The 66,052-nt window shown below is 43.0% G+C and overlaps 1 protein-coding gene across 1 annotated transcript; it reads right to left on the bottom strand.

Moving 5' to 3' along the window:
* Positions 1-21,444: 21,444 nt before the first annotated feature.
* On the bottom strand, positions 21,445-41,743 carry tsr (Cofilin/actin-depolymerizing factor homolog tsr). Its single transcript, XM_053778864.2, has 5 exons — positions 41,603-41,743; positions 30,785-30,904; positions 30,449-30,571; positions 25,504-25,632; positions 21,445-22,314 (listed from the first exon to the last, which is right to left on the bottom strand). The coding sequence occupies exons 1-5, from the start codon at positions 41,603-41,605 to the stop codon at positions 22,246-22,248; spliced, it is 444 nt and encodes a 147-aa protein (XP_053634839.1). The 5' UTR covers positions 41,606-41,743; the 3' UTR covers positions 21,445-22,245.
* Positions 41,744-66,052: the final 24,309 nt, after the last annotated feature.

The raw sequence follows: 66,052 nt of genomic DNA, 5'->3' as shown, positions 1-66,052 counted from the left end.
CTTGGTCTATATTCATACTATGTCATCATTATCATGTGGTATGTTTTAACTAAGGTAAAGAATTCTACCTATAACTTCGGGTTCAACCTGTTTCATGTGCAAGTTACTAATGACTAGGAAAATGGGATTTCTACTTGCCATACCGAACATGTTGCTATTGACTGCATCATTGAAAAAAAAGCTATCAGGTATACAGAATTTAATGAGCTCATTGTAGAATAAACTGCAGATTATTATTATAAAAAGAAGCACTAGCACCACTAGGGTCATACGGTAATGCAGGGCATGGATTATTGCTGGAGCAAAAAATAGCCAGGGGCGGAGAGGATAACAGAGTGAAGAGTTAGAAAGAGTTGTGAAGAGTGTTAAAAGAAGTACAGGCCCGGTGGCCTGGTGGCTAAAGCTCCCGCTTCACACACGGAGGGCCCGGGTTCGATTCCCGGCGGGTGGAAACATTCGGCACGTTTCCTTACACCTGTTGTCCTGTTCACCTAGCAGCAAATAGGTACCTGGGTGTTAGTCGACTGGTGTGGGTCGCATCCTGGGGGACAAGATTAAGGACCCCAATGGAAATAAGTTAGACAGTCCTCGATGACGCACTGACTTTCTTGGGTTATCCTGGGTGGCTAACCCTCCGGGGTTAAAAATCCGAACGAAATCTTATCTTATCTTATCTTGTCATAAAGTCAAGAAGGGAGTCTAAGTCAAAGGTGGGGCCATCAGCAAGGAGGAAAGATAAAGTAAGAGAGTTAGAGTAGTGGCGATATTGGAGGAAAATTCCGCATGCTCATTGAAAATCAGGACAATCCAATAGAATATGGCAAATTGAAATTGGAACCAGACAGTTCTCATGGAGTGGAACATGGCCACCTCTCCATGATGTACCCAGGAGTAGGATGGGTGTGCCCAATGTGAAGAGGGGAGAGCGTAGTCTCCTAATTTCAGTATTGATGATAAGGTCAGAAACCTAAACTTGGCTTTATGAAATATAATTTATGAGTCATATCAGATCAACGGTGTTGCCAATGGTTGCAAAGGTGGTTAGAGATTACAGCAAAATAGTATTGTGTGGAATACCTCTAAATGAAACTAGGTCACTGCAGCCTCTCCTCACTTAACGACAGGCTTTTGTTCCTAAGAGCAGGTTGGTAAGTGAAGTGATGATTCAGCAAGGAGCATCCTGTGCTGGTAGTGGGTTTGTGTCGGCCATCTTAAATATTTTTTTAATGTCGCCTTTGCACCATTTAAAATGTTTTTAGTATATTTTTAAATGTTTATACAGTAGTGTACTGTATACTGTAATAAACAGAATAGAGGAAATCAGCTCTAATATACACTATGTACTTAGGTTTGCATACTGGTTGGAGAGCTGGTTGTAAATCTTGAGTGGCTGGTAAACGAATACATCACCAAGTGAGGGGAGGCTGTACTACAAATGTCGAGGTAGGCATAGATTCAATACAAATATAATTGCAGTTAGTATTGCATATAGTTCATCTGTAAAAATGCTAGAACAGTCTAATAAATTCCCTCGCACAACAGTGTCTGGGAACACTGCTTCAAACTGGACACCATCAGATGATTTAGAACCATCAGTGTACACTGCAATGGCATAAGAAAGAGCAGAAGTGGTTGAGAAAAAGGGAGCAAGAAGCAACTGTAGATATTTGAGCTTTTGCGCATGGTAGCGAGGAAAAACAGGCATGAACTGTCGGAACCCACCAGGGGGAAGAGAAAAGTTAATGCAAATTAGCATATAAAGGGGGCAAGTGAAGACCGAGTGAAAGCGAAGAGAAAAGGGAGAGTAACAGGGGCGAACAATTAATGGACCTCTACTAACATCTTGCCATCTTGTACGCAGCAGGATCACGAAGGCCATGAGAGCAGATAAAACAGAGGCAGTGGGCATCACGGTGATTGAACATTAAAATGGTATAAAATACCGACAGGTTGTTAGGTAAGACACATATGCAACAGTTAGGTATCTTTATTGTGAAACGTTTCGCCTACACAGTAGGCTTCTTCAGTCAAGTACAGAAAAGTTGATAGAAGCAGAAGATACTTGAAGACGATGTAATCAGTCCATCACCCTTAAAGTTTTGAGGTGGTCAGTCCCTCAGGGACTGACCACCCTGAGGGACTGACCACCTCAAAACTTTAAGGGTGATGGACTGATTACATCGTCTTCAAGTATCTTCTGCTTCTATCAACTTTTCTGTACTTGACTGAAGAAGCCTACTGTGTAGGCGAAACGTTTCACAATAAAGATACCTAACTGTTGCATATGTGTCTTACCTAACATCACGGTGATTGTTCAACGATGGAACATTCCCCTCTGCATATAGGCTGTCAACAGGAGAGGAGTGAGGAGCACCTAGACAAATGTAATCCCTGATGATGGATGGGATTAAGTTTAGAAAGAGTTGTGGGAGAGGCTGCATAATATCTGGTTGCCATAGACTTTTCGATAAAATTTGGGCTGTATGTAGTCAAAGAAGAGTTCAACGATCTGACCCCCACGAAGATGAGAAGGTTTTAAGGAGGTTCAGCCGACTATGGCAAGTTACTTTCAAGGAGGTAATGTGAGGTTTCCAGGACAACTGGCAATCAAACAGAAGGCTAAGAAATGTGACTACAGCCTCTCTTCACTTAATAATGGAGTTCTGTTCCTAAGACCACGTCGTTAAACGAATTCGTCGCTAAATGAGGAGCATACCATAATGGCAGTCAGTTTGTGTCAACTATCTTTGATATTTTTTAATGTTACCTTTGCATCATTTATAACATTTCTGGTATATATTTAAATGTTTATACAGTAATGTACTGTATATTGAAATAAACAGAATAGAGGAAATCAGCTCTAATATACATTATTTAGGTATGAATACTGCCCAGAGCCCGTCGTAAGTCCGAGGTGTCGGCAAACAAGTATGTTGCTAAGTGAGGAGAGGCTGTATTACTTTCAGGGATACAGGAGCCATACAGTTACAATGGAGTATCACAGAACAGAACGTTTGGTGAATGTAATTTGGTGCATTTTAGCACCAGAAAATTTAAAACCCATGCATAGTGGCCTAATGGGATATACAGTTGACAGCATTCTGGAGCGAGGCTGCCACTAGGCAGCAGTCAGTGCCTGCACAGACTATAGCAAAGTCATCAACATAGTAATGACCAAATATTAGGCCAACAGAGGCCAGATCATTTATAGCTAGTAGAGTGGTGCTAAGTGTACTTAGCTCCAGTGGTGACGTGTACTTAGCTCTGTGAAGACCTGTTTGTGTGCTCTCTGTGAATCTGAACCAGGATGCCCTCTCTTGAGCAGCTTTACCAGCAGCTGAGAGAAGAGCTCAGAGTTGCTAAGCTGGAGATACGGCGATTAACGGAGGAGAACAAGAGGATTCGTAGTAATCCTCTTGTTGTGAGTCCCCAGGTTAAGAGGGGAGTGTGGTCAGTGGCCGGGCAACATGGAACCAAGCTGAGGATCAAGAAAACGGTTGAAGAGGCAGAAACAACGAGAAACCAGAAGACTACCGTGGAAACTTCCAACTCATTCTCGGTGCTACCTGACGAATGTGAGTGTTCTACTGGGAATGCCACAACGAGCACCAAGGAAGCATTGGCAGATGTGAGTGAGACATCCCTAGAAACCCCAACGAAGACCATCGAGAACGTCTTGACGAATTCCACAAGTGGTGTAATGCTACCTGACGAATGTGAGTCGACTACTCGAAGCATCACGACGGACGACACCAAGGAAGGTAAAAACATTTTTGTTGTTGGGGATAGCCAGATTAGGTACATGGATAGGGCATTCTGCTTGAAGGATAGGAGCTTAGCGCTTCTTTTTGATTATAATAATAATAATTGAAGGATAGGAGTAGGAGGCAGAGAGTGTGTTTTCCTGGGGCTGGGATGAAGGATATTGTTAGCCGTCTGGATGACATCATGAGAGGTAATGGGAGCAATCCTATTATCTGTCTCAGTGCTGGAGGCAACGATGTTGGCAGACGTAGGAGTGAGGACCTGATTAGCAGGTATAGGTCAGCAATAGAGATAATTAGGAGGAAGGGTGGGAAACCTGTCATATGTGGCATTTTGCCAAGGAGAGGAGTTGGAAATGAATGATTGTCCAGAGCAATTGGTGTCAATTGCTGGCTGGACAAATACATGTACTGTAAGGAAAATGCGGTAACATTCATTGACAACTGGGACCTCTTCTATGGCAGAAATGACATGTATGCCAGGGATGGGGTTCACTTATCTAGGTGTGGGGTGGGAGCACTGGCCAACGCAGTGGAGGGAGCTGTTAGGTCTTTAAACTAGGAATAGTTAGTGGTATGGGTTTTGGCGGGAAAACTGTGAAGTCGCAGTGTAGTAATATGAGTACTAGGAGAACTAGTAATAGGCAAAATGAGGTGGATATTGGAAAGCCAATGGCACTAATTGACAAGGACAGTAATAGGTTTAGTGGAATAACAGAAAGGAGCAGGAAGGGTAAAGAGAGAGGAGGGTCTTTAAATATTTATTACACAAATAGTCGCAGTGCTAGGAATAAGATGGACGAGTTGAGACTAGTTGCTAGTGCAGGTAACATTGATGTATTTGCCATAACTGAGACGTGGTTTAATTCAAAAAGTCGGGACATGCCTGCAGAATGTCACATTCAGGGTTTTAAATTGTTCCAAGTAGATAGAAGTGTCGGGAAGGGGGGTAGGGTGGGATTGTATGTCCGAGATCGCTTGAACTGTTGCATAAAAACGGGTATTAAGTCTGAAGTAACACATACAGAGTCTGTTTGGATAGAATTTTCAGAGGGGCATAAAAAATTAATTTTAGGTGTGATATACCGTCCCCCAAATTTAGATAGGGACCAGGGGAGACTACTATGGGAGGAAATTGTTAGGGCCACAAGGCACGATAATGTAGTAATTCTAGGAGACTTTAACTTTAGTCATATTGATTGGAATTTCTTGACTGGGAATTTAGAATCATACGACTTCTTAGAAGTAGTTCAGGATTGTTTTTTGAAGCAGTTTGTGACAGAACCTACAAGGGGTAATAACCTGCTTGACTTAGTTCTGGCAAACAATGAATCCCTTGTTAATAATTTAGAAGTTTCAGAGGAACTGGGTGCTAGTGACCACAAATCAATTACATTTAGCATTGAATGGAAGTATGATAGTAGGGATAACTCAGTAACGGTCCCAGATTTTCGCTTAGCAGATTACGATGGGCTTAGAGAACACTTATCATCTGTTGACTGGGGGTAACGAAGAGAGCTATCAATATGACAGTTTTCTGAACACCATACATGCTGCTCAAAGAACGTTTATCCCTTATAAAGAAATTAGATCAAATAGAAATGACCCAAAATGGATGAATAATAGGCTGAAATATCTACTAGGGCATAAGAAAGGAATTTATAGGCATATCAAAAGAGGTGAGGGTCATCTTATGAATCAGTATATTGATATTAAGAGGGACATTAAAAAGGGGATAAGAAAAGCTAAAAGGGACTATGAAATTAAAGTTGCTAGGGATTCTAAAACTAACCCAAAAAGTTTTTTCCAGGTATATAGAACAAAAGTCAGAGATAAGATAGGTCCCCTTAAAAATAACTATGGGCATCTTACTGACAAAGAGAATGAAATGTGCTCGATTTTAAATTATTATTTTCTCTCGGTTTTTACACAGGAAAACACTAATAATATTCCAGTAATTAATTTTTATAGTGGGCCAGAAGAAGATAAATTATGTAACATCACAGTCACTAGTGAAATGGTTGTGAAGCAGATAGACCGACTGAAGCAAAATAAGTCACCAGGTCCTGATGAGGTTTTTTCAAGGGTTCTTAAGGAATGCAAAATGGAACTCTGTGAACCATTAACTAATATTTTTAATTTATCTCTTCAAACAGGTGTAGTGTCTGATATGTGGAAGATGGCTAATGTAATTCCTATTTTTAAAACAGGGGACAAGTCGTTACCGTCAAATTACCGCCCAATAAGCCTGACCTCAATTGTAGGCAAATTACTAGAGTCAATTATAGCTGAGATTATAAGAAGCCATCTCGATAAGCATAACTTGATTAATGATACTCAGCATGGATTCACAAGAGGCCGGTCTTGTCTAACTAATTTATTAACTTTCTCCAGTAAAGCTTTTGAGGCTGTTCACCACGATAAAGAATTTGATATCATTTACTTAGATTTTAATAAGGCTTTTGATAGAGTTCCGCACCAGACTGTTAAAGAAAGTAGCAGCTCATGGCATTGGGGGAAAAGTGCTCTCATGGATCGAATCATGGCTCACAGACAGGAAGCATGGGGTTAAATCCGAGTGGGGTTCAGTAACAAGTGGCGTTCCACAGGGATCAGTCTTGGGCCCGTTGTTGTTTATAATATATATCAATGATCTTGATGAAGGAATTACTAGTGATATGAGCAAATTCGCCGATGACACAAAGATAGGTAGGATAATTGATTCAAACGTAGATGTTAGGGAACTTCAGGAGGATTTAGACGAACTCTATTCTTGGTCAGAAAAGTGGCAGATGCAGTTCAATGTAGATAAATGCAAGGTTCTGAAGCTTGGGAGTGTCCATAACCCTAGCACTTATAAGTTAAATAATGTAGAACTTAGCCATACAGATTGCGAAAAGGACTTGGGGGTTATGGTAAGCAGCAACCTTAAACCAAGACAGCAATGCCTGAGCGTACGTAATAAGGCAAATAGATTACTGGGATTTATATCAAGAAGTGTAAGCAACAGAAGTCCAGAGGTCATACTGCAGCTTTATACATCATTAGTAAGGCCTCACCTAGATTATGCAGCTCAATTCTGGTCTCCATATTACAGAATGGATATAAATTCGTTAGAAAACATTCAGCGTAGGATGACTAAATTAATACATAGCATTAGAAATCTTCCTTATGAAGAAAGATTGAAGACTCTTAAGTTACATTCACTTGTTAGACGAAGAATGAGGGGAGACCTGATCGAAGTGTATAAGTGGAAGATGGGTATTAATAAAGGGGATATTAACAAGGTCTTGAGGATATCTCTCCAAGAGAGAACCCGCAGTAATGGATTTAAATTGGATAAGTTTAAATTTAGAAAGGACATAGGAAAGTATTGGTTTGGAAATAGGGTAGTTGATGAGTGTAACAGTCTACCTAGTTGGGTTATTGAGGCTAGGACTTTGGGTAGTTTCAAATTTAGGTTGGATAAGTACATGAGTGGGAAGGGTTGGATTTGAGAGGGACTTTCATACCAGAGCTTATTTCTTGGGTAGCATTGAAAATTGGGTTGGGCAAATGTTTTGTTAGTGGGATGAATTGTAAAGGACCTGCCTAGTATGGGCCAACAGGCCTGCTGCAGTGTTCCTCCTTTCTTATGTTCTTATGTTCTTAAGTACACATCCCTGAAGGACACCTTCAGCTTGGACAAAGTCCAGGGAAAGTGAATTATTAACCTGAACACACATGTGTCTCAGATAAGACAAAGTGGCAGATTGCCTCTGAGGCCTAAGGAGTGAATTTGGGCCAAGATGTTACATGTATCTCCAAGTAATGTTGTATTCCTTTTCGAGATAAAAAAAAAAAGACTGCAATAATCGAGTGGTTACTAGCAAAGGCATTGTGAACATAAATATCTAAGCAAAGTAAGGGGTCAATAATGGAGCAACCCTTATGGAAACCAAATTGACTATAAAGAGACATTCTTTGAACTTGCAAACTGCACTGGTAAGAGCAATGGGATGATAGCGAGAGTCATCATGGCCCGAAATACCTGGTTTATGAAAAGAGCAGCAGCAGTTTTCCACAGCTGGGGAAGAGCCCCTTGCGACCAAATAAGATTAAAAAGACAAGAGAGAACTGCAAGGGCTGACTGATGCTGAAGCATACAAATATGAATACCATCAGGCCCTGCTGCTGCTGATCAGCACGCAGAAAGTGTCTACTCCCTTAAGACACATTACGACTGCTAAAGGGAAAGTATAAAGGCAGTAACTCTTGAAGACTTAGAGGAAAGAAAATGAGGGGCAAAGATGGAGTCCAACAGACACAGACAAGATTTCCAATCTGTGGCAACTTCAAGGTCTTGCAGTGCTGACACCGGCAAACCAAGAACAGGAGCTAGGTCTGGAGAGTACTTGCCACTCAGTTTCCATACCTTTTCCCAAACTGCACTCGGGAAGCTGAAGTAGCTAGAAACAATCCCACAAACAATTGCAATTAGCTTCATGGATATGACTGGCAACTGCTCTTGCCCGCTTAAAATCGAGGAGTCGTGGTCCTGTTGTAACTATCTACCCCATGCAGCACATTTCAGATGTACTACATGAGCAAGAGACCACCAAGGCAAACATTTCTGAGTGTCTACAAGGTTTAAGGGATTGAATGTGCAGCCATGGTTAAAATAGAGATAAAAAATAGTTGTAATAGCTCATCAGTGGAGGACAAAGAAAGCTCCTCAGTAAAAACTGACATGGGTAAAGGTACCAATTCACCTGTTCAGACTGCCAACATGGGTGAGAATACAAGCAAGGAGAATAGGAAAATGATCGCTGTTGTCTAGATCTGAGAGCACAGACCAAGAGCAAACGGAGGCCAATGCAATAGAGTGCAAGGATCAGAATGGGCAGAGTACATGTACTATATTTAAAACATTAAGAGGAAGAGAAGCAAGAAAAACCATAGCGAGTGCCCCCCCCCCCCAAACACACACACAGGAAATTATGAGCATTAAAATTACTTAAGAGAAGAGGTGGCAGTAAGGAAGAAACCAAAAATGCAACATCTGGAATAGATTATGCTTGAGAAAGATACCACTTGTTCAAGTAGATGCAGGCTGCAGTGGAGGTGGGAGTTAGTGCCTGCACTCTGAAGGAGGGAGTGAAGAATATCTGCACACCTCTGGGAAGAAATGTTTTTGATTTTTTTTTAGTTTGGGGGGGGTACCCTACTTCTGTGGGAGAAGGCAATCAGGGAGGATATTATAAAAAAAAAGTTTAAACCTACAAGGGTCATACAGTGTAGCAGGAAAGGGTGCAGGGGTATTGGGTAGCAAGAGGGAGGGGGATTATTAGGGCAAGGGGTGCAGAGGTAGAAAGAGATCAGGGAGGATAGGTCTAATTGTTTGATTTAACCTGCATCTAGGTACCTTTGAGGGGTGGTGGCAGGTGCTTATGGCAAGATTCCAGGTGGATCCAAGTACCTCTATAAAACATTACCTGAAAAATGCATATATAGAAAGATCTTGGTAGGCCCAGTTCCCCACCCTTCCCTCTGTGCTACTGCAAGATTATTCTTACAGTATTTAGTGCTAAATGTCACCACCAGGATACTGCCTGCATGGAAAGCTGTAAGAACACCAGGCAGCACTGTCCTTAAGGCCTCTACAATTTAAGTAGGCTGACTAGCTTTACATGTTACAGGAATACTAAACCCATACAGGTCATACAGTACCCAGAAAAAGCACCAACCTTGTTTATTATAATCATTAGGGGGGGGGAGTACTAAACCCTTAGGGATTATACAGCACCTGGGGAGGGGGGGGTATGGAAGGTATTCAGACAATTCAGGGAACAAGTACAGATCCAATTCCCTAGATCAATATTATTATAATCAAAAAAGTGCTAAACCCCTAGATCAAGAGCCCCTCACCAGTGTCAAGGAACCTCCCTTGAGGGGCTAAGTTGTCACAGGGAAGAGAAAGCGCCTTTCATAGAAATACAGTGGATCCTTGGGTAAAGGCTTCATCGGTTAGCACCAAAATTGGCTAACGGCTCGCTTTGGCATAAAAATATTGGCTCGGCAAACGCCAAATAACCGTTAACGGCTTTTGTCCTGAATGTGTCTGCGTGGCCTGGCCAGTCGCTCCGTGGACAGCCAGTGAGGAAGATTCCATGCGTACATGCGATATATTTTGTATTCCAGAGTTTTTAGTGCTTGTAACTAAATAAGCTACTATGGGCCCCAAGAAAGCTTCTAGTGCTAACCCTGACTATTTTGCTGCAATAGCTACCCACCTTCGCACCCGTTGGCAACAACGTTGGTCAACTCTGCTCGGTAACAAACTTCATTCTATTAAACCGAGCATAGGTTACTGGCCGTCTTCTTATCAGTGCCGAGGTTGGGAGACCACTCTCTCCCGCCTTCGCATTGGTCACACTCGTCTTACTCATGGGTATCTCATGGAGAGGCACCCTGTTCCTCTCTGTGAGCAGTGTCAAGTTCCAGTATCGATTAGCCACATTCTGTTAGACTGCCCTCTCTATCAACGAGCACGCAGAATTTACCTCCAACGTCGTCTTCGTTCTACTACTCTCTCTTTACCTTCCCTTCTTGCTGATGGACCCTCCTTTAATCCTGACTCTCTCATTGACTTCTTGACAACGAATGATTTACTCCACAAACTCTGATGATACTTTTCGCACTTCCCTCAGCCCTTTCTAGTTCAGTCTCTTGCTGCTCTTTACCCTTTCACCATCCACTGCCCCGCTGTTATCCGTAACCTATTACTCATCCATCTCCCTTTTGCCACCTGATGCCCTCGCTTCCTTCCTGCCCTGCAGCGCTGTATAGTCCTTGTGGCTTAGCACTTCTTTTTGATTATAATAATGTGGTAAAAATGGCGAGGTGTACTATCGAATTAGAGAGAACTGCAAAGTACGAGTGGTGTGCGTATCTCGGAGATGGAAAGGTTATATAAACCCCATTCAACCATCACTAAGCGTTGTATAGCCCTTGTGGTTTAGCGCTTCTTTTTGATTATAATATAATAAACCATCACTACTATCTTGGCCAACAAAAAGGCAATCAAGGAAGGTATTGTTGCAAAAGGTGCATGTATGCTTACAAAACAGATCGCACATACTCAAAGATGTGGGGAGGCTGTCATTGGTGTGGATAAACGAGAAAATTATGAGGAGAGTGTTCTTGGTCAGTAATGTGTGAAAAGGCAAGGCAATTGCATGCAGATCTCAAGAAAATGCCTCCAAGTAGTGCTGCTGTTGATGAATTTAAGGCCAGCAAAGGCTGGTTCGAGTTAAGAATTGTAGTGCATACAGTGTGATAAGGCATGGCGAGGCTGCCAGTTGACAAAAGCATCTGAAAAATATGTGCACGACTAAGGAGTACATACACTGAAAAATTAAAACTCCAGCAAGTGTTCAATTGTGACAAAACAGGCCTGTTTTGGAAGAAAATGCCAAACAGGACCTACATTACTCGGGAGGAAAAAGCACTCCCAGGACAAGCCTATGAAAGACAAGCCTGTTTTGTAGTAATGCTAGTGGGAATTGCAAAGTGAAGCCTTTACTCTTGTATCACTCAAACTCCCAGCGTTTTAAAGAAAAACAATGTCGAGATTAAATTGTACATGATGGAGAGCAAACGGTAAGGCATGGGTCACTAGGGACATTTTTCTTGACTTGTTCCATGACATGTTTGGCCCCACTGAAAAAGTACATCCTGGAAAATAAGTTGTCACTCGAGTGCCTGCTGGTAATGGACAATGCTCATGCTCGTCCTCGACTTTCAAGAGCAAATTGCAGTGGAGTCTAGCTTCAAAAGTTTTTTGCCTCCTAATACCACTCCTCTCCTCCAGCCCATGGACCAGCATGTCATTTCAAACTTCAAAAAACTGTACACAAAAGCAGTTTCAAGTGACCTCACACTGAATTGACCCTAAGAGTTCTGGAAAGATCACTTCAGTATACTCATTTGTATAAACTTCATAGGCAAGGCTTGGGAGGGAGTGACTCAGGACTTTGAACTCTGCTTGGAGAAGATTGTGGCCACAGTGTACAAAAAGGGATTTTGAAGGGTTTGGGGGCTAACCCTCAGGAGACTGCCAGCTGTGGGATCTGTTGTGGCATTGGAGGTTAGTGGCGACGATGTGGAAGCGTTGGAGGAGGACAAAGAAGAGCTAACCACTACAGTGCTGCAACAGATCACAGCTCAGGAATGTGCTTCAGAGGAAGAGAAAGGAAACCGCCTTCAAAGATTAAAGAAATGCGTACAACGTGGACAAAGTTGCAAGTATTTATGGATGAATATCCCGACAGCTGTTGCAAGCTGTATTGGCAACATGTACCATTTTAGGGAAATCTTAAAGGGACAAGAAAGCTCCCTGGACTAATTTTGTCCGACACGGGTCCAGCGACTAGTTACTATTATTATTATTATCAAAAAGAAACGCTAAGCCACAAGGGCTATACAGCAGCGACTAGTTATTCCCAGTGGCATTAAACAAACGAAGATGAGAGGTAACCCCAGAAAATGACCAGTTACCTAAGTCTTCATGGAAGGGGATTCCCCTTCCAAACACTTGTACACCATTTTCTCCCATCTCATCACACAAGTGTCATATTAGTATTGTTTATTGTGCATGTATCATTGTTTTTTGTGTAGGGAAATAGGTGTTTTGAACAGATTAATTTGATTTCCATTACCTTCTCATGGGGAAAATCAATTCGGCTAAAGGCTAGCTCTCTGGAACGGATTACAGGCATTACCTGAGGGTCCACTGTAGCTTTAACTGGATGGTATACCAGTACTTTCTAGCACCAAACACCAATGATATACTAAGGATCAAAGCTATCTTTTGCATAACCATCCATTCCTCCCTATTTTAGTCCAGCATTAAACCCTACGGCTCGTGCAGAAGTCAAAGTGCTGCAGGACTTACAGGTTTGGCATTTGCAAAGTAAAACATTAGCATCTCAGCTACCAAGTACTCTCAATCCATTCTTGGTAAATTGTGAATGGCCATCTTAATTTGTAACCGTTCATGAAAATTTCTTAAACTGGTTCCAGCCAAGAATATATCAGCAGTATCAAAATATCTGTTAATGGGCAAGAACTGTAATTTAGGGGTAGAATATCAATAGTGCTAATATAAAAGGTATCCCCCCCCTCCCAAAAAAAAAGCCATGAGAACTAATTGTTACACTGCTAGCAATTAAGAGCCATCACATAGCAAGGCAAGGTAAAAAAAAAAAGATCAGTGCCTTTGAGCCAGGACCCCTAGCCTAGGAATTTCTATGGCAGACAGAATCTACCCTACAAGGTCACTTAGACTAATTTTCTTTTGGATGGCTAAATAGTAAAAACAGCATAAATTTAAAGTCCTGAGAGACTACATTCAGATATACCCAAGGTACAATGGCAATTAACCCATAAAGTCCTAACGTATATATACATTTTTTCAACATTTGAAAGTATGTAAAAAAGTAGATTTGTTTATTCACATTTGAAAGTAAAAAAAAAAAACTTCTACTTTTGTAGCACTACACATGTGAACGTAGATCTGCTTTGACCATTTACGGGTTAAATCGGCAGCTGGGCCCGACGACATTCATATTCGTATGCTACAACATTTACATCAGTCAGCCCTTGCAGTCCTATTACGCCTTTACAATCTTATTTGGTCACAAGGAGTTCTTCCACAGCTGTGGAAATCAGCCATTGTTCTCCCTTTCCGCAAACCAGGCACTACGGGACATGAAACCTCCCACTATCGTCCCATTGCTCTTACCAGTGCAGTTTGCAAAGTAATGGAACGCCTAGTAAATAGACGTTTAGTGTGGTATTTAAAGACACACAACTGTCTCCACTCGTCAATATGGCTTTCGTAAGGGACGTTCTACCATAGACCCCTTACTACGCTTGGATACGTATGTTCGTAATGCCTTTGCGAATAACCACTCAGTTATTGCCATATTTTTTGACCTTGAGAAGGCATATGACAACTTGGAGGTATATTTTAGCCCAAGCCCACTCCTTAGGCCTTCGAGGCAATCTACCATCCTTCCTTAAGAACTTTTTAACTGACAGGCATTTCCGTGTTCGGGTTAATAATGTGCTCTCCCCGGACTTTATCCAAGCTGAAGGTGTCCTGAGCACAACACTTTCTCCTTGCTATTAATGATTTGGCCTCTAGTCTTCCATCAAATATTTGGTCATCACTATGTTGATGACTTCGCTATTGCCTGTGCAGGCGCTGACTGTCACCTCCTTACAGTTTCTCTCCAACATGCAGTCGACCGTGTTTCCAATTGGGCCACCACACGTGGGTTTAAATTTTTCAGCACTAAAACCCACCAAATCACTTTCACCAGACGCTCTGTCATCTCCGATCATCCTTTGTACCTCTATGGCTCCCGTATCCCTGAACGTGATACAGTCAAGTTTCTGGGCCTCCTCTTTGATCATAGGTTATCCTGGAAACCTCACATTACCTCTCTGAAGGCAATGTGTCACAGCCGGCTGAACCTTCTTAAAACCCTTGCTCATCTTTCGTGGGGAGCTGATCGTCGAACCCTCCTTCGCCTACATTCCACCCTTATTTTATCGAAACTTTATTATGGTGACCAGATCTATTCAGCGGCATCTCCTGCTACTCTCTCTAGCCTTAACCCCATTCATCACCAAGGATTACATTTATGCCTTGGTGCCTCTTCAAGGGGGGCTCCTTGGCGTGGTGAAGAGGCTCTTGGTCTGAGGAATTAGCCCTGTCGGTCTTCTTCCTCAGACCGAACCTAATTACCCCCCATTCTCCCCTCCCCTATCCCATCCTCCCCATCCTCCCCTTTTTCCATTCCTCCTCCTCCTCCTCACCCCTCCCTTTTGCCCTTCCTCTTTTTGGCCTTCGGGATTTCTCCCACAGGCGCGCTAGTTCCTAGGTAGGGGAAAGGACACCGGGGTCCATCCCATTCCGTTGAGGTTCTTGGCGGTGGCGTAGTTTGCCGTGGAATCTGGATTGCCTGGGGATGTCCCGATCCCTCTCCGGTATCCCGGAGTAGTTTGGGGTGTCTTTTGGGCGACGGGTGTATCTCTGGAAGCCACCTTTCGGATTCCGGGGGTGGTGGCCGAAGGAGGTATGCTTTGTGGCGGATATCCGGCCGCCCTCTCTTTTGTCCACCGAGGTAGCTCGGCAGATGTGAGGTTGCTATCCCGGATTGCTGGTTTACTGGCATGAAGGGTAGGGTATGGCACGGGTTCCATGCTGCATCTGCGCTACTAGCGGTGTTGAGGTCCTCTTGGGCGCGGAGGGAGATTTCCGGCCCTTTCATTCCTCCTGGGAACTATTCCTCCCCGCTCCCCCCTTTTTTTATTCTTTTTTTTTATTTTTATTTTCTTTTCTTTTCTTTTTTTTTCTTAAAAACAAAAAGCAAACGAGTAACCTAACCATGGCAGCCCTAGTCCATGAAACCACTACCCCCGGGCCCCTTCTTGATACCGCACCCCATTCTGACCCTGCCTTGTGTTTAGACCACTCTTCGGACACTCCTGATGCCCCTGTACCTCTTGCTGGTGCTGTTTCCTCACCCGCTTCAAGTACCGGGGCTTCGACTGACTCCTTCGATTTGTCTGAACTCCGCTCTCCTTTGACTATGCTTCCAGCTTCTCCCTCTACGGTACGGCAATTTTCGAATCGCCCACCCATTTCATGCCGGACCAACTCCGGTCCTACTCCTAAACGCCAATGTCAATCTCCTGATGATGCTCCGTTGTTACCTTCCCATTCTACTCGGAAAAGACCGACACGTCAAGCACTCCCTCTCCACGCTCAGTTTCGGACCACACAATGGACTAAATTCTTTACTTTAAGACCAACTTCTTCTTCTGCCTACCTTTCTGACCATAGTATTGCCAAAGCACTCCTGCGTCATGTTGGCAGAGATATTTCATTTCACGCTCTCAAGAGCGGTACGCGCATCGTCACTGTCCAGAATGCTACCCAAGCTCATGATCTTTCTCTCCTTTCGAATATCGATACTACTACTATCACTATTGAAAAACATCTTTCTCTCAATTCTTGTAGTGGTACTGTCATTCTGCCCCATACCATAGTCCAACAGAATTTCCAGTCATGTGGCAATGACATTTTTGAACAGCTGGAACTCCAGGATCTCCCAATCCTCAAAGTAGACACTTATGTCCTTCCTGCCTGGGGGCGGAGACGTTACCCTTGCAATGTGGCTCGTTTAACTTTTGACAGCCGAGAACTCCCGTCCTCTGTATATGTCGCGGGACATCGGTTACAAGTTCGAAAGGTGATACCTACACCGCAACAATGTAGAAATTGTTGGCGTTTTGGTCACCCAGCGAAATATTCCAGATCTATGGCCGAATGCCCAGTCTGTGGTGCCGACTACCATTCTAATACATCTTGCAGTCAACCTCCATCTTGCCTTAATTGTAATGAAGCTCACCCTTCGTACTCCCGCCGTTGCCAGGTCTACTTAAATGAACGTGAAATCCGTTGCCTCAAAGAGGCAGAAGGTCTCCCTTATGCTATGGCAGTTACTCATCTCCGCCTCCAAGGGAGACTACCCCGTGTTTCTTATTCTCGTGTTTCCAAACGTCCCCCCACTTCTGGGGTCCCATCTTCTGCAGCCTCCTCTGTTGTTACCCCTCCCATAGCCACTACGGCATCTAATCCTTTTGCTGTCCTTGGCTCTGACGTCCCGACTACAACTCAGTCTGTTCTCACATCTTCGCGTCCTTCCTCACAAGCCCCAGTATCGACAAGACCTCGTACGACACCTAATACCAATCGCCCCTCTACTCAGAAGTCCAAAAAATCCACATTGCTCAAATCTTCTTTGCCCCTTCCTTCCCTTCTTCCACCTCCACACTTTACCTTTCCAGTCTCTGTACCTAGTTCTTCCCCTCTCTCTGGCTCTATTACAAGTGTGGAGATTCACCCTCCTCCTCGTACTATGCCTTCCACCCCCGTCCCCTCCCAAGTTTCTCCCTCTTCTGTCACCTCCCAGGTTTCTGCCTCTTCTGTCCCCCCCCACACTTCATCTCCAGTCCCTTACACTTTTCCCTCCCCCTCTACTTTGGTACAGTCCATTACTGTCCCAATCTTTACTCACCCTCCTCCTCCTATCTCCAATATGGTCTCCCATACATCTTTGAATTCAGAAACACTTGAAGCCATTTCAGAATATATTGCAGAGACTAAACCTTCAATGGACACTGATTCACTTCCTGTTCCTTCTCTTCCCTCTCCTCCATCTTCACAACCCCATTCTTCGCAACGCTCCGTTCCTTCGCTACTTGAACATCTTCCAATGCCACCACACGTTGACTTTTCTAACCCCTCTAGTCCGTAGGTGCCTTTACCTACAGATTCCTGATATTTTCTTCATCGCCAATCATGGCCTATTTACAGTGGAATATCCGCGGCCTCAGGGGTAATCGGGGTGAGCTTCAGATGTCGCTTTCCAGGTTTTCCCCTGTTGGTGCTTGCTTACAAGAACCAAAATTACACTCGGCTGTTTTCCAACCTATCTCAGGCTATAATTTATTGTATTCTTCGGATCCTTTCTCAGATGGGACCTTTAATGAAAGTGCCCTTCTTCTACGCAATGATATTCCGTACTGTCAACTATTTGTCCATACCTCGCTGCATTACACTGCAGCCCGTATCCACTTGAATAAGTGGTTTACAATATGTTCTTTATATCTCTCTCCTTCTCGAGCATTTTCTATCCCAGACTTTGCCTTTCTTGTTTCATCCTTACCACCACCACTTCTGTTACTTGGTGATTTTAATGCCCACCATTTCCTCTGGGGGGGGGGGTCTCATTGTGACTCACGTGGCATTCAGTTGGAGGCTTTTCTTGCCTCTCACCCCCTCCATGTTTTAAATACGGGTACTCCCACCCATTTTGATCCTCGTACTCATACTCTCTCTTGCATCGATCTATCAGTCTGCTCTTCCTCCAATGCACTAGACTTCACCTGGTCTGTTCTACCAGACTTACATGACAGCGATCATTTTCCGATCATTCTTACTTCTCCTTCCTATTCACCACCTTTCCGTAGCCCTCGCTGGCAATTTGATCGGGCAAATTGGCATCTTTACTCACACCTCACTGCTTTTAGTGAGGTTCCTTCTTCATCCTCCATTGATGAGCTCCTACACATCTTCTCGACATCAGTTTATACCGCAGCTTCTCATTCTATACCCCAAACCTCAGGCAGGCATTCTCAGAAGTGCGTGCCTTGGTGGTCTCCTGCTTGTGCTCGTGCAGTACGTTTGAAACGTGCTGCATGGGGCAGGTACCGGTACAATAGAACCGCTGAGAGACTTGTTGATTTTAAGCAGAAGCGTGCGATCGCTCGCTGTGTCATCCGTGAAGCTAAACGCACTTGTTGGCGAGACTATGTTTCCACCATCACCTCTGCTTCTTCTATGAGTGCAGTCTGGAAAAAAGTGAGGAAATTGAGTGGTAAATACTCTCCTGACCCGGCTCCTGTTCTACGGGTCACTGGTGTTGATATAGCAAACCCTCTCGACGTTGCCATTGAACTTGGCACACATCTGGTCCGTATTTCCCGAGGGCTCCATCTATGCCCCTCGTTTCTTTCCTCAAAGTCTGCCAGAGAGTTAGTACCCTTGGACTTTTCTTCTCTCGGAGAAGAACAGTATAATGTGCCTTTTACACTTCAAGAACTGGAGGCAACGCTCTCAGCTTGCCGATCATCGGCAGCTGGGCCTGATGACATTCATATTCGTATGTTACATTTACATCGGTCAGCCCTTGTAGTCCTCTTACACCTCTTCAATCTTATTTGGGCACAAGGAGTTCTTCCCCAGCTGTGGAAATCTGCCATTGTTCTCCCTTTCCGCAAACCGGGTACTACAGGACATGATGCCTCCCACTATCGCCCCACCGCTCTTACTAGTGCAGTTTGCAAAGTGATGGAACGCCTCGTAAATCGACGTTTAATGTGGTATTTAGAGACTCACAACAGTCTCTCCGCTAGTCAATATGGCTTTCGTAAGGGTCGTTCTACCATAGACCCCTTACTACGCTTAGATACGCATGTTCGTAATGCCTTTGCGAATAATCACTCAGTTATTGCCATATTTTTTGACCTTGAGAAGGCATACGACACAACTTGGAGGTAAAATATTTTGGCCCAGGCCCATTCCTTAGGCCTCCGAGGCAATCTACCATCCTTCCTTAAGAACTTTTTAACTGACAGACATTTCCGTGTTAGAGTTAATAATGTTCTTTCCCCGGACTTCGTCCAAGCTGAAGGTGTCCCTCAGGGATGTGTTCTAAGCACAACACTTTTTCTCCTTGCTATAAATGATTTGGCCTCTGTTCTTCCACCCAATATTTGGTCATCACTATGTTGATGACTTCGCTATTGCTTGTGCAGGCGCTGACTCACCTTATTGCAGTTTCTCTCCAGCATGCGGTCGACCGTGTTTCCACTTGGGCCACCACACATGGGTTTAAATTTTCAAGTACCAAAACTCACCAAATTACTTTCACTAGATGCTCTGTTATCTCCGATCATCCTTTGTATCTCTATGGCTCCCGTATCCCCGAACGTGATAGTCAGGTTTCTAGGCCTTCTTTGACCGTCGGTTAACCTGGAAACCTCACATTACCTCTCTGAAGGCAACTTGTCACAGCCGGCTAAACCTTCTTAAAACCCTTGCTCATCTTTCCTGGGGAGCTGATCGTCGAACTCTGCTTCGCCTACATTCAGCCCTCGTTTTATCGAAACTCTATTATGGTGACCAGATTTATTCCGCGGCCTCTCCTGCTACTCTCTCTAGCCTTAACTCTATCCATCACCAAGGCTTACGTTTGTGCCTTGGTGCTTTTCGCTCTTCCCCTGTTGAGAGCCTCTATACAGAAGCAAATGTTCCATCCTTGTCTGATCGCCGTGATGCCCATTGCCTGCGCTACTATGTACGCTCTCATGATCTCCGCAATCCTTCCATTTATAGAATGGTCACTGATATTAGTAGACATTATTTGTTCGCCGCCCCAGTTTACTCCGTCCCTTCTCTCTTCGCCTTCATTCACTCTTGTCTTCTCTTCAACTACCACCTTTCTATGTACATGTAGCATCTCACTTTTCCCTACCCCCCTGGGAAGTTCCAGCTGTTCGAGTGTTCTTTCTCCCTCCCTTGCTCGAAAGCCCAACTGTCTACAGTCGCTTCCCACTCTTTTTCTTGACCACTTTCACTCTCATTCTCATGCCATTGCTGTGTACACAGATGGCTCGAAGTCTTCCGACGGCGTAGGATTTGCAGCAGTGTTTCCGGACAGCGTCGTACAAGGGCATTTACTATCTTCGGCCCCTCAAGGAAGGTTCCTTGATGTTGGTGAGGGGCTCTTGATTTAGGGAATTGGATCTGTGCTCCAGTTCCCCGAATTAAGCCTGAATGCCTTCCACATCCCCCCCCCCAGGCGCTGTATAATCCTCCGGGTTTAGCGCTTCCCCCTTGATTATAATAATAATACTATCTTCGGCTAGTATTTTTACTGCCGAATTATATGCCATCCTTACAGCACTTATCCGCATTGCATCTATGCCTGTGTCATCATTTGTGGTTGTCTCAGACTCCCTTAGTGCTTTACAGGCTATACAAAAATTTGATACACCTCACCCCTTAGTCCTCCGTATCCAACTTTGGCTACGCCGCATCTTTACCAAGCATAAAGATAGTTTTTTGTTGGGTCCCTGGTCGTGTTGACGTACAGGGCAATGAACAGGCAGACACTGCTGCGCGGTCAGCAGTACATGACCTACCAGTTTCTTATAGAGGTATTCCATTTACGGACTATTTTGCTGTAATATCTTCCCACCTTCACACCAGTTGGCAACAACGTTGGTCTACTATGCTCGGCAACAAACTTCAGTCTATTAAACCGAGTATAGGTTACTGGCCGTCTTCTTATCACCAGTGTCGAGGTTGGGAGACTACTCTCTCCCGTCTTCGCATTGGCCATACTCTTCTTACTCATGGATATCTCATGGAGAGGCGTCTTGCTCCTCTGAGAATTGCCAAGCTCCATTATCAGTCAGCCACATTCTGTTGGACTGCCCACTTTATCAACGAGCACGCAGAATTTACCTCAGTCGTCGTTGTCTTCGCTCCGCTGCTCTCTCTACCTTCCCTTCTCGCTGATGGACCCACCTTTCATCCGGACTCTCTCATTGACTGACAACGACTGACTGACTTCACAAATTCTGATACTTTCAGCCCATTCTACTTCAATCTCTTGCTACCCACTATCCCCTGCCCTGCTGTTTTCTGTAACCTGCTGATCATCCCCCCTCCCTTCTGCCATCCAATTCCCTTGCTTCCTTCCCTACCCTGCAGCGCTGTATAGCCCTTGTGGCTTAGCGCTTCTTTTTTGATAATAATAATACGGGTTAAATGAAGGCGCAAACCAGTTGTGGAAGTTGGGTAAATAGCACATGTGACTAGGGCCATGGGTGAAACTTGGACCAGTAAAGTGTTCCCTGTTGCAGGAACAATTTTTTGGGGGGAACCCCTCCAACTTTACCTTGGAAGGGCCCTTACTAGCAACTTCAAAATTTAAAGTTTCCATGAAACACTCCAAAATTTAAACTTTTGAAGGATACAAAAGAATTACCAGGCATTAAAAAGAAATTTATTTAGACAAGTTGACATCCTACTATTAAATCATACAAAACTTTCAAGTAATCAAAGTTTTTTTTTTCCATAATTGCAACACCTGATGCAACAAAAGATTTTGAGCACTTTCAATTACAAAAATTACTTTGAGCCATGCTGGCAATGCCTACCAATGTGGTTCAGTTATATAAAGCTTAACTAATGAAAATTCATAGAAGTGACTTATCCACATGTAAAGACATAACATACAAATGGAAGAGCTTCATGTAATACTAAACTTGTCTGCCAACACGTAGCAGCAGGTGACACTGGTAATGTTATAGGGGCAGCTCAAATTCAGGTGTTTAGGGGCCAACAATGATTTATCTAAATCTGAGAGCCCAAATTAGCTACTTACACTTAAACTGCAATTAACCAGTACTGGACTTAGATGGCACTAGTTTACGGTTCTAGGCATGAACATTCCAATGCCTCTTCAAGGGTCTTTAAGTAGTGTCACTGATCACAGCAAGGTAGAGCTTCAACCAGTGCACAACTGCTGCCACCCACCTACACACCAACCAATTTAACTGTAATCAAAATAAATCACAAGTATAAAACAATGAGTCCCCTGATGCTGCATGGGTAGCATAGTAACAGTTGCGGCCCGGGCATGACTAGGGCAGCATTACCGCAGTGCGGGTGGTGCTGATGGGCCCCTCACATTGCAGTGGGGTTGGCCAGAACTGAATCCAGTGTAAAACTGGGGTGTTGTGACAATACATAGAACAAGGGCTGCTTAGTGAGGGGCCTCTCATCGCAAGCTTAGGAACGATCTGTCGAGCGACACTTTTCCAACACGCACTCGTACGATGCTTCAGCCATGTCAGTAGCCTGAAAAAAAAAATTTAAAAACATGATTAGGTACTCCAGTCCTGAAATGGGGAAATATCTTAAACTTCCATTCTATCAAAAATAAACTTAATATGGTAACTACTAAAATCTTAATGGTCAGTTTTACTTTTCCATCAAAACTGCATGGAGCATTTTTTTTTTCATATCCTGTGAATGTGCCATACAGACCCATTCTCTGAAAAAATATTTTGCTGATCTGAATAGAGACTGCTACACAAGGGACTACCTCAATTCAGCACTACACAACAGCTACAGAGTCCCCCCCCCCCCCCCCAGCACTATTATTTTAAACAAAATTTACAAATTTCCCTACTAAACTGTATTAAGGAATTAAATATTAAATATCCCATACCCATGTTACATATCTGCCTTGCCTAAAATTTAGACATCAGGGAAATTACCTCCACAATTTATGCTGAATACTGGGTTTGTTCCTAGGAAAGTACCCCTTCCAAGAGGGGAAGTATCTTTGGAACAAAATCACTGCATTTAGAAATTTAGTTCTGTGAAACTACACAACCCATTTGCTGCCTGGTTTAATTTTAGATTTTATATGAACTAGTGAAGTAGCCCAGCACTGGCCAGGTAAAATTTTAAACTGTAAACTAAGTCTTCCATCAAGATAAAACCAACTTCCAATTAATGATAGCTTAACAGACATGCAAGCTTTGCTAGTTTGTCTTCTCCCCACCAACCTGAAGACAAGCAGACCCTCTATCAGGTGGCAGGTATCAATTTTAAGGACCATCAAAAAAAAACAAAGCTAAACTAACAGAAGTTAAGCAGGTTAGGCTGGCAATTTGCTACAAAAATTGTATAGTTCTTGAATAGGAAACCAACTAACTCAAGATTTGATGCCCAAGGATTAGCTCCAATAAAATTTTGGACACCAAATCTTAAATTAAAATCTATGCAATTAAGTGCAATAAATTGCTCTTTCCTCCCCTAGAGACAATCCCTAAGATTTGGCTGCCTATAACCTAAATCCTGCTCCTGGGTTAAAAAGCTCATGAAAAGTTTGATTACACTGGCTTAATAGGAAGTCAGACCATTTAAATACAGTAGCAAGAGTTTTTGCTAGGGAAAACACCACTAAAGGGTAGCAATAAACCCATTAGGGGAGGGGAATTAGAAGTTAGGTCCAGTTCATATGGAAAAATTCCTTTGATCACCCTGCTAAAGGATTTAACGACATGAAACTTTCTAAACGCTGCTTAATATTTTGCCACATTAACCCTTAAACTGTCCCAACAGATTTACGTTCACATGCGTAGTGCTCCATATATATATATTTTTTTTCCACTTTCAAATACAGTGGAACCCCGCCTTACGATCAGCTCCCAACTCGAACAATTATGCAAGTATTTTTGCAAGTGCTTTTGTATGTGTATTTTTGGGGGTCTAACCGACTAATCTAATTTACAATATTCCTTATGGGAACAAATTTGTTCGGTAACAGCACCCGAACAGACTTCTGGAATGAATTAATATCTGAAGTCGGGGGTCCACTGTATAAAATTTTTTTTTTACAAATTTTCAAATGTAAAAGATCTACATTTTTTACATACTTTCAAATGTTGAAAAAGCATAGATCTATGTTTGGACAGTTTAAGGGTTAAACTGTCCAAACTTCTACATTTGCTCGTACAGTGCTCCAACCGAACGTAAACGTAGATCTATGTTTGGACAGTAGAAGGGTCAAAAAAATTTGAAGAGCCAAGTCAACTCATTCTAGTACTGAAATTTCATCAATCAAGGACCCTAACTTTTTTGCCACCTTCAAAAGGCAAGCCACCACTACTTTTGCCACCTCCAGGACCAAGTCACTAGTCCCCATCCCAAGAATTTATTCATAAATTTTCCTCACTAAAACCATGATCACATTCCTGCTGGATGCTGAAGAAAATTTTCAACCCTACCTGGCTCAACCCCTACCTTTTATTTCAGTCGAGCTTTGATCCCCCTTTTCAACAACCTGTCCTAACAGCCTTGCACCAATGAGATTTCCATACTGCTCTGAACACCTACACCAGCATTGGCACCAATAAGCTACATACCCCTCTGCCTTAACTATGACCTCAACATCCATCCTTCAATAATTTTTCAGATTTCCAACATTATAGAACTGTGGCAAACTGCCACAGTTTACCCCTCCCCCCAAACTTCCAATAACAATCATGCCAAAAACTTTGGTAGAAAGTAAACAAGTATACAAGCTTCCCACACTAAGCTGCTACTTCTCATTAACTATTGTACCATCTTTCTATTACCAATAGTTCTGCCAATCCTGTCTAGGAAGTCTGGGGTACAAAAAAATCAGTCTGTACCTGGATCAGCTGTAAGTATCCATCTTCAGTCAAAGCCCTATGCAGTTCTATGGAATAACTTAATTTTCACCTTTTTCAAGATGTCTAGATTACAAATAACTGCTGAAGCTGTTACAACCCTACTAAAGTCTAAGTCTGGGAATCTTAATATGCAGAATAGAAGTGACAGTCTACAGAAACCTCAAAAATGAACAGCAGGAGGGAGAAGGGAAGAGTTCAAAGCTCTGCTCTTAACTTTTGCATACCATCTGCAGCCAACATTTACCTGCAAATTTCTACCAGGGAAGGGAGGGATACCCTAAACTAGAAATGGGGTGAAAAATAAGTGGGAAGAAGCCACCATAAGATTGGGTGCCTGGGAATACAAGTTCTTAGAAACTTGCAATTCATTTAATCAACGTGCTTCACCAGCATCAAGGAACCTTCCTGTCAGGGAACAAACTCCTTATTGCAACCAATTTTAGTCCCACAAGTCAACTAATTACAGAATTAATAGTACATGTTAAGCATCAATTAAATTTTTTTAGTTTAAGGAGGAATTTCTAATGCCAGTTAGAATGTCATTACTGTTACCCTTAAAACTGATTTTGAAACTGGCATTTCCCCTACTGTTGCAAAGAACCTAATGTAAACAGAAGTTTCCATTTATCAGAGGGCTAGAGAAATTAGGTTCAATTGAAGTTTCTAGAGGCCACTATCTAGATGGCAGTAAACTTCAGTAATGTACTGTTGTCACAACAGAATTGGTTTGTCACTGCACAAGCTTCACAAAAAAAAAAAAAGTTTTGAACACTTTTCTTTACTACCTTAGATGCTAATTCAAGTCATCACAAAACCTTACCTGGATATATTTGCCAACGCCTTCCAAGGCATGTTTAAGGGCATCAAAGCTAGAAGAATATAACATTTTCTTCTTTATCTTTGCAGTATCTGGGCACCAAGACATGAGGAATAATTTCTGCTTCGTTGTCTGGAAGTAGGAAGAGAAACATTCAGTTAATCACGAAGTTTCACCAACAAGGGCAAAAATAGTTTCTAAACAAGGAACTACATTCTAAGAGTGGAACCTCAGCTTACAAGTTTAATCAGTTCTGTGATCTAGCTCTCATCCCGATCTGCCTGTGTGCCAAGTCAATTTTTTTCATCTAAATTAACTGAAGCGCCATTAATCCGTTCTAGTGGAATTCCTGCTTTCAAGAGACAGGACAAAATATTCTCAATATAACCATTATGGCTTTTATCTATCAATTCATCTAATATGACAATACGAGTAACAAACCAGATACTCTAGAATGAATAAAATACGTCTTTGTGACAAGTGGAGGCAGCTATTGTTGCGGTATTCACTGATCGTGCGACTGCCTTTTGAAGTTAATTACACAGTGGACCCTCTTGGCCAAAATCCATTCCAGAAGCTTTGCCTAAAACCAAAGTAATATTTCCCATAAGAATTGTAAAGAATTAATCCACGCCAGAAAAAAAAATTCACCAAAACTAATTAAATCAGTATTACACGACTACTGAAGACTAATGTTGGCTTCTGGCATGCCTGCTACACTTCAATTCCATGGTGCTTCTAGTTTTTACCACAAACTTTACTAGGAACTTTCATTGGAGCCATGGTTACTTTTTTTTTGCACTGCAAAAACCCCATAATGGAAAAACAAGCGAAATGTTTGGATGTATGAGCAGAAGCTTCCTCACGCACCGAAAGAGCCAAATTGACACTCTAGCAGCCCCAGCCAGTGGATGGACACATCTGAAATGGCAGCCTATCACCAGGAGCCGAAAAACCGGCTAATCGCCTAGATGACCAACAATCAAGGGTCTACTGTACATATTATAGGTCTGTCCACATTTGTGGGCTTCGAATATTAGCGAATGCCTAACTGCCCAATCGTTTAAAATGTCATTACATATGTAATTACATGTCATTACATTATGTAATAGCACACAATGCATGATAAAGGAATAATGGGAAAAGTGGGGTAGATAGATCTACAGCAGTAATAGTAAACAGAGCAAAGTCCCAGGCAGCCACAGTAAAAAGATGTTCCACAAGGCACAGTACTCCCATTTTATTCCTCATCCTAATTTCTGACATGCAAGCCATAGCTCTGACTTCCTTTGCAGAAGATACCCGGATTACCATGGCAGTGACCTCCATTGAAGACACTGCAAGACCAAGTGGACATCAGCCAAATCTTCGAATGGGCCACTCGAAACAGTATGAAGTTAAACGAAGAGAAATTTCAACTCCTCAGGTATGGGAAACTGAAAAAAATGTGTGGGTATACAAATTCTTACCATCCAATAGAGTGGAAGAGTAATGTGAAGGACCTGGGAGTAATAATGTTAAAGGATCTCGCCTTCAAAGATCACAATTTATCTACCTCATCTGCTAAAAATGATAGGATGGATAATGAGAACCTTCAAAACTTGGGATGCCAAACCCACGATTCTTCAAATCTTTTTGTGCTCTAGGCTGGAATACTGCTGTACAACAGCCCCCCCTTCAAAGCTGGTAACACTGCAGACCTGTCGAGTGTACAAAACTTCCACAGCACACTTTAGTACAAGACACCTAAACTACTGGGAACTTCTGAAGGTCCTTTATCTATATTTCCTCAAATGCAGGCAAGAAATAATGTACACTTGGAAGGTCCTGGAGGGATTGGCACCAAATTGAACATGAAAATCACTCCCTATGAAAGCAAGACTTGGCAGGAGATGCAACACTTCCCCCCCCCCCCCCCCCGACGAGAATACGAGTGTCTGGGGGGCCCCAAGACTTCAATTTCCTCCCAGCATACATAAAGGGTCTATTGACCCCTGGCTGTCTTCAAGAAGGCACTGGAGAGCTAATCAGTACCTAACCAACCAGGCTGTGGTTTATATGTCAGCTTGCATGCAGCCAGCAGTGACAGCCTGGTTGATCCAACCCTGATCCACCATGAGGCCTGGTCTCAGACCAGGGCGTTGACCCCTGAAACCCTTTCCCAGTAATCTCCAGGTAATGAATTGTGGTGGTGGCAGCCGAGTTTGTTTGGAGATACGGCAAGATAGTCCTTCAATGACACTAATAACTATGGCTTATTTAGCAATCACAATTCATCCAACATGACAAACTAAAAAACACGACATACTCTCGAATGTCATTAAGCATGTCAAGTGTTGTTGCAAAGGGCGTACAAAGGCCACTGAAAGATTAGCCTTACATAGTGGTGGGGGCAGCAGCTGTGGCAGTAGAGACTGCTGTGTCAGTAGCCTTGTGCAACTCCAACATTGGAGTTAGGTTCGTGCCTTTTTTTTCTATCGATTAATCTCTTTACTTACTACATTGTTAATGCTACATTATCAGTGGCTGGTGCTGTAACCAACTCGCTGGTTTAGTACTGTACGTATCGTAGAATCACTGAAGGCACATTCTCCCCTTTGTTCCTCCACATTACTACCAGTTTTCTTGAATTCTATAGTTTCAGCTTTACCAAGTACAATATATTTTACGATGTTTGAGAGTTTAACGATTTTTCATGGTTCAATAGGTTAAAGAAGTAGTATTGTTAGACTAAGTAAATGCTATTATATTTCCCTACAATACATTTGTGCACCAAACATTCAAGAGGTTCTCAATACCCTAACCCTCACGAATGAAGGAGAATTATTATTGTACAGTGGACCCCCGCATACCGTCGGCATCACAACGTTTAATCCGCATACCGCTCGCTTTTATCGCAAAAATTTTGCCTCGCAAACCGCTCAAAAACCCGCTCACCACTGTTTGTCCGAGACGCGTCCAACGTGCGCCCTTAGCCAGCCTCACATGTGCCGCCGGTGGCATTGTTTACCAGCCAGCCTCCGCGGTAACATCCAAGCATACAATCGGAACATTTCGTATTATTAGTGTTTTTGGCGATTTTATCTGCAAAATAAGTGACCATGGGCCCCAAGAAAGCTTCTAGTGCCAACCCTACAGCAATAAGGGTGAGAATTACTATAGAGATGAAGAAAAAGATCATTGATAAGTATGAAAGTGGAGTGCGTGTCTCCGAGCTGGCCAGGTTGTATAATAAACCCCAATCAACCATCGCTATTGCTGCTGCACCACCGTCGGCTGCTGCACCGTCGGCTGCTGCTGCTGCTGCACCACCGTTGTTGGTGTGGCTTATTGAGAATACCAAGAAACAATTAACCCCAGAGGATTTGCCACCCAGGATAACCCAAAAAAGTCAGTGTCATCGAAGACTAACTTATTTCCATTGGGGTCCTTAATCTTGTCTCCCAGGATGCAACCCACACCAGTCGACTAACACCCAGGTGAACAGGGAAAAATGCCTGGAACTAGTGCTCATATTGGTGAATTTAAAGCCAGCAAAGGTTGGTTTGAGAGATTTAAGAATTATAGTGGCATACACAGTGTGATAAGGCCTGTTCTGGAAGAAAATGCCAAACAGGACCTACAGTACTCAGGAGGGAAAGGCACTCCCAGGACACAGTCATCAGTCATTGCTGCATCTTCAATAAAGGTAAGTGTCATTTATTCTTCATTTAGTATAGTACATGCACAATATATATTGTGCATGTACTACTATTGTGCATGTATCCTTCTCTGTGTGTGTAGGAAAATGTATATTTCATGTAAAAAATTTTTTTTCATACTTTTGGGTGTCTTGCACGGATTAATTTGATTTCCATTATTTCTTATGGAGAAAATTCATTTGCATACCGATCATTTCGCATAACAATGAGCCCTCTTGCACGGATTAAAATCGCTATGCGGGGGTCCACTGTACTTAATCTTTCAACAAACTGGCCATATCCCACCAAAGCAGGGTGGCCCAAAAATAGCTTTTTTAACTTTAGTACGTAATGTATACAGAAGGGGTTATTAGCCCCCTTGCTCTTGGGCATTTGTCTCCTTACAGCACATATGGCTTCGAGGAAGAATTCTGTTCTACTTCCCGTGGAGATAGAAAATGAACTAGCAAGAAAAAAAAAAAGAAAAAACTCAGTGGGGTGTATACACATACACTTGCATGTGTAGTGTGACCTAAGTAGCAATACGTACCTGAAATCTTGCACGTTTATGATACAGAAGACACCAGCAATCCTACCATGTAAAACAAATACAGGCTTTTGTTTTACACATTTGGCAGGACAGTAGCTCCTTCCTGGGTGGTTTGCCTTCTACCTACCTACCATTATATTATAATGGGGGAAGCACTAAACCCATAGGATCATACAGCACCTGTGGAGGGGTAGGGGATGGAAGGTATTCAGGCTTAATTTAGGGAACTGGAGCACAGAACTCCCTAGATCAAGAGCCCCTCACCAGCATCAAGGAACCTCCCGAGTGGGAAGTTTGCATCCTGAATTTTGGCTCTTGTCCAGAAACTAGAAAATAGAGCGATGGCTCTTGTACTAAAAAAAATTAGAATGCTGGGTCACTTGAGCCGAGGTTCACTGTATACATAAAAAAAATTGAATGTTAAAATTATAGCTAAAATACTTAAGATTGTGGCAAAACTACACTCGAATAATGTTCATGCAAGTACTGATGCTGCAAAACCAAGGTGTGGCTTGACTCCTGAAACTAAGGTCACTATTGCAAACAAACCATACTACAGGTGGAAATTGAACCTTTTATACAACTCGGTTTAATCCCCCACCTGTGGTATGGTGGATTGTGGCTTTAACAAATGCCATTAGAAGAACCCTACAAAATACTGCCAATAATGCTTAACAATATATTATTGCAATGTGAAAGCAAACAGTTTGTAACTTACATCTGAAGTCCCCTGGCACGCATGCTCGTACTCAAAGTCATAAAGACCATAACGGCACTGATCTGGCCCCACATTACTCAGGTGCTGTAGGTAATCATCATATGCAGCATCTCTATCACCATACTGAAAAGTAATACTGTATGAACTTCACAAAATATTTTCCAGACATTTCTGGGTAAAGGAAAAATTCGAAATGGCTTAATAGGCAATTTTAATTCTCACTTTCAAAAGGTTTATAAAGCATGTGCATTATTTGGCAATTTTAACATTACAATATCTTCAGAGGCTGATACTGTTAAGCTAGAATACTCCTCCACATGCTGAGCATCAACTAACCGTTTCAATGCAGATTTCTTTATCATCTTTTATGTGGAAGATGATGTATCTATACTTCTTGCCCTTTTTGATCTCTGTATATGCTTGATGGATTTCATCTGATACTTTCACCCCGGACGCCTGTAACATGAAATTCAGATTTACAAGTGGGATCCTATGAGCAGAGCACTAATTTTTAACTAGCACCTATTTCACTTTCTGGGAGTATACTAATTAGTTATACTTAGTAAAATCAAAGCTCCACAAACTATAGGCAATTTAATTTCAGTCTGAATGCACGTGCTGATTGTTGTGTATATTCACGAGGGAAAGGGGAGGGAGGGGGATGTGAAGCGCCAATAAAGTCAAACTTTTGGAAAGACGTTTGATCCAACGAGATCAGGTCCAATTTATTTAACCAAGAGCTCGCCAACAAAGAAACCAAGAGTGGATGCACTTGTGGCACAGACTAGCAAAGTCAGGTCCAACACTTTAAAAGTTAAAAATCAAACTGACTGATTGTAACCAGGCACTATGTACAGAAGTATATGGTAGGCAACTGCTCATTAAATACAGCAGCAAATCTTAAACCACCTATGTAAACAAGTGCCAGAAAGTGCACACTACTTGGGTGGGAGAGGTTAAGATTTTTGGAAGACATGCTAGTACCAGCAATTGCGTGGCATGATAAACTAGCTAATTTGATATACATATTGCATATGAAAGGAGTGGGATGCTCATTTATCATTCAAAACTGAAGTTGAGACACTAGCAAAATGGTAAGGCTGAACTATGGTAGGCTTTAAACAAGCCCCCCCCCCCAAAAAGGGAGGTTCAAGACCCCTTTCCCTCTAATGAACAGGATCTATTATCAATTTTCATATAGAAAACCAATTGCAGCACCTGATCTAATAAAGTTTATTAATTGCATGGAAAACCAGCACTTGTGTAAAATTAAATTGGAGAAAACTCCAGGGATGGGTCCAACAAATGGTTTACCAGGTGGCAAAAGGCCATGTAGAAAATATTCAGAGCAGGAGGGGTTTCTTTCTCTGGTTGAGCATTAGAGAAAACTACGAATCTGCGTCTGGCTTTCGTTTACAATTCTCGGGATGAATTACTCATTACTTCTCCCTTTGGTTATGATGGCATCTAAAGGTAGTTCAGAAAAACTGAAGGCATGTTGATGGTAATATGGCTCTGGGCCACAAATATTGTATAGGTATGTAGCCTATGCTACCTACATCTACCAGCTACTTAGCTCATTCAGGTATACACAAATAGTTATACATAGCAGCATGTGCAGAGAACCTAGGATAACCCAAAAATGTCAGACTTCCTACAAAAAAGTACTACTCACCTCTCACCCTACATAAAGATTAAATATTTTAAGGCGAGTAATGAATGTGGAAGAGTTGGTGAATGACCACTTGTTAGAGCTAACTACTGAAGAGCCAGAACACTAGTTAATCTTAAAAAATTGTTAATATTTTTGGGTGTCAAACTGATTGTATTTACATTTCTCATGGGAAAAATTGTTTTTGCAAGATGACCTGGAATGCAATGAGTGAAAACCAGGGTTCCACTGTACTCTTGAAAAAACAAGGAAAGAGTAATACTGTAATATATGGTATATACTGTATATATAACCCAGTAATTTCATAAAAAATTTTTATTGGTCTAAGGACATGTATAATGTACTTACAGTGGACCCTCAAATTTAATCCCTTTTCTGTATGTAAAACTATTGTTCTCTATAAAATTTATTTTGTTAATGTTTCTCATCCCACAAGACAATGTAAATCCAATTAATCCAGACACCCAAAATTACCAATTTTAGAGAAAATTTTACATACAGAAAAGGGATGATGAAATTCAAGGGTCCACTGTATTTAAAAGGATTTGGACTGGTCATTTTTTAACCACCGACACTTATTTGCTGGTAGGGAAGCTGGTTGTGGAACAACTTTGTTCCTTCGTTTACTTTTGCTACGAGGTAATAGTAGACCCTACTGGCCTTCTGATTGTTTTTTTTTTCCAAACTTAAGAATACTATATGAAAGGATCCAGAGGTTTACCAGAGGTAAAATATTGGCAGGTGGCAGATGTGTAGGTAAAAAATAATGGTGCATAATTTTACACAGGACAGCTTAAAGTGTAAGCTACTTCTGGTCATGAAACCAACCAAAAATGATCTGTGCCGTTCTATCAAACTATAGAAAAAAAGCCAATAAAACCAATCTTATAACTGCCTATAAAGTTGATTTTATGGTATCCCATAGCATGACCGCTAGCACAGTTCACATTCAGGGGTCAATCCCCTGTACAGGTCAAAACACAGGACACGTTTCAAGACATTTGCTGTCCAGGTTCGACTATTGGTAAAATGAGTGCCTGGATTAGTCAATGTGTGGATTGCATCCTGGGAGACTGGCCTAATTTGGCCAAAATGTGAGAACAAGGGGCTCTATAAAGTATCACTACTGTTTGCTAGGCCTGTAACTTTTACACGTGCTTTTAGAAATAGCACAACTAAACTAGAAACAAACCTAAAGCTAATTTAAACCAAACTGTTGCCCTCCCATCCCCAATCATGCAACACTGGGCAGGGTTTTTATTTTAGTACACTGTGCATGTGCCAAAAACATTTATCGATGACTACATTTATTCCTTACAGCTTGTCTCAAGGAGCAAAGCTTTTGACAATTCCACAAGGGACCCTGGCCTCAGTTCTACGACTGCCACTGACTGGCAAGTGAAAAAGTGATCACTAGCAACAGCAATATTTACATTATGCAATTCTTGATAACTAGAGGATGCTCAAAGGGTCAATGCCCCTGCAGCCTAGTCCACGACCAGGCCTCTAGTGGATTAGGGTTTTATGAACTAGGCTGTTACTGCTACCCATGCACAAAATGCCACATGAACCACAGCCCAGCTAGTAATGTAACGACTTTAGGTTCCTATCAGCTCCCTCTGGAAGCCAGAGGTTTAGTAATTCTACCTTACCCAGGCTGGGAGGCAGTTGAACAGTTTGGTCCCCAGACATGTCTGTACTTGTGGCACAACACCCCCCCCCCCATGCACGTGTGCGTGTGTGGGTGGGTGGGGGGTTCACCACATGCTCTCTTGTAGGGAATGATTTCAGTGTGCATATTTGGGCCTATACCCGAGGATTTTCCAAGGAAAACAGGTCTAGTAATTAAACCATTGACAGTTTTGCAGAATTAAAAGCTCAAATCCAACCTGGCCCATTATCTAGTTACAACTCAGTCTGAAAAGTGAAGTTCTCATACGCAGGGGAAGGGGGGTGTTATGCGTGTATTTTTATAGTATTTTTATTAACACTGTCTCCCACAAAGGCAGGGTGGCCCAAAAAAATTTCTTTCACTTCACTGTCTTTCCAAAGGTGCACTCGTGTTACAGATACAAAACTGCAACATTAACACCCCTCCTTCAGAGTGCAGGCATTGTACTTCCCATCATCAGGACTCCAGTCCAGCCTGCTCATTTCCCTGAATCCCAACATTTAGGTTACCTTCTGCACATTCCAACAGCATGTCAAGTCCTAAAAAGCATTAGTCTCCATTTGCTACTGTAACATATGCATGCTTACAGGAAGTCAAGCCCCTCTTGCACAAAACCTGTACCCCCCCCCCTCCCTCAAACCTTTCCTAGGCCAACCCCTACCCTGCCTTCCCTCCACTACAAATTTGTATACTGTCATTCCATCCTCTACACATCCAAACCATCTCAACCCTTCCTCAGCCCTCGGGATAATAGTTTTGGTAATCCCACACCATCTAATCTCCAAACTATGGATTCTCTGCATTACATTCACATCACATATTGCCTTCAGACATAACATCTCCATTGCCTCCAGCATTCTTGTTCCAACATTTACAACCCATGCCTCGCCCATACAAGAGCATTGGTATAACTACTTATATTTCCCCCCCTTTGCTTTCATGGATAAAGTTCTTTGTCTCCACAGACTCCTCAGTGCACCACTCGCCTTCTTCCCCTCGTCAATTCTACGATTCACATCCTTCATAGACCTATCTGCTGACACGTCCACTCCCAAATACCTGAACACTCGCCTGCTCCATACTCTCCCTCCAACCTGATATCTAATCTTACATTACCTAATTCTTTTATCCTCGTCACCTTACTCTTTCCTATACATATATTCACTTAACTTTCTTCCTTTTACATACCCTACCTAACTAGTCAACCAACCTCTGCTACTAAAACACCCTGAGCCATACATTATAAACCAAGTACAACACTGAGCACCAGTTAGCTTTCTAGGGAACAACTAAGAATTAACCAAAAGGCTTGTCAAGGGCCTTGTGTCTTAGAGTGGTGAAACACTGGGGTTTCGTAAATGTCAAAAGTTAAAGTGCAAAAGTGGTATTTAACCCTTTGAGGGTTAGTCACGTACAAGTACGTCATTGCAGCCAGGGTTGGTCATGTACTTGTGTGCCTAAATTCTCGTGCCTTCAAATCTGGTGGAAGAAAGCTGGCAGGCTTACATATGAAAGAATGGGTCTGGTCAGTGTGTGCAGTATAAAATCCTGAAGCACACTGCACGAGAAAAACTTGCCGTCTTTGGCTTAAAACGGCGACTTTCTAGCAAATTTTCATATGGCATTTATGGCTGTATTCTAGTTTCCTTTGTCTCATTTGACAGAATGGAAGATATATTACAGAATGAGAGACTTGGTTTCATAAGTACCTTGAAATTGAGCTCAAAGTAGCAAAAAGTTATCGATTTTTGCCTATATTCAAGAGTAAACAAATCAAGCCATGCATCCAATACACAACTGGGAAGTCCAACATTCTTTCATAAGTGCACTGATATACCATTTTTACAATGATGCAGTAGTATACAGAACAGAAAAATTCAAAATGAAAAGCGAAAGTAATGCAAGAGGGGCCTAGACACATTACTAATGAACAGAAAAAGTTATTTTAGTGCCATGAATGTCAGTTATTCTGAACCCTATTTTGAAATTGGCATCTTTTGAAATTTGTGTGAAATTGCCTAAATTGCCAGTTTCTGACCACTTTATTGGGTAGTTTAAATCAGTAAATGGGTGGATTCTTTTACTCAATAGAACAAATGGAGTTCTAGGGAAAGCTACAATTCTAGTCTACTGCAACATTGGAATTGGCCAAAATATAGGGCCCAAAGTGGGCGAAATTGTCAACTTTGAGATCGCTAACTTTGCAAGAGCATAATTCCACAAGTTTTTCCATCAAATTTCATATTTTTGGAGTCATTATGATCTGAAAGATAATTTTACAAGAAAATTTAGAAAAATTTTCGACCGAGAAATAGTTTGGGAGAGGGCCTCTCGACCCTCAAAGGGTTAAAACAGACTAACTGCAAAGCTTGTTGAATTTAAAATTTTATGTTTTAACCAGGGGAAGCTTTGAACCCACAAGCTTGTGCACAAGCAATTGGCACCAATCAAGGGAAGAATCAATTGCTTTTCGAAGTTACCCCACAAGATCAAGCCGGTAGGAGACTGACCTGCCTCACATGGGCTAGTGTGCCTGCTGCAGAGATCATGTTCTTTAGACCTAAATTAACATTGTCAAGTTAAGGTATATTCTTTAAAGCTTCAACATTTATCAGATTAGAATCTGACCTTTCACATCTTACTTCCTACTCAACCCCAATGGAAAAGTTACTTTTGGTTATCCTAGGCAATTTCACATGCTGTTATGCATGATAATTTTTGTAACTGTCCCTGTGACTAAACACTCTTGCAGCCCAACCCTAAGCCAAACTTGTCTGGTGCTTTACTAGTCAACATACTTGCCACCATATACATCACAGCCTGGTCAACTAGGCACTAAATACAACTTAAAGACCATAAGAAAGATCACAACAGCCAGGAGGATGACTGGATGGGTACCCTGAGCTTTCAAAACAAGGGAAATAATGCCTATGGTAACTTCAAATCACTATCTGACTGCCCTGTTCAAAGCAGGAGAGAGCTGGAACAAACGGTAGAGTTCACACCAAGCCAGTGAAGCACAAATTACTGGGAATGCTTTTAAGTCTTTAACATACACTTGTTGGAGCAGAGATGCACGATAATATATACACCTGGAAAGTACTAGAGGGCCTGGTCCCAAATCTGCACAATGCCATAACTTACTGGAGAGATATGGGAAGGAAGTTTATTTTAAACTGAGGAGCAGGGGTGCGGTGGGGACAAAGGAACATTATAAACATTCGGGGTCCCCGACTAATCAGCATCTTGCCAGAAAATATCAAACTGCTGCAACAAGTGTAGAAGCCTTCAAGAGGAAATGGGGACAAGTATCTCGCCAGGTGCCAGATCAACTAGGCTGTAATGGATGTGGAGCAGCAGGCCTCCAGCAGCAACAGCCTGGTTGACCAGGCAAGCACCAGACAAGCCTGGCCCATGGCTGGGCTTAGAAACTAAACTATTAAAGGTATATCAAATTTTACAATTCATGTACCCAAATAACTACTTTTACTATTTTACACTAGTAGAATAAGCACAGATTGGGAATGTTTATTACAAACTTTGGAAGATTTAGGACAGGAACACCCAGTAATTTTAATGGCTGTATTGGCTATGCAGGCATAAATTAACCCTTTCAGTGTTGAGAGGCCCTCAAACTTTCTCAGGGTCAAAAATTTTGGAAAAATTATTTATGAAATTAGAGACTTCTCCCAATCATAATGCCAAAAGTATGAAATTTGATGGAAAACTTATTAAATTATGCTCTTGCAAAGTTAGTGCTCAATGTATACTTATCGGAGATTTCACCCACAGACCTTTGGCCAATTCCAGTGTACTAGTCAACAAAAATTGTAACTCATTAGAACTCCATTTTGTCCTATCAAACGAGTACAAGAAATCACCCATTTACCAATTTCAACTGTCAATAAAGTAGTCAAATTGGCAATTCTGCCAATTTCACACGAATTTCAAAAGATACCAATTTCCAAATAGTGTCCAGAATAAACAAGCCATTCCTGGCACTAAAATAACATTGTTTATTAGTCACATCCCCAGACCCATCTTACATTTCTTGTGCTTTCCACCGAGTTAAAAAGATTAATAGTTATGCAGATTACTGCATTAGTGTAGAAATGGTGTAAATAATATCAACACTTTTGAAAGAATATTAGACTCCAGTTGACGTGTATTGGACGTGTGGCATGATTTGTTTACTTTTAAACTTTGGCAAAAATCAAACATTTCTGCTACTTTGAGTTCAATTTCTAGGTACTTTTCAGTGTGAAACCAATCCTTAGTGTTAAGTAGTCTAAGCCAATAATGTTAAGTTGGCCCATAATGCCTAGGCCTAATAGAGGCTTTTTGCATTGCAACCCACTACTGTAAATATAAAATATCAATGTACGGTTTGCAAGTAAATCAAACATCTGAATTTCTGTAATATGTCTTAGTCTATAAAGACCAAGAAAACTAGAATACAACCATAAATACATACGAAAATACACTGCAAAGTCACTATTTTAAACCAAAAAGTTCTCATTATGCACTGTGCTGCAGGATTTTTTTTTTTTTTTATACTGTACACTGACCACAGACCTATTCTTTCATATGTAGGCCTACCAGCTTTCTCTCGCTAGATCTGAAGGTGCTAGAATTTATGCATAGTAGTACATCAATAACCCTGGTGTGCAAGACATACTAGCAAGTCAAACCCAGAAAGGGTTAACCGCTTTAGGTTTACACGTGTTCTTTTCATGTTAGGGTATTTTCTGCAAGTACCTGCTATGAAGCTAAGGCAAGCACTTTATACCAAGGCTTTGCTAAATACTGGATGCATTTTGTACTGCTGTGTTAATGTTTAAGACATTAGCTAATTTCACCATTAAATGCACTGTGTGCACTCAATTACATTGCACAAGATAAAACTAGGGTCACCAAATAAGAATTTTATAGTCGGTACAGTGGAACCGGTTTTAGTCTGCCCTATTTTCGGTGAATTCTGTTGTCCCAGTTTTTGTCCATCACCCATTTTAGTCAGTCCGCCATAAACATGTCCGCACCCACAGAAAGCATCCCATGCGTTCAGAGTCTGGCTTTGTTTCTCCAGTGATCATTACCCTATGCATGTCATGTAATTATTGTGGCTTTGGGGAAGTCCATGGGGTTGGATGCGAGTGGCCAGGATGTGGAAGAGTTGGACAACCACAAGGAAGAGCTAACCACAGAGGAAGAGGAAGAGGGAGAGGGAGAATGCACCTTCAGGTGCCAAGGACATGCGAGCAAAGTGGAGAGTTGCAAAGTTGGAGAAATATCACCCTAACAAAGCTGTTGTAAGCCATGTCTGCAACATGTTCAATGAAAGTCTTGTCCCATTTTAGGCAAATCTAAAAAGATGCCAGAAGCAGACCTCACTGGACAGTTGTGACAGATCCTGTGCCAGTAGGAGGCAAGCAACTCCCAGATAGGGACCTTATACCTGAAGTCCTTATGGAGGGGGATTCCCCTTCCAATAATCTCTCCTCCGTCTCCCCTCCTCGCGTCTTCCATACGCCAACAAGTCAATTAAAATTTATTAAATGTTCACTTCTCCACTTTAGTCCTTTATATTTCTCATTTTCTGTATGTAAAACGTTATTTTCTATAAGACGTATTAAATACTTTTGGGCGTCTGGGACAGATTAATTGGATTTATATTATATGGGAAATATTGCTCCAGTGTCAAATTAGGTTTTAGGCAGACTTCCTGGAACGAATTAATGAAAACAGAGGTTCCACTGTATTAGGTGTAACTTATAGTAGATCAGTTCAGACTGAAGATTGGCTATTTAATCCTTTGCAAATCACTGGTACATATTTAATAAAGTTCTACTCTACACATCTGCCAGATTGATCCCCTTAACTAACACCAGAGTACTTTAGTGAGGAATGTCCTGTTCAACATGACACTTCCACCAGTCTACCCTACTTGCCTGTGACGAGGTCCGACCTCGTGCCTTAAAAGGAGACTATCAAGGTTGAGGGACTGTTTCAGTGTTTTCTCCTGCATTAAACGTAAGCTGCTCATTGTGCAGGGGAGAAAAGTTCAGACAATAAGAAACCTAAGTATTAGACATTCACTACATACTGTAGTACATTTGATTTAACCAAATACTGCCAAGATGTAAAAATAAATTTCCATCTTAACCACTGTACTGGTTATCCTGCAAGATGGTATAAATCTTGGTAATAAATACCGACAAGTTGGTTTAGAAAGACACGTAAGCAAACACTAACATATTTATTAGAAAATGTTTCGGTCCTGGGACCTTGATCACTTCTGAAGTGATCAAGGTCCCAGGACCGAAACGTTTTCTAATACATATGTTAGAGTTTGCTTACGTGTCTTTCTAAACCATCCTGCAAGATAATTGTAGCTCACAAATGGCTTCTGCCACCCATTGCATAGAGTCATGCTTTAAGTTTTCAACCATTCAGTTATGGATAAAATTTAAAAGTCCAACCCAAGAGCAAACTATTTACACCCTACTTAACTAGCCTGAGTAGGCCACTGGCTGTCTACAACCAAGGTTAGTCTACTTTAAATTCTTGTACTTAATATCTTAACTTTTGAAATCTCTCAAACTATGCCAAGGAATAAGTATTTGGTCGATTCAGTATTAAGCATATCCTTCAGCTCTCAAAGCCGAGATTAGGAAAAAGTCATAGCATAAAACGTAATGGTAGGAAGTCTAGTACAAGGGATATTCACAAGATCAATAACCAAGACAAGTTTAGAACATGCAAGTTTACCAATATGGATCATATGAATGTAGCACTGCAGCTGTCTGCATTTCCTTTACCAGTACACCAGTCAGGATTTTTAAAAGATACTTATGACGAACACCTGAACTGCTGCCACTGCACAATGTTTAAAGCACAAGTTAAGGGTTTTATGGCCCAATAAATGTTTAAAGGCAACTCGGTTTCTAGAAACTAAGCAGAAATAGTGAGCAGGATTATAAGCTTCAAGGAATGAAGTTAATCTAACTTCCAAAAGGGAGGTTGACTTTGCCTAGGTTAAATGAAAAAAAAAAAAATTAACCCCCCCCCCCCCAACATAACATGCACCATCAGACTAAGGAATTTCCAAGTTCTATACCTAAAGCAAACATGAAAAAAAAAGCATCCAAGAATGATAGTATTTACCAAAGCTTAAAAAAATATGCTATAATTCATTAGTCAATTAAGGAAAAACAAACTACACGAAAATCTTGGTAACTATCCAGTATTACTGCGGTATGTTCACTAAGTGGCGCTGCCCAATAATTTACAATCCCCCCCCCCCCGGGGAAGTGAATTGGTGGGTGGGGGAGGGAGGTCCCACCCTCACTAGGCCAATTCCCACTTTCCCCAAGCTTCTGGCGATTTAGGGAACTAACGTGAGGGTGGCTGTGTGCTGGCGCCAGCACGGGGGTACTAGCTGCTGCCTCGACAAAAAACAAAAAAAAAAATTGAGAAGTGGCCTATCACTCGCTTGTGCCCCTTTAGCACGCACATTTGAAATGTCATAAATCACATACTAAACATTTACACCATAACCTCGCTACCTACACTCCATTTTAAAAGCTCCACCACTTACCATTAAAAAACCACTTTAAACCCTTAAAAACACAGTACTTCACCAAACAATTCATGATTTTCCCAACACACCGGTAATGTGGTGTCACGGCTTTTGCCGGCATCTTGTCCTCTCCTAGCTTAAAAACGTGGGAATTAAGGCCCATCTTTTGACACAAAGTAAAAGCCACATGCTTGTGAAGATCCAAGTGATGGGAGAGAAAGAACAACTCACCATTGTGCTTTAGGCTACACAGGGATAGACACAGCTCAGAGTGGACTATAGACTCAGGCAGCGGAGGTTCAACTTGAAGGGGCGTAGTGTGAGTTGTGACGTCACATATCACTCCGCCGACCGCCGGCTTCACCTGCGTCGACGTCTCTCATTGGTTGAGTTACCTCGGCCTGCCAGCCCCCCTCTTCCTCCCAGCCAATCACAACCTTCCTTTCACCTAGATAAATGTCATCATTTGGGTGTATTTTTACTATTTAATAATTTCCTTTAAATGGAAAAAGTTCATTTTATACATTCATGACTTTTATAAATGTATGAGAGCATGTTACAGTTTGCTATAGTGCGTTAAAGTAGCATGCTAGAGGAACTACTTTTCCGGCACTCCCACGTAGTATATTTTGCGACACTCGCTGGCGAGCCTTTGGGAAGGGGCTCAAAATGTCCTCACTCAAGTCACGTTCTTCACTCATTTTCTAGCTTCATCTTATTTCATTGCTTTTAAAACATAGATGATAACATCCCAAGGAAATTAGCATAGTCGGAGCTTCAGCGCGAAATAAAAACTTGGTAATTGTTGGGAGTAGCGAGAGGAGGATAGAGGCCAATCAAGATTTGAAACAGAGGATATTGCCATATATGGTAAAGTTGGAATATCGTCTGCTCTCTCTCCTTTTCAATGGGAAGAATGATGTATCGATTGGTTAAGAATGTTTACAAAGGGACTCTGCGGTTTTATCCATGACATGAGTCGTACCTTGGCATGAATATTGACATTTAAGTGTCATATGACGCCCTTGAACGTTGCCTGAAAAATTTATATTTGATGATAGTTGAGTCATTCACCGCTGTGACACACATTGCCCTAATTGATCTCTCGCTAGTGTTTCAGTGGGCGCTGTACGCCACTGCGGACGCTGACAAACACATGTAATGTATGAAACATATGTTGTCTGAGTCATAGAAGTGAGAGGAAGATTCTGGAGTGGAGTATTATAGTCACGGATGGCTGCTGTCATAGGTTTCTCGAATATATTTGATTAGTCTCCCACAGGTAGCTTATCTTGCCTTCTAGGCACTAGGTATCTTATGTGATGTTATGAGGCGATAGTTTGGCAACAACAAAAAATATAATAAGCGTCAGGAGAGTTTTATTTAGCAATCGCAAATAGAAAGCTTGAGATTGTGTAGTGTGTCCGTGCAAGAGGGTCATAAGTGCGCCCGCTGTTTAAATAAGGTAAGTTTTAATTAAGAAGTGAACGATAAGTTTTTTTTTTAATTCCACTGTTTTGAATACTTACAATTTTTGCGTTAGGCAGCTGCTTACTATATTTATATAATATTGCTAGATAACCATAAAATAATACTGAACAACATCAAGGTCCACCAAGGACCCCAGTGGAAATAGTCACTTTGACTTTTTGGGGAGGTTATCGTAGGTAATCTACACACATGTTATGTATGATAATTTATGTAACTATTTATGTGTACCTGTACCTGAATAAATTTACCAAGGTTAACTACATCAGGAGTTGCTTGCCTCACTGTGTATAGTATACTCAAAGTTTGCTTTAATTCTTTTTTTTTTGAGGTATTTAAATATCCTTGACTGGCGATAAGCAGAGCGCTTGCGGCCTTAATGACTCTCATAAAATGCTTAAAACAATTAAGAAGTTACCTGGTTACCTGGAGGTTAGGTACTTGCTATATTAATACAAATTATTTATCATGTGATTTTTAAGTATAAGGTCGTTCTAGCTATTTGCAGAATGCACTTGGAATTTAAAATATGCCACAAACTGCTGTAAACCTTGGATGGTTTGGCTCAGGAGTGGTAATCTGCTCACTCTGAGTTGAATGAGATATTTTCAGTATGTTACATTCCTGACGTTACAAAAACTGGTGCGAGTGAACTTGTTAAGAGCAATGAACACTAATGGAGGCGCTGGTGATGGACGGCCCTATCCTACCTGGAGTATACCTGCAGAGAGTTTCGAGGGTCAACGCCCCCGCGGCCCGGTCTCTGACCAGGCCTCATTCTGACGCATAACACATGTCTTGAATACCATTAATATGTGGCCATCCATGTCAACTTGTAAATGGTTCCGGGGGTCATCGCCCCCCAACCCGGTCTGAGATCAGGCCTCCTGGCTGAAGACCTGGTTACTCAGACTGTGCTTATTGTATCCCAACTCTTCACTGTGGGAATTTGGCAGACACTATCATATCTTCTGCTTCTGTACCTGTATAATTCATAGAATTTAGCTCTTGCCTGGAGTTTACCTGGAGAGAGTTCCGGGGGTCAACGCCCCCGCGGCCCGGTCTGTGACCAGGCCTCCTGGTGGATCAGAGCCTGATCAACCACGCTGTTACTGCTGGCTGCACGCAAACCAACGTACGAGCCACAGCCCGGCTGGTCAGCTACCGACTTTAGGTGCTTGTCCAGTGCCAGCTTGAAGACTGCCAGGGGCCTATTGGTAATCCACCTTATGTATCCTGGGAGGCAGTTGAACAGTCTCGGGCCCCTGACACTTATTGTATGGTCTCTTAACGTGCTAGTGACACCCCTGCTTTTCATTGGGGAGATGTTGCATCGTCTGCCAAGTCTTTTGTTTTCGTTGTGAGTGATTTTCGTGTGCAAGTTCGGTACTAGTCCCTCTAGGATTTTCCAGGTGTATATAATCATGTATCTCTCCCGCCTGCGTTCCAGGGAATACAGGTTCAGGAACTTCAAGCGCTCCCAGTAATTGAGGTGTTTTATCTCCGTTATGCGCGCTGTGAAGGTTCTGTGTACATTTTCTAGGTCAGCAATTTCACCTGCCTTGAAAGGTGCTGTTAGTGTGCAGCAATATTCCAGCCTAGATAGAACAAGTGACCTGAAGAGTGTCATCATGGGCTTGGCATTAAATGGTATTAAATATAATTCCTTTTTCATATTAGGTAATTTTAGTGTGCAAATTTTGAGCTGGTATTTCCAGTATTCTTCCAAGTGCATATTATGACAGCAGTTTTATCGCCAGTGCTCCTAAGAATATAACAAGGAATTTTTAAGCGTTCCCAATGATTTGTTTGAACTGATAATGTCAGTGAAAGTTCTCTGTACATTCTCCAGAACTGCATTCTGGCCTCCCTTAAATGGAACTCTGTGTGTAGCAATATTTCAGTCTAAAAAAATGCAAGTAATCTAGCATGGGCATCAGCTGGAACTTTTCCAGGGCAAAGGGCAGAAGTTTCTAAGGAGAGGAAGGGGATTGCAAGGCCAAGAATTTCCGGATGGGGGAAACAAGGGATTCTAGAGGGACAAGGGTGTTCAAAAAGGGCAATGATTTAAAAGGGACAAGGATTTTCCGGGGGGGTGGGTCAAGTAGGTGACATGTAGTATTAATAAAGGTTTCCGTTTGTTGTATGCGTATTTTTACCACTGCAAGAATATACACAATGTGTTGACACTGTATTAGGAGCAGTGACAAAAGTGGTAGCCTATGAAGCATACACTTAGAGTTTACTTTAATTCTCACTTTAAGGATTCATTTGTTGTTAATCATCTGGGTACACGTGAATTTCAGCTTTAATGACTCAACCGAAGTTTATTGGATTTCAACGTAGCCTGTGTAATTAGTGCTAGGTAGCTGGTAAGGAGTAACCACACAGCTGTAGCATAGTGCGTGTGTGGGTCAGGGACAAGTGTGGTGCTCTCGTGGCAGCCTGCGCCTTCTTTGGCTCAATAAAACTCAACTCATTTACTGACTGTCCACGAGAGCACATTTACAGTGTCCACCCACAAACCAGTCGCCACCATACAGGAGTATGTTTATTAGTATACTCTGACTTTGCAAAAACCTTTGACAAGTGAAACCATGGGGTAACTGCACACAAAATGTGTACAAAAGGAATAACTGGGAAGGTAGGAAGTTGGATATTTAATAGAATCCAATGGAGATAAGTCAAGGACTTAGAACTTAAGAAAGAAGGAACACTGCAGCAGGCCTACTGGCCCATGCGAGGCAGGTCTAAGTCTCCCACCGGCTTAAGCCCATGACCCAACCTAATCAGGTCAGGTCACATCCACTTAAGAAGCATGGCATCAGACCTATTAGCACAAGCTAGTCAGGTCCAACCCACACCCACTCATAGGGTTATCTTAGGTAATTTACACTTTATGATAAATGTATTTATATGTGCGTGTACCTAAATCAACTTACTAATAGTGAACAGCGCAATCAGTAGCTGCTACAGTCAAACGTTCTGTTCCTCAAGGCAAGGTACTAGCCCCACTTCTTTCTCATTCTCATGTCTGACATATACAGGGACAAACCATATTTTTAAAGAGATGGACCGGTAAGCCAACAGAATGCCTCGGTCAAATGACCAAAAGCTCCAGCTGCGGGTCATCATATGACTCAGACCCGCGTCAGGAAACGTCCTTCTCCTGACAAACTTAGTTTAACCTAACCTAACCATAAATCACAGCGCTTCTTTTTTTTTTTTTTGGCAGACGATGCTAGAATTTGTGTGAAAAGTGGCATCCACTGAAGGCAAAAATCCAAGCTAATATAAACCATTCGTATAAATAAAATATTAATTGGGTTGGGCAAATATTTTGTTAGTGGGAAGGATTGTAAAGGACCTGCCTAGTATGGGCCAACAGGCCTGCTGCAGTGTTCCTCCTTTCTTATGTTCTTATTATTACTTCTACTACTTCCAGTGGGCCGGTGGCCTGGTGGCTAAAGCTCCCGCTTCACACACGGAGGGCCCGGGTTCGATTCCCGGCGGGTGGAAACATTCCGACACGTTTCCTTACACCTGTTGTCCTGTTCACCTAGCAGCAAATAGGTACCTGGGTGTTAGTCGACTGGTGTGGGTCGCATCCTGGGGGACAAGATTAAGGACCCCAATGGAAATAAGTTAGACAGTCCTCGATGACGCACTGACTTTCTTGGGTTATCCTGGGTGGCTAACCCTCCGGAGTTAAAAATCCGAACGAAATCTTATCTTATCTTCACTGATAACAATATGATGTTCAGTCAGAAGCGTCGTAAGGGGGGGGGGCGCCCCGGGTGACACCACTTAGGGGGTGACACCATAGAGCCTCTAAAGATGAAATTAAGACACAAAGGTGACACTAATGCTCCTGGGGGATTTCAACTTAAGGTACCTAAAATGAAGGAATATAGAAAATCATATTGTTGCAGTGATAACACCAGGAGGCAGCTCTGACGAGAACTCACACACACACACACACACACACACACACACACACACACACACACACACACACACACACACACACACACACGAGCTTTTAAATCTCTGCACAAAATTCAATTTAAACCAGCAAATAATAGAGCCTACTAGACTGGGGAATACACTAGACCTCATCTTCACTAACAATGATGATCTGATAAGAAATGTCACCATATCAAAAACAATATACTCAGATCACAACATAATCGCGGTTCATACATGTATGCGCGGAGCCCCAGACGGACAAAATGAGATCAGTCACGAGGGAGCATTCACCAAATTCAACTTCAATAACAAAAACATAAAGTGGGACCAAGTAAACCAAGTCCTAACCGACATAAGCTGGGAAGATAGACTAAGCAACAAAGACCCCCAACTTATGCCTAGAACAGAATAACTCGGTGGCACTCGATGTATGCACAAGGCTTATTCCTCTAAGAAAAAGGAGTAGATGTAAAATAGAAAGAGACAGGCGCTCCCTTTACAGGCGACGGAAAAGAATAACAGAGCGGCTAAAAGAGGCCAATATATCTGAAATGCGTAGGGAGTCACTGGTCAGAGAAATAGCAAACATCGAACTTAAGCTAAAAGAATCCTTTAGGAGTCAGGAATCGCGGGAAGAACTAAAAGCCATAAATGAAATCGAAAGAAACCCAAAGTATTTATTTTCCTATGCCAAATCAAAGTCGAGAACAACGTCCAGTATTGGGCCCCTACTTAAACAAGATGGGTCCTACACAGATGACAGCAAGGAAATGAGTGAGCTACTCAAATCCCAATATGACTCAGTTTTTAGCAAGCCGCTAACCAGACTGAGAGTCGAAGATCAAAATAAATTTTTTATGAGAGAGCCACAGAATCTGGTTAACACAAGCCTATCCGATGTTATTCTGACGCCAAATGACTTCGAACAGGCGATAAATGACATGCCCATGCACTCTGCCCCAGGGCCAGACTCATGGAACTCCGTGTTCATCAAGAACTGCAAGAAGCCCCTATCACGAGCTTTTACCATCCTATGGAGAGGGAACATGGACACGGGGGTCGTCCCACAGTTACTAAAAACAACAGACATAGCCCCACTCCACAAAGGGGGCAGTAAAGCAATAAATAGCAAAGAACTACAGACCGATAGCACTAACATCCCATATCATAAAAATCTTTGAAAGGGTCCTAAGAAGCAAGATCGTCACATTCGTCTCTCGACCTTCGGGGAGAGAGGACGCTTCTACTGGTTCTCTTGCACGCCACCTGGTGAGGAAAACATAGTATTAGCGCCAAGATGGCGGACCGACTGTACCGGCGCATTAATACTGTCTGCATTCAGCTGGTTAGAGGAACTTTAAGCAACGACACGATGAACGTTCTCCTGCCAAGCATTATCAGGGACTGTTATGGCATCCCCAACGAAGAGCTGTATGGTGTGGCACTGAATGGAATGTCAAGGGTCTTCGTGAAGTTCATGAGGGCTGACTTCTACTCTAACATCGTAGATGAATTTCAAGAACGACGGATGAGTATCAATTCGGCAGTGGAAGTATGCTTGCATGATGTGTCTAAGTATTTTACTTGGGTGAAGGTAAGGAATGTACCTTTTGAGGCAACAGCATACAGCATCCAAGATGTGTTCAGTGGTTATGGAACTGTACACTCGACGAGCATGGGAATGTGGAGGGACGGCCCTTATGAGGGGATGCCGGAAGGATCATGCACACTGAAAATGACCCTGAGGAGACCGATACCATCATATGTTACATTACGTAACCATAGAACACAGGTTTTTGTTCACTATGCGGGGCAGAGGAAGACGTGCCGTTTATGTGACTCTTATGAGCACATGGTGGCACAATGCCCCAGGAGACAGGAGCCTAGGCGTCAGGAGACAGCTGCTGTGGATACGCCATTAGAAGCCACGGATGTTATGACGGATGAAGTGGAAAGACGGGGTACAGGCCTATGGAGTGAGGAGGTCGACAGGGCAGAGGTGGTTTTGGAGACGTGTGTTACACTACCAGTGGAAACGGGGGGGGAGGGAATATCGCCGTCAGACAGGCCGTTAGATAATGCAGAGTCAGCTCAGGACGGGATTTTGGAGGCTGTGCTGAAGGATTTTTTGGAAGAGTCGGTGCTTGGTGTGGAAAGTGATGTGAGGTCAGGTGATGACAAGGTGATGGATGAACAGAAGCAGGGTAAGGAAGACTTGAGTGAGGTTCGAAAGGAGAGCAATGTGGTGGTGGAGGTCCATCAAGAAGATGTGGTTGAAGAAGAAATGTATGTAGAGGGTAGCTCCCGCAAGAGATCAGCGGGGGCATCAGACATGGACGAGGTCCTCACACCAGCGCAGAGGCCTGGGAAGAAGATGTGGGCAGCTGTGGTTGCAAAGGCAAGTCAGGGAGGAGGGGGGGGGCAATGGGAAGCTAGGTGGGAAGGGACAGGGAGGGGTTGGAGGGCAGGAACGAGGGATTGATAGAGAAGAACCGAGACCTATGAAAGGAGGACCAAGTAAGCCTCAGCGGCACAGGGGTAAGCCGCCTTTCTTGTAAAATTCAGGTGTGTAACTTTCAATGTAAACGGTCTTAAAAACGAGGTCAAGAGGGTATGGTTAGAGTGGGTTTTGAGGAGATTTAGCATTGATGTCTGTTTTTTGCAGGAACATAACCATAGGTTAGGATGTGAGCTGTTGTTGAAAGGTTATAGGTTGTTTACATGTGATGCTTTGAGGTTGAAAGGAGGTGTGGCTGTGGCGGTAAAGGAGACCAGTCCTTTGCGTATCCTGGGTTGGGAGGAGGGGGGGGGTGGGAGGGTTGTCAGGGTGGATGGGTTTTGGGGGGCCAGGAGGGTTAGTTTTGTAGGTGTGTACATGCCAGCAACTAGTAACACTAGAGTGAAGGTGGATTTTGTACGCGAGGTTCTGGTATATCACTTGAGAGGTTTACCTGCTTTTACGGTGATTGGTGGGGATTGGAATTGTGTCATTAGGAAGGGTGATGTGGTTCCGAGGGGGGCGGGTTGTGTTTTAGGGGTCCTGCGGGATGTTTTGCGAGATGTTGGAGCAGTAGATGTGGTGGGAAGTAGGGGATATGGAGTGGAGCACACTTTTATTCGTAGGGGATATGAGGCAAGGTTAGATAGGATTTATGTTAGGCAGGGCATAGGTGTGGAGAGGGTGAGGACTATCGATGTGGGTTTTTCTGATCATCGTGCTGTTATAGCAGATTTGAGGGTAGATGGCATAGTGAGGGTTTATGCAGGATATTGGAAATTAAATGTGAGGCTACTTAGGGAAAAGGATGAACCTACGGGGTTTGAAGATTGGTGGAAATCCTTGTGGGAGACTAGGAATATGGAAATGGATTTGCTGGATTGGTGGGAAATGAGGGCTAAAGTTGAAATAGGGAAATTTTTTAAAGTACGGGGTAAGGAGATGGCTAGGTGGAGCTATGGCCTACAAAATTATCTTGAGGGTCAGTTAAATGACTGTTATGCAGAGGAACGTGTGGGGCGGAGTGAGGACATGGAACGTTTGCGAAATAGGTTGGCGGAAATTCACAATGAAAAATTTGAGGCAATTCGAGTTAGGGCAGGGTTGGAGGATGTCTTAAGGGGAGATAGGCCATCGGGTTTTGTATTAAGGAGGTTTAAGGAACGGCAGGCGAAGACCACCTTGGCGTATATTGAGGCAGGTACAGGGGGGGGTGGCTTTGAGGAGGGTCAAGGCCTATCCACCACGGAAAATATTAGTTTGTATGCAGATTTTTGGTTTAGGGAGAAGTGGAGGAGGGATGGCAGGGGAGTGGGTGAGGGACGGTTTGGGGATGAAGGGTTTAATAGAGTATTAAGTGAGCAGGACAGTAACAGAATCGAGGGTAGTATTACTGTAGAGGAGGTGGAGGAGGCAGTTTTTGGGATGTGCCAGGGTAAAACCCCAGGCATAGACGGACTACCAAACGATTTTTATAGGTATCATTGGGGGAGTGTACGGCATTGTTTGGTGGGGGTTTTGAATTGTATGTTAAATAGTGGGAGGATGGGGAAATCACAAAGAACGGGTGTCACGGTTTTAGAGCCCAAAAAGAAAGAATGCCGAGTTTTGAATGATTATCGTGCGATTACGTTAATGTGCTCGGATTACAAGATTTTTGCTAAGGTTTTGGGCAACAGAATGAGGAAAGTGTTGGGTTTAGTGTTACATAGGGGACAGTTGGGAATTCCGGGAAGAAGGATGAGGGATGGACATGGTGTGATTAGGGATTTTCTAGAAAGATGTTCGGGAGGGGGAATACTAGGTTTAGATTGGGTGAATGCTTATGATTGCGTGGACAGAGATTTCTTAGGGGTTTGCTTAGAGAGGTTGGGTTTTCGGGAGGGGGTAGTGAGGTGGGTGAACACCCTGTATAATGGGGCTGAGGTGAGGGTACAGGTCAATGGGAGGTTGGGTGAAAGTGTACCAATGGAGAGAGGTTTGAGACAGGGCTGTCCGATGTCACAGCTGCTCTTTGCGTGTGTGCAGAATCCTTTTTATGAGTCTGTTGAGAGGGTAATGAACAATCAGGAGATGGAAGGGGGGTGCAAAGGGGGCATCGTGGGGTATGTGGATGATACTACTGTTATGCTAAGGGGTAAGGAGGAGTTAAGGAGGGTGGGAAGAGTGATTCAGATGTTTGGTATGAATACCGGAATGAGAGTTAATACGGTGAAATCAAGGTTACTAGAGGTCGGTAATTGGATAGGGGGGGGCTTGGGGATAGGGTTAGGATGGACAGTGGTTGACAGAATCAAGGTATGTGGGATATGGTATTTGGCGGAAGTGCAGGCATGCAGAAGGGTAAATTCGGAGTCTGTCAAGGGTAAGGTTTTAAGTAGACTAGGAGGTTTAAGTGCGAGGGACTTAGCTTTACAACAGAGGGTAGTGGTGGTAAATTCACTTGTCTATAGCAAGGTATGGGGGGTGGCAGAGGTTTTTCCCTTAGAGGTACGAGATATTGTGGAAATGCAGAGGAGGGTGCTGAAGTTTGTGTGGGGATTTGGGAGGGCATGGTTAAGTAAGGAGGTAGTTATGACGGATGTTCGGAGAGGGGGTTTAGGTTTGTTGCCTTTAGGACTGAGAGTAATGGCTGTATATATCAAGTGGAGGTATATGAGGGAAGGGGGTGTGAGGGGCGCTAAAGTAGGAAGAGTTATGGAGGAGGCACGTAAATGGTGGAGTGGGAAGGAATTGAGGTTTTGTGAAGATATGTTGAGATTTTTATTGACAGTGCAACAGGTGGATAAAATCAAAGTGAAACGGTTGGTGAGGGTAGTGAAAGGTCAAGGAATTATGCAAGGGGTAGCCGTGTATCCAACGTATGATTGGGGGGTTATTTGGAAAGATTTTAGTAAGCTTCGGATACCGGCTAGAGTAAGAGAATTAGTATATAGGTTTATCATGGGGATTCTGGCTTCCAAGGAGGTGTTACGTAGTATGGGATTTGTGGAAGAGGCTTTTTGTCAGTTTTGTGGTGATGTTGAAACGGCGTTTCATGTGGTTTTTTTTTGTACCTCTTTGGAGGGGGTGAGATCATGGATGGGTGGGGTTATCAGACTGTTGGGGGGGGGGTCGTTTGTAGCTTTTAAGGGCTTTACTACTGGATGTAGGGGGAGTGTCTAGGGATGTAGGAAGGGCTATAATGTATATCATAGTGGATTATCTGGACATTTCATGGGGAATGAGGGGATTAAGGGGTGATATGAGGATAAAAGCGTTGGCGGCCAGATTCTATAGGACGAAGTGTAGGAATAAGTTGGTTTATGGAGCGTCTTGGGAAAAAAGTTTCCCGGAAGGTTATAGGAATCTCACTGTGGGTTCCCTTGGGCGGGGTCCCTGAGGATGGACAAAGGAGTGGTCTCCTTATGGGGGGATGTAAAGGGGGGGGGTTGTTTTTGGTTTATCTGGAACTGATGTGTGTAAGAGGAAGGTAGTGAGAATTAGGTATGGATGGTAAGCCATGTTTCAAGAGAATGTTTTGTCATAGTGAGATATAAGTGTGGTTTCCAGGGTTACTTTTCTAAGCCTGATGGTTATGTTCACTGGGTTTAAAATTTCCTTGAAAGCCAGGATACCGAGCCCTTAGGATCTCGTTTTTAAGTAATTAGATTGACACGTTGGTATCAACACAAAATTTTTCTGAGATACGTGTCAGTTCTTTTGGGACTGGCACATTATAGCAGCATTAGTCTTATAACTACTCTGGTTTTATTTAAGTCTCGGGTTCTTTAAATTATTTACATAGCCTAGTATTGTACCGCTACTATGGCATGTGGTGTATTATCTTGTATTTTGAGTGTGAACTACACTATATGCAAATGTTTTGAATGTTTGTAATTCATGGTTAACATTAATATTTGATATCATATTGGTGGTGTATATACTTCTACTTATTACAGTGTATGTGTCTAGGAATGTAATGTTTCATATCTGTTTTAGTCTGTGAATTTTGTGTTTTTGTCTTTTTCATGCACTACCAACTTTTAGGTTTGATGAGGTCAGGGTATGACCTTTCATTAAGATAATTCAATGTATGTTATTTAGAACGGGGACTGTACAAACGGGGAGAGGGGGGGTAGAAGTGTCAGCTGTGTCTGCACTGGTAATAATGATTATTATAAAAGGAGGGTTTATAGGTTATGTATAATGGTTGTGGGGTTATGTATATGGTTGTAATATGGCCTTGATCTATGGTGTTCTTAAAATGTACCGGGATTGGGTACTAGAGGTTTTGTAATACCTAGTATGGTTTTTAATTTTATACTATAATCATTATTGTATTTGCTCTGTTTATAAAATTCTGTATTGTAAGGATGTGGAAGGTTGGGTTTTCAATATTGTGGTGTATGTGTTAGGTCTGGTGCTCCTGTTTAGCCAAGTACTTGTGACATGCAAGTAAACTATATGTATTTGTTCTGTATACCGATCTGAGTTGTATATTAATTTAATTAACATATATGTATGTGTGTGTGTGTGTATGTGTATATATATATATGTATATATATATATATATATATGAGTAAATATATGTATGTGTATGTATGTATTGTCATCAATACTAAGTACTTCTATAAGTTACAGTGGATGTGGTGGGTTTATTGACTATTTTGTAATGTTGGTGTTTAATTTCATGTTCGGAGAGGTATGAAGTTCACTGTATGTACCTTTTATTTATTTTCACTGTGGTTTGTTTTGTAAGTAATACAATGTATTATGTATATGCAGTTTTTAAATAAAATATAAAAAAAAATTACACAACCAAGGGCAACATGGATTTAGAACAGGTCGCTCCTGTCTGTCTCAACTATTGGACCACTACGACAAGGTCCTAGATGCACTAGAAGACAAAAAGAATGCAGATGTAATATATACAGACTTTGCAAAAGCCTTCGACAAGTGTGACCATGGCGTAATAGCGCACAAAATGCGTGCTAAAGGAATAACAGGAAAAGTTGGTAGATGGATCTATAATTTTCTTCACAAACAGAACACAAAGAGTAGTAGTCAACAAAGTAAAGTCCGAGGCAGCTACGGTGAAAAGCTCTGTTCCATAAGGCACGGTTCTCGCTCCCATCTTGTTTCTCATCCTCATATCCGACATAGACAATGATGTCAGCCACAGCGCCGTGTCTTCCTTTGCAGATGACACCCGAAACTGCATGACAGTGTTTTCCATTGCAGACACTGCAAGGCTCCAGGTGGACATCAACCAAACAATATGAAGTTCAACGATGAGAAATTTCAATTACTCAGATATGGTAAACACGAGGAAATTAAAACTTCATCAGAGTACAAAACAAATTTTGGCCACAAAATAGAACGAAAAACCAACGTCAAAGACCTGGGAGTGATTATGTCGTAGGATCTCACCTTCAAAGACCATAACATTGTATCAATCGTATCTGCTAGAAAAATGACAGGATGGATAATGAGAACCTTCAGAACTAGGGATGCCAAGCCCATGATGACACTCTTCAGGTCACTTTTTCTATCTAGGCTGGAATATTGCTGCACACTAACAGCACCTTTCAAGGCAGGTGAAATTGCTGACCTAGAAAATGTACACAGAACCTTCACGGCGCGCATAACAGAGATAAAACACCTCAATTACTGGGAGCGCTTGAAGTTCCTGAACCTGTATTCCCTGGAATGCAGGCGGGAGAGATACATGATTATATACACCTGGAAAATCCTAGAGGGACTAGTACCGAACTTGCACACGAAATCACTCACTACGAAAGCAAAAGACTTGGCAGACGATGCAACATCCCCCCAATGAAAAGCAGGGGTGTCACTAGCACGTTAAGAGACCATACAATAAGTGTCAGGGGCCCGAGACTGTTCAACTGCCTCCCAGCATACATAAGGGGGATTACCAACAGACCCCTGGCAGTCTTCAAGCTGGCACTGGACAAGCACCTAAAGTCAGTACCTGACCAGCCGGGCTGTGGCTCGTACGTTGGTTTGCGCGCAGCCAGCAGTAACAGCCTGGTTGATCAGACTCTGATCCACCAGGAGGCCTGGTCACAGACCGGGCCGCGAGGGCGTTGACCCCCGGAACTCTCTCCAGGTAAACTCCAGGTAATGCCCGAAACAGTGCTGCACCAACATAAGAGAAGAATCCTTCATTTCTATATAGCCTATTATATATTAAAGTACAAATAAGCCTGTATAGGAATAATCATTAATTTTGATGATGTGATAGATGATTTTGCATAATTGAAGGCAAGGAAATGTAAGATCAGATTCACTGAGATGTTACCTGTACTCAAGGTCAGATTCACTGAGATGTTACCTGTACTCAAGGTCAGATTCACTGAGATGTTACCTGTACTCAAGGTCAGATTCACTGAGATGTTACCTGTACTCAAGGTCAGATTCACTGAGATGTTACCTGTACTCAAGGTCAGATTCACTGAGATGTTACCTGTACTCAAGGTCAGATTCACTGAGATGTTACCTGTACTCAAGGTCAGATTCACTGAGATGTTACCTGTACTCAAGGTCAGATTCACTGAGATGTTACCTGTACTCAAGGTCAGATTGGAATTTGTGTTTCTCTGATATTGCAATGTTTTACTTTATTTTTCAAGATTTTTTTTGGGGGGGCATTGTTAAAGATGAATAAATGTAGCATCTTTTGCCTGTACTCAAAGTGGTATTTGAGTTTGTTTCCTCAATATTATTACGTTTATTTATTTTATCATTAATAAAGTCGAGAAGCATTCTCTTGTTCAGTTTGTGGTCCTTAAATGTTCTCGTTGTTAAACGTTTGTCACTGGTCATGCAGTAGTGACGTAACTGGTCATGCAGTAGTGACGTAACTGGTCATGCAGTAGTGACGTAACTGGTCATGCAGTAGTGACGTAACTGGTCATGCAGTAGTGACGTAACTGGTCATGCAGTAGTGACAACTGGAGTTTACCCCCCCCCCGCCCTTGAATTTCATGGGGGTGACACCAGAGATGCTGCCTCGGGTGACACCAGAGATGTTGTCCCGGGTGACACCAGAGATGCTGCCTCGGGTGACACCAGAGATGTTGTCCCGGGTGACACCAGAGATGCTGCCCCGGGTGACACCAGAGATGCTGCCCCGGGTGACACCAGAGATGCTGTCCCGGGTGACACCAGAGATGCTGCCTCGGGTGACACCAGAGATGCTGCCCCGGGTGACACCAGAGATGCTGCCTCGGGTGACACCAGAGATGCTGCCTCGGGTGACACCAGAGATGTTGTCCCGGGTGACACCAGAGATGCTGCCCCGGGTGACACCAGAGATGCTGCCCCGGGTGACACCAGAGATGCTGCCTCGGGTGACACCAGAGATGTTGTCCCGGGTGACACCAGAGATGCTGCCCCGGGTGACACCAGAGATGCTGCCCCGGGTGACACCAGAGATGCTGCCCCGGGTGACACCAGAGATGCTGCCTCGGGTGACACCAGAGATGGTGTCCCGGGTGACACCAGAGATGCTGCCTGGGGTGTCACCAGAGATGCCGCCCCGGGTGACACCAGAGATGCTGCCTGGGGTGACACCAGAGATGCTGCCTGGGGTGACACCAGAGATGCTGCCTGGGGTGACACCAGAGATGCTGCCTGGGGTGACACCAGAGATGCTGCCTGGGGTGACACCAGAGATGCCACCTCGGGTGACACCAGAGATGCTGTCCCGGGTGACACCAGAGATGCTGCCCCGGGTGACACCAGAGATGCTGCCCCGGGTGACACCAGAGATGCTGCCTCGGGTGACACCAGAGATGCTGCCCCGGGTGACACCAGAGATGCTGCCCCGGGTGACAGAAGAGATGCTGCCCCGGGTGACACCAGAGGTGCTGCCTCGGGTGACACCAGAGATGCTGCCTCGGGTGACACCAGAGATGCTGCCCCGGGTGACACCAGAGATGCTGCCTCGGGTGACACCAGAGATGCTGCCCCGGGTGACACCAGAGATGCTGCCTCGGGTGACACCAGAGATGCTGCCCCGGGTGACACCAGAGATGCTGCCTCGGGTGACAGAAGAGATGCTGCCCCGGGTGACACCAGAGGTGCTGCCTCGGGTGACACCAGAGATGCTGCCTCGGGTGACACCAGAGATGCTGCCTCGGGTGACACCAGAGATGCTGCCTCGGGTGACACCAGAGATGCTGTCCCGGGTGACACCAGAGATGCTGCCCCGGGTGACACCAGAGATGCTGCCCCAGGTGACACTAGAGATGCCGCCCCAGGTGACACCAGAGATGCTGCCCCGGGTGACACCAGAGATGCTGCCCCGGGTGACACCAGAGATGCTGCCCCGGGTGACACCAGAGATGCTGCCCCGGGTGACACCAGAGATGCCACCTCGGGTGACACCAGAGATGCTGTCCCGGGTGACACCAGAGATGCTGCCCTGGGTGACACCAGAGATGCTGCCCCGGGTGACACCAGAGATGCTGCCTCGGGTGACACCAGAGATGCTGCCTCGGGTGACACCAGAGATGCTGCCCCGGGTGACACCAGAGATGCTGCCCCGGGTAACACAAGAGATGCTGCCCCGGGTGACACCAGAGATGCTGCCTCGGGTGACACCAGAGATGCCGCCCCGGGGAACACCAGAGATGCTGCCCCGGGTGACACCAGAGATACTGCCCCGGGTGACACCAGAGATGCTGCCCTGGGTGACACCAGAGATGCTGCCTCGGGTGACACCAGAGATGCTGCCCCGGGTGACACCAGAGATGCTGCCCCGGGAGACACCAGAGATGCTGTCCCGGGTGACACCAGAGATGCTGCCCCGGGTGACACCAGAGATGCCGCCCCAGGTGACACTAGAGATGCCGCCCCAGGTGACACAAGAGATGCCGCCCCGGGAGACACCAGAGATGCCGCCCCGGGTGACACCAGAGATGCTGCCCCGGGTGACACCAGAGATGCCGCCCCGGGTGACACCAGAGATGCTGCCCCGGGTGACACCAGAGATGCTGCCCCGGGTGACACAAGAGATGCCGCCCCGGGAGACACCAGAGATGCCGCCCCGGGTGACACCAGAGATGCTGCCCCGGGTGACACCAGAGATGCTGCCCCGGGTGACACCAGAGATGCAGGCACGGGTGACACCAGAGATGCTGCCCCGGGTGACACCAGAGATGCTGCCCCGGGTGACACCAGAGATGCTGCCCCGGGTGACACCAGAGATGCTGCCCCGGGTGACACCAGAGATGCCGCCTCGGGTGACACCAGAGATGCTGTCCCGGGTGACACCAGAGATGCTGCCCTGGGTGACACCAGAGATGCTGCCCCGGGTGACACCAGAGATGCTGCCTCGGGTGACACCAGAGATGCTGCCTCGGGTGACACCAGAGATGCTGCCTCGGGTGACACCAGAGATGCTGCCCCGGGTGACACCAGAGATGCTGTCCCGGGTGACACCAGAGATGCTGCCCTGGGTGACACCAGAGATGCTGCCCCGGGTGACACCAGAGATGCCGCCTCGGGTGACACCAGAGATGCTGTCCCGGGTGACACCAGAGATGCTGCCCTGGGTGACACCAGAGATGCTGCCCCGGGTGACACCAGAGATGCTGCCTCGGGTGACACCATCTCTAGCGACGCCTCTGTGTTCACTGAAGACAAATTCCATTTATTACGTCACGGAAGAATGGAGGAAATAAAATAAGATAAAATCAAAGAACTCAACAGAGCTAAAGTGGAATGTGAGAGACCTGGATGTGATAATGTCAGTTCTGACGTTTAAGTAGCACACCAATGTTATTAACTTGGCGGCAAGGAAAAAACGATGGATAACCAGAATCTTTTGAACAAAACATGTCAAGCTAACAGTGGAATTTTTTTTTTATAATTTTCCAAAATTTAGTGTAAAAATAATGTAATATTGAAAATGTATTGTTGGTGACTGAAATTAAAAATTTGAATTGCAAAATGAACCGTCACACCGGCAGGGAAGTGACGCTGATAATTTGGCGATGAATCACTGGTAGTACAATGGAGTGTTTTATTAATTAATTTGAGTGTCTACGAGGCCAAAATAATGTGGGAAGGACTCACTAATGGTTCCAGTCAATTGTAGTCTTCGTGTGCTGGAGTGTGGAGAAATTTGTCCCTGAAGTGGTCATGAGACCACTGAGAAACTTGAGTGACATGCAGTGTTGTCACATCACAGGAAGTACGACATTGTTACCTAATAACTAAAGTTATTGACTGGCTAGTGTAGCTTCTGATTGTTAGGACTTGCGCTACAAATGACCAGTGAAGAGTTAATCTGTCTATGGTGAGTACTGCAGTTACATTATAACTTTGAATAATAAACATTAAGCATATGTTGATAAATTAGACACATGTGCAACTCTTGGGTATTTTTATTAAGGAAAGGTTTGGCCACACAGTGGCTTCATCAGTCCATACAAAGGAGAAACTTGAACAGGAGAATGAGGTAATCAGTCCCTCAACCTTGAGTCGATGTGGTCAGTCCATCAATCTTATACTGTGTGGCGAAACGTTTCTTCAATAAAAATACCCAAGAGCTGCACATGTGTCTAATTTATCAACATGTTGGTTCTGTGAACCATTCATCTACATTAAGCATATGTTAGATGCTGCAGATTCAACAGGCCGCCTTCGAGTCGCAAACCCAATATACAGTTCACTATATTATAATTTACCAGAGTTCTTGGTATTATATTTTTAATCAGATATTTATATGCCCGACTGTACTTTTGGGAGGGCAAGAGTATGTGTGTGGGGGGGGAGGGGGGGGCATCGAAGGAGATATGGTGCAGCCTGGCACCTCTACAATCTCATCTGGATCTGAGGTACAACTAATATTGGTGAGTTTAATAAATTGTTGCTTAGTTGTACCTCCGTAAATTATGTGGATGAAATAATTCAGAAATGTACCTGTTAAGATTATATATTTATGTTTATAAGCCTTATTAGAAAATGGTTAATGCCACGCACTGGGAGTATATTTTAATTACTATTTTGTTAGGATATACAGGGTAATGTGCCATACATTACACCGTAGCAGTGTAATGTATGGTACTGTAGCAGTGTAATGTATGGTACTGTAGCAGTGTAATGTATAGTACTGTAGCAGTGTAATGTATGGTACTGTAGCAGTGTAATATATGGTACTGTAGCAGTGTAATGTACTGTAGCAGTGTAATGTATGGTACTGTAGCAGTGTAATGTATGGTACTGTAGCAGTGTAATGTATAGTACTGTAGCAGTGTAATATATGGTACTGTAGCAGTGTAATGTATGGTACTGTAGCAGTGTAATGTATGGTACTGTAGCAGTGTAATGTACTGTAGCAGTGTAATGTATGGTACTGTAGCAGTGTAATGTACTGTAGCAGTGTAATGTATGGTACTGTAGCAGTGTAATGTATGGTACTGTAGCAGTGTAATGTATGGTACTGTAGCAGTGTAATGTATGGTACTGTAGCAGTGTAATGTACTGTAGCAGTGTAATGTATGGTACTGTAGCAGTGTAATGTACTGTAGCAGTGTAATGTATGGTACTGTAGCAGTGTAATGTATGGTACTGTAGCAGTGTAATGTATGGTACTGTAGCAGTGTAATGTATGGTACTGTAGCAGTGTAATGTATGGTACTGTAGCAGTGTAATGTACTGTAGCAGTGTAATGTATGGTACTGTAGCAGTGTAATGTATGGTACTGTAGCAGTGTAATGTATGGTACTGTAGCAGTGTAATGTACTGTAGCAGTGTAATGTATGGTACTGTAGCAGTGTAATGTATGGTACTGTAGCAGTGTAATATATGGTACTGTAGCAGTGTAATGTATGGTACTGTAGCAGTGTAATGTACTGTAGCAGTGTAATGTATGGTACTGTAGCAGTGTAATGTATGGTACTGTAGCAGTGTAATATATGGTACTGTAGCAGTGTAATATATGGTACTGTAGCAGTGTAATGTATGGTACTGTAGCAGTGTAATATATGGTACTGTAGCAGTGTAATATATGGTACTGTAGCAGTGTAATATATGGTACTGTAGCAGTGTAATATATGGTACTGTAGCAGTGTAATATATGGTACTGTAGCAGTGTAATATATGGTACTGTAGCAGTGTAATATATGGTACTGTAGCAGTGTAATATATGGTACTGTAGCAGTGTAATGTACTGTAGCAGTGTAATGTATGGTACTGTAGCAGTGTAATATATGGTACTGTAGCAGTGTAATGTATGGTACTGTAGCAGTGTAATATATGGTACTGTAGCAGTGTAATATATGGTACTGTAGCAGTGTAATATATGGTACTGTAGCAGTGTAATATATGGTACTGTAGCAGTGTAATATATGGTACTGTAGCAGTGTAATATATGGTACTGTAGCAGTGTAATGTATGGTACTGTAGCAGTGTAATATATGGTACTGTAGCAGTGTAATATATGGTACTGTAGCAGTGTAATGTATGGTACTGTAGCAGTGTAATATATGGTACTGTAGCAGTGTAATATATGGTACTGTAGCAGTGTAATATATGGTACTGTAGCAGTGTAATATATGGTACTGTAGCAGTGTAATATATGGTACTGTAGCAGTGTAATATATGGTACTGTAGCAGTGTAATATATGGTACTGTAGCAGTGTAATATATGGTACTGTAGCAGTGTAATGTATGGTACTGTAGCAGTGTAATATATGGTACTGTAGCAGTGTAATATATGGTACTGTAGCAGTGTAATATATGGTACTGTAGCAGTGTAATATATGGTACTGTAGCAGTGTAATGTATGGTACTGTAGCAGTGTAATATATGGTACTGTAGCAGTGTAATATATGGTACTGTAGCAGTGTAATGTATGGTACTGTAGCAGTGTAATATATGGTACTGTAGCAGTGTAATATATGGTACTGTAGCAGTGTAATGTATGGTACTGTAGCAGTGTAATATATGGTACTGTAGCAGTGTAATATATGGTACTGTAGCAGTGTAATATATGGTACTGTAGCAGTGTAATATATGGTACTGTAGCAGTGTAATGTATGGTACTGTAGCAGTGTAATATATGGTACTGTAGCAGTGTAATATATGGTACTGTAGCAGTGTAATATATGGTACTGTAGCAGTGTAATATATGGTACTGTAGCAGTGTAATGTATGGTACTGTAGCAGTGTAATATATGGTACTGTAGCAGTGTAATATATGGTACTGTAGCAGTGTAATGTATGGTACTGTAGCAGTGTAATATATGGTACTGTAGCAGTGTAATATATGGTACTGTAGCAGTGTAATGTATGGTACTGTAGCAGTGTAATATATGGTACTGTAGCAGTGTAATATATGGTACTGTAGCAGTGTAATGTATGGTACTGTAGCAGTGTAATATATGGTACTGTAGCAGTGTAATGTATGGTACTGTAGCAGTGTAATATATGGTACTGTAGCAGTGTAATATATGGTACTGTAGCAGTGTAATATATGGTACTGTAGCAGTGTAATATATGGTACTGTAGCAGTGTAATGTACTGTAGCAGTGTAATGTACTGTAGCAGTGTAATGTATGGTACTGTAGCAGTGTAATATATGGTACTGTAGCAGTGTAATATATGGTACTGTAGCAGTGTAATATATGGTACTGTAGCAGTGTAATGTATGGTACTGTAGCAGTGTAATATATGGTACTGTAGCAGTGTAATATATGGTACTGTAGCAGTGTAATATATGGTACTGTAGCAGTGTAATATATGGTACTGTAGCAGTGTAATATATGGTACTGTAGCAGTGTAATATATGGTACTGTAGCAGTGTAATATATGGTACTGTAGCAGTGTAATATATGGTACTGTAGCAGTGTAATGTATGGTACTGTAGCAGTGTAATATATGGTACTGTAGCAGTGTAATATATGGTACTGTAGCAGTGTAATATATGGTACTGTAGCAGTGTAATGTATGGTACTGTAGCAGTGTAATGTATGGTACTGTAGCAGTGTAATATATGGTACTGTAGCAGTGTAATATATGGTGACTGCATAATGTGTGGTCATTGTAGCAGTGTAATTCTTTAATACAAATTTCCTTGAGATGCGTATAGGTAAAAAAAAAAATCGATTCCTTATTAGTACTAGGTTTTTGAAAATTTCTGAGCTATGCTAACGTTTCTCGAGGCAACTAGCAATTTACATACTTAAACTGAAGCAAATGTTGCATAGCAAGAGTTTAACTAGTTTTGTACTTTAGATTGTAGCTATATCTAGGAATTTTAGTGGTTTCCAGAAATTCTGAGAATTTTGCATTACCGGGAGAAAAGATCACACGTTCCAAACAAGCAAAAAAATTCCATCTGAATCAGCAGTGAGTACCTACCGCTGCATGTATTACCTGGAGTTACCTGGAGAGAGTTTCGGGGGTCAACGCCCCCGCGGCCCGGTCTGTGACCAGGCCTCCTGGTGGATCAGCGCCTGATCAACCAGGCTGTTGCTGCTGGCTGCACGCAAACCAACGTACGAGCCACAGCCCGGCTGATCAGGAACTGTCTTTAGGTGCTTGTCCAGTGCCAGCTTGAAGACTGCCAGGGGTCTGTTGGTAATCCCCCTTATGTGTGCTGGGAGGCAGTTGAACAGTCTCGGGCCCCTGACACTTATTGTATGGTCTCTTAACGTGCTAGTGACACCCCTGCTTTTCATTGGGGGGATGGTGCATCGTCTGCCAAGTCTTTTGCTTTCGTAGTGAGTGATTTTCGTGTGCAAGTTTGGTACTAGTCCCTCTAGGATTTTCCAGGTGTATATAATCATGTATCTCTCCCTCCTGCGTTCCAGGGAATACAGGTTTAGAAACCTCAAGCGCTCCCAGTAATTGAGGTGTTTTATCTCCGTTATGCGCGCCGTGAAAGTTCTCTGTACATTTTCTAGGTCGGCAATTTCACCTGCCTTGAAAGGTGCTGTTAGAGTGCAGCAATATTCCAGCCTAGATAGAACAAGTGACCTGAAGAGTGTCATCATGGGCTTGGCCTCCCTAGTTTTGAAGGTTCTCATTATCCATCCTGTCATTTTTCTAGCAGATGCGATTGATACAATGTTATGGTCCTTGAAGGTGAGATCCTCCGACATAATCACTCCTAGGTCTTTGACGTTGGTGTTTCGCTCTATTTTGTGGCCAGAATTTGTTTTGTACTCTGATGAAGATTTAATTTCCTCATGTTTACCATATCTGAGTAATTGAAATTTCTCATCGTTGAACTTCATATTGTTTTCTGCAGCCCACTGAAAGATTTGGTTGATGTCCGCCTGGAGCCTTGCAGTGTCTGCAATGGAAGACACTGTCATGCAGATTCGGGTGTCATCTGCAAAGGAAGACACGGTGCTGTGGCTGACATCCTTGTCTATGTCGGATATGAGGATGAGGAACAAGATGGGAGCTAGTACTGTGCCTTGTGGGACAGAGCTTTTCACCGTAGCTGCCTCGGACTTTACTCTGTTGACGACTACTCTCTGTGTTCTGTTAGTGAGGAAATTATAGATCCATCGACCGACTTTTCCTGTTATTCCTTTAGCGCGCATTTTGTGCGCTATTACGCCATGGTCACACTTGTCGAAGGCTTTTGCAAAGTCTGTATATATTACATCTGCATTCTTTTTGTCTTCTAGTGCATTTAGGACCTTGTCGTAGTGATCCAGTAGTTGAGACAGACAGGAGCGACCTGTTCTAAACCCATGTTGCCCTGGGTTGTGTAACTGATGGGTTTCTAGATGGGTGGTGATCTTGCTTCTTAGGACCCTTTCAAAGATTTTTATGATATGGGATGTTAGTGCTATTGGTCTGTAGTTCTTTGCTGTTGCTTTACTGCCCCCTTTGTGGAGTGGGGCTATGTCTGTTGTTTTTAGTAACTGAGGGACGACCCCCGTGTCCATGCTCCCTCTCCATAGGATGGAAAAGGCTCGTGATAGGGGCTTCTTGCAGTTCTTGATGAACACAGAGTTCCATGAGTCTGGCCCTGGGGCAGAGTGCATGGGCATGTCATTTATCGCCTGTTCGAAGTCATTTGGCGTCAGGATAACATCGGATAGGCTTGTGTTAGTCAAATTTTGTGGCTCTCTCATAAAAAATTCATTTTGGTCTTCGACTCTCAGTCTGGTTAGCGGCTTGCTAAAAACTGAGTCATATTGGGACTTGAGTAGCTCACTCATTTCCTTGCTGTCATCTGTGTAGGACCCATCTTGTTTAAGTAGGGGCCCAATACTGGACGTTGTTCTCGATTTTGATTTGGCATAGGAGAAGAAATACTTTGGGTTTCTTTCGATTTCATTTATGGCTTTTAGTTCTTCCCGCGATTCCTGACTCCTAAAGGATTCTTTTAGCTTAAGTTCGATGCTTGCTATTTCTCTGACCAGTGTCTCCCTGCGCATTTCAGATATATTGACCTCTTTTAGCCGCTCTGTTATTCTTTTCCGTCGCCTGTAAAGGGAGCGCCTGTCTCTTTCTATTTTACATCTACTCCTCCTTTTTCTTAGAGGAATAAGCCTTGTGCATACATCGAGTGCCACCGAGTTAATCTGTTCTAGGCATAAGTTTGGGTCTGTGTTGCTTAGTATATCTTCCCAGCTTATATCGGTTAGGACTTGGTTTACTTGGTCCCACTTTATGTTTTTGTTATTGAAGTTGAATTTGGTGAATGCTCCCTCATGACTAGTCTCATTTTGTCGGTCTGGGGCTCCATG

Source organism: Cherax quadricarinatus, chromosome 32 (assembly GCF_038502225.1).
Source record: "Cherax quadricarinatus isolate ZL_2023a chromosome 32, ASM3850222v1, whole genome shotgun sequence".
Classification (NCBI taxonomy): Eukaryota; Metazoa; Arthropoda; class Malacostraca; order Decapoda; family Parastacidae; genus Cherax; species Cherax quadricarinatus.
The sequence above is the reverse complement of the archived record's forward strand: the minus strand, read 5'-3'. Positions and strand labels throughout refer to the sequence as shown.

Coding starts and splice junctions, on each gene's coding strand:
- tsr (XM_053778864.2), bottom strand. Junction 25,633..30,448: donor CGTGCCAGGGGACTTCAGAT/GTAAGTTACAAA, acceptor TCCTACTTCCAG/ACAACGAAGCAGAAATTATT. Junction 22,315..25,503: donor GCGTTGGCAAATATATCCAG/GTAAGGTTTTGT, acceptor TTTTTTTTTCAG/GCTACTGACATGGCTGAAGC.